At 46.4% G+C, this 60,948-nt stretch overlaps 1 protein-coding gene across 2 annotated transcripts; it reads left to right on the forward strand.

Annotated features, from left to right (window-relative positions):
* Positions 1–30,523: 30,523 nt before the first annotated feature.
* Positions 30,524–60,743, forward strand: ELF5 (E74 like ETS transcription factor 5). Of its 2 annotated transcripts, none has more exons than XM_060159428.1 (7): positions 30,524–30,606; positions 37,363–37,487; positions 47,603–47,836; positions 51,549–51,599; positions 56,777–56,845; positions 58,698–58,893; positions 59,361–60,743. In XM_060159428.1, exons 2-7 carry the CDS (start codon positions 37,367–37,369, stop codon positions 59,455–59,457), a joined length of 768 nt encoding a protein of 255 aa, XP_060015411.1. In that variant the 5' UTR covers positions 30,524–30,606; positions 37,363–37,366; the 3' UTR covers positions 59,458–60,743. The 2 variants fall into 2 exon arrangements, with proteins under 2 accessions (XP_060015411.1, XP_060015410.1); XM_060159427.1 differs by lacking the exon at positions 30,524–30,606 and adding an exon at positions 34,086–34,223.
* Positions 60,744–60,948: the final 205 nt, after the last annotated feature.

Consider the following 60,948-nt stretch of genomic DNA (forward strand, 5'->3'; position numbering starts at 1 on the left):
CAGTGGAATGGAGGGAACAAAGGAAAGAATCAGTGAACTTGAAGATAGAATGATAGAAATAACCCAGCATGAAAAACAGAGAAATAGACTAGAATGAGAAAATCAATAGAGCTCCGGGTGCCTGTGGAACAAAAGATTTAACATTCATGTCATCAGAGTCCCAGAAGCAGAGGAGAAAAGGGCAGGACTGGAAAAGTATTCAAAGAGATAATGGCTAAAAACGTCCCAAATTTGGCAAAAGACCTAAACCTCAGATTCAAGAAGCTGAGGAGCAAGCCCCCACCAGGATAAACCCAAAGAAATCTGTTCCTGGCACATCATACTCCAACTTCTGAAAACAAAAGGCAAATTAAAAAATTTTTAAAACAGCTAAAGAGAAACAACATCCTAGCAATAAAACGAAAAACAATCTACATCACAGTGGCTTTCTCATCAAAAACTGTGGACACAAGAAGGGAGTGGCCCACATTATTCAAGTGTGGAAAGAAAAGAACTGTCCACTCAGAATCCAGCAGAAATATCCTTCAGGATTGAATGAGAAATCAAGACATTCTCAGATGAAGGAAACTAAGAGAATCTGTCACTGGCAGACCTGCCCAAAAATAATGACTAAAAGAAGTTCTCTAAACAGAAAGAAAATGACAAAAGAAGGAATCTTGGGACATTAGGAAGAAAGAAAGAACATGGGGAGAGCAAAATTTGGGGTAAATACAACAGCCCTTCTGTTCTTCAGGTTTTTAAATTATGTTTGCTGGTTGAAGCAAAAATTATAACATTATCTTATGTGGTCCTAAATGTATTTGGTGGAAATATATAAGGTGATTGTATTATAAATTGTGAAGGGTAAAGGGACTTACAGGGAGATAAGTTGCTATCCTTCATTTGAACCAATGAATGTCAATACCAGTAGACTGTGATAAGTTATGTACATATAACATAATATCTAGAGCAACCACTAAAAGAGCTATCAGAGAGACATAGTCGAAAATGTGACAGATAAGTCAAAATGCAATTCTAAAAAATATTCAAGTAACCCACAGGAAGGCAGATAAAATAAAACAGAAAAACAAACAAACATAAAACAGAGAAAAAACAGAAAAGAAGAAACAAATTGGTATACTTAAGGACTGTGATACCAATAACTACATTAAGTATAAATGGTCTAAATAGAGATTAAACAAGAAAAATCATCAGAGTGGATTAAAAACATGGCTATATGCTGTCTCATTTCAAATACCATCATATAGGTAGGTTGAAAGTAAAAACAGTTGGGAGAGGATGTGTCATGCAAACTTTAATCAAAAGAAAGCAGGTGGCTATATTGAAATCTGATAAGTAAATTTCAGCAAAGAAAATTACCAGAGGCAGAGAAGAACATTACACAATGATTTAAAGAGTGTCAATCCACAAGAAAGACATGGCAATCCTGAAAGGGTATGTACCAATCAATGGAGCTGCAAAACACGTGAAGCAAATTGCCAATAAAACTTGAAAGGATGACTAGACAAATCCAGAGTTATAGTTGGAGACATCAGCAACCCTCTCTCAACATCAATAGAACAAGTGGACAGAATATCAAACATACAGACAAACTCAGCAACACCGTCAACCAACGGAGTCTAGTCAACATTTAGAGAACACTGCACCCAGCAACAGTAGAATGCATATTCAAGCATTCACAGGACAGGGACTTCCCTGGTGGCACAGTGGATGGGAATCCGTCCACCAGTGCAGGGCACGTGGGTTCAATCCCTGGTCTAGGAAGATCCCACATGCCGCAGAGCAACTGAGCCCGTGCACCACAGCTACTGAGCTGGAGCTCTAGAGCTCGGAAGCCACAACTACTGAGCCCGTGTGCTGCCACTAATGAGGCTGCGCTCTACAGCCCACGAGCCACGCTTACTGAAGTCCACAGGTCTAGAGCCAGTGCTCCACAACAAGAGAAGCCACCACAAGGAGAAGCCTGTGTACTGCAACGAAGAGTAGCCCCCGCTCGCCGTGACTAGAGCAAGGCCGTGCACCGCAACGAAGACCCAACGCAGCCAAAAATAAATAAAAATTAAATCTTAAAGAAAAAAAAAAGCATTCACAAGACATATACTAAGATAGACCATGTCCTGGGCCATTAAGCAAACCTTAGCAAATTGAAAGGACATTGAGTAGCTCACAAATCTTCTGGAGGGTCAGAGAGTCAGACAAGCAGCTCTGCTACAAAGAACAACAAGAATACTGCTCCAGGCCCTCCGCGGGCCTGCCTCTGCAGAGATGTCTCCACCACTACCTGTACCGGCTGTAGCGACTCTGCCGAGACCCCAACCCCTGCTGCCCCTGAAAACGGATCTCTTGCAGTGCCACCTTCCTCAAGTGACCACTTTCAAGGTCAAAGTCTACTTTGGGGGTGTCTCACTGACGGCACCTAAGTCACAACTCCCCATTCAGTTGCAAGCGTCAGGGTGGGGGTGGGGAGGGGCTGAGAAGGTGGGCATCTAGCTCCCGCTCTGGGACATTAAGACTCAGAATGCAGAAACAAACCTAAGAAAGGAAGCCAAAAACTAGGAGCCAAACATGGGAAACACCCACCACAGAACAGAGGGCTGCACCCCACCCTCCGCTCCTGGCCCAGGATCTGGGCTCCTGGGCTCTCCTGGAGGACTTAGCTGCTTTTTTCAGCCTCCCTGGCACACAACCCCAGATCCGGACTCAATTTCTCACACACGAGAACTCTTGGGTGGAATAAGTCAGCAGTTCAAATGAACTCATTGCAAACTTCACATTATCTCGCCTTCCAATCTTGCTTGAGTGAATTCTTATCTTCAGGTCGGGGTTGTTTTTCACTAGAAATGAATCAGATTCAAGCACAGAACCAGCTATCTGTGAGGAGAAGCAGGTAAGGGTGGGACACACGTGTGTACATGCATATTCACACATGACAGAGCTGTTCCTATCAAGCTGGGAGAAACAAGTGACTCACTGACACTCTGCTTACACCCTGCCCCAGACGAATAGCACCAGATCTCCCTGGTCCCAGATTTAAGAAATCACAGGCACACAGTGTGGGCAGGGAGAAAATAGCAATTAGAATCGCTCCCCTTGTCACCCAGATCATCCCAAGTTCTCGCCCATCCTGAAGTGTTCGGGCTGCAGGACAAAGGGAAAGGTGGGTAAGGAGAGAAGTGGGAGGTTACATGGGCAGTGGTTAAGAATTTCAGTGTCAGGGTGACCTGGGCTCAAATCCTAGCTTGGCCACTTCTGACTGTGTGCCTTTAAGTGAATTAATCTCTGCACACTCAGATTGTTCAACTGCAAAAACAGGATAATCAGGGTTTCCTCTCAAAACTGTTAAGAGGATTAAGATGAGATGCTTTTTGTAAAGTGTTTGGCACATAGTATGTGCTCAATAAATCACTGCTGCTCATATTATTGTTAAGGCAGATTTTTTGTTGTTGTCATTGTGTTTTAAGTAGAGAATACTGTGGGCAGAAAGAATGCTACTCTATTTGCACCTTCTTAAAAGTGGATGGACCTAGAGACTGTCATACTAAGTGAAGTAAGCCAGACAGAGAAAGACAAATCTCATATGATATCACTTATATGTGGACTCTAAAAAAATGATACAAATGAACTTATCTGCAAAACATAAATAGACTCACAGACATAGAAAACACATTTATGATTACCAACAGGGATAGCAGGAGGTGGTGGGATGGAGATAAATTAGGAGTTTGGGCTTAACATATACACACTACTATGTATAAAATAGATAAAAAACAAAGACCTACTGTATAGCACAGGTAACTATACACAATATTTTGTAATAAACTATAAGGGAAAAGAATCTGAAAAAAATAGACATATATGTATGTATAACTGAATCACTTTGCTGTACAGCTGAAACTAACACATTGTAAATCAACTATTCTTCAATAAAAATTTTAAAAATAAAAACACTTTTTTTGGAAAGTGAAGGGATCGAATTAAAGAAAAATCCAGAGTCTCCCTTCCCTGAAACATAAGCCCCAGGGGCATAGTTGTAGATATGACACAGCATGGAGCCCCGTGCTGGAATGCTGACTCACTGCAGCCAAGCTCCCCAGGGCCAGAGTTGGGCTGGTGGCCTTGGTTGGCCAGAGACACACAAGGGTTCACCAGCCACCCAAAACAGGATCTGGGTCCAGCTCCTGGATCCAGGTCTGGTGACACAGAGGTGGCCTGCAGAGGAGGGTGTGGCTTGAAACAAGACGAAAAAGCACAGGAGGCCCACTTCCTGTAAAGGGAGCTCCCTCCCCCCTCATTAAAGGAGGGCAGGGAAGGGCTTGGTAGACCTGTGAGCCCAGCTGAGTAAGCAGGTCAGGGTAACCAAAATCAAGTCCATGGAAACCTACATGCAGAAAAGAGTAAGAGCTATTTCAAATTCACTCTGAAACTCCACACACCAGGAACAACCGTTTCCTCAAAATGAAGTGAAAAGAGAAATCATTTCCCGGTGAAAGTCCCCCCACGGAACACTTCTTGTGGCGGCTGCCAACGGGAAGCCAGGTCACGAGGCACAACATCTGCTTCCAGCAAGTTCTGCCAAGTGGCATCTGGGTCCGACTGCACGGTTCAAATCCCACCTCCACAGTGACTGGCTATGTGACCTTAGGCAAGTTGCTGAACTGATCCGTGCCGGTTTCCCATCTGCAAAGACAGGGAGTGCAATAAGCCAACCATGTAGGGGTGTCATGAGGATTAAATGAGATTAAGGTCTAGTGAGTTCTTGCAACAGTGTCCGGAACCTATTAAGCCCTTGGAATACAATGTCAGTTTTAATTATTGTTATTATTATTAATATTAGTATCAGTGCCACTCTCCTCCCAACATGGCTGCCGAGGAAGCAGCCTAGGAAACTCCCCCTTTCTGATTGCTGCAGGACCTAGGAAATAAGGACAAAATCCATAAGTGACAGAATGAACTGAAAACACGCGGGTGACCTCATTTCTCAGAGTCAACAGGACACATTCAGGAAGGCCCAAGCAAAAACAAAGGGGCAGCTGCCTCTCAGGCCAGACAGAACTTGTTTCAGAGTCCAGTTTCAACATTTGCTCTGTGACATTGGGAATGTTGCTTAACTTCTCTGAGCTTCTGAATCCTCATTCCCAAAATAGGGATAAAAATCCATAAGACCTGCCTTGCAAATTGATTCCTGGGGACTAAATAATGCACAAATGTACCCAAGGAGGCTTTGCACAGTACCTAGCACATAATTGGTTGCTTTTCCCCTGCTCCCAGAATGAAACTCTGCAGCTTCTGGTTTAAACATCAAAAGCATGGCTATGAATACAACCTCCGAAGTATTAAAAAAAAAAGTCTTCCCTACTCTCCATGCCATCTTTTCTCTCCTCTTGTCTGAATTCTAAGCAACACCTGGTAGAATAGTAATAGCTAACCCACTATTAACCTCTCACTGTGGGAGCCCTGAGTTGAAAATCCAGCTCCTTCAATAGCTGTGTGACATCGGACTCATTTCTTTGCTTCTCTGGGCTTCGGTATCCTCATTTATAAACTAGAGATAACTGATAACTAGGTTGCTGATTTAGTGCTATGGGTTCAATTACATGTTATATATAAAAGGGACTTAACTTAGCACTTGGCACATCTGTGCAGGAGCCCCACATTTTACATTCATTATGTCATTTCATCCTCACAATAATCCCATATCCCCAGCGTTTCAGCCTGAAACTAAGGCTCAGAGAGGTTACGCCACTAACACAAAGTCACACAGCTACCTTTCCCAGTGTAAATGGTGGTCTTCAGACTCGGGCTTTTGGTCAGGCGCATAGAGAAAAGGGCGAGGCTGCCTCTGTGGAGAGCAACTCCAGGAGACCCCAGTGCAGGCTTAGAGCCCTGGCCGCAGCTCTCTCCCTGCCAGCATCAGAACAGCTCCTGGCTCTCAGGGAGCCCCCCACACAATGAGGGGCCCCGGTTTCTCCAGGCGTCCGTGAACGTGGTTCATGTTCAGAAGCCGGTGCATGCCAGTTTCACAAGGAGATTGCTGGCAGGCCCCATGGCCTCTGTTACCAGAGACTGAATTGCCGGTGAAAGAAGCCCATTGTGTGTCCTCTGAATGAAGAATACCCCATTTAGAGAAAGAATTCAACTGGTTTTTCACAGAGAAAGAAGACAGGCCTAGTGAACAGAGAGAACAATGCTGATCATTCAGCAGATTTTTACTCAACATCAAAGCCAGGTGACCAACCAGGTGAAAGGCCACACGGCACGGAGTAGGCTCAGGCCACCCTGGCGCGTGAGGAGAAAGCAGTGGTTAAGGAGAAGGGACACAGAGGCACCAGGCCCAGCTCCTTCGCTGTCCATCATGGCCAGCTTAACTCCTGACCCCTTCTAGATGAATCGGGGCGGGCGGGGGCAGGGAAGTGTTCCAGTCCAAAGTTCTGCCATAGTGGTTCCGTGGTAAGCCTTGAGCGCCCTAGATGGTCTACACTCAGCTGGTTCTCCAACGTGGCTGCATGGAGAGGTTTTAAAACTACTGATACTTGGTCCCCTGGCCAAGGATTCTGATTTCACTGGTACAGGGCACTGCCCGGGCACTGGGGATTTTTCAAAGCTCCCCAGGGTGATTTTAAAGTACAGGCAAGACTGATTGGCTCCCTGATTGAGAACCAGTGAGCCCTAGGGGCAGAAACTGTTTTGTCCGCAGCTGTATCTGGAGCTGAGCACAGGGCCTGCAGGACACTCGGTGCCCAGTAAATATCTGTGGAATGAATGGGCGCATGGGCTGCTCCAAGACATTCGAGAGAAGCCATCCAGTCCCAGCTTCATTGATGGCAGCTCTGTGTTTATCACTCTATCATCTATTGGGATTTGGCACAAGGTTCCTTTTCCAAAAAAACCCAAAAACACTGGACCATAAAATCTCTGAGACTCTTCACAACTCCAATGCACACCGGTTCCAAGACCATAAATCCCTCTCGCCCTTTGAAAGCAGTCATGTTCTTCAGATAAACGATCAGGGTGGACGAGTCCTGGGCAGGGTCCCTCTGAAGGCTGGTCTTCATCCCCTCTGCTGAAGCCGAGGACTTGGCTTTACCTTGGCAGCCCCTCGTGTCTCTCCTGCTGACCCCTTCCTCAGGTCTGTGCTCCCCAACATTCCACTCTTGTTCTTCTGTCACTTTATGCTCCTTCCCTGCGTGAGCTCAGCCACTCCCAAAGCTTTAACTCTCGTTTGTAAGTTGGTGACTCCAGATGAGTATCTCGAGCCCTGCCCCGTCATTCTGAGCTCTGCGCTCAGCCACACAAGTGGCTACTGAGCATCTCCACCTTGATTCCTTGAGGCACTTCAAATGTAACCCGTCCCAGAAACGAACTCATTACCTTCCCCACCCAAACCTGCTCCTCCTCCTGTCTCTCCTGTCTCGATGAACAGCATCACCTCCACCCGGTTGCCCAAACCAAGAGACTGGACTCTCCCCCTCTCTGTTGCCAGGATCACACGCCACCTCGGGAGCTGTATCTCTAAAACAGCCATTGACTTCACCCTTCTCTTCGCCTTCTAATTGCTTCATCTTCCACAGCGCTTCCAGAGTATCTTTCTAAAACCCAGATCCAAACCTGTCACTAGGAACAAAGGTCTGGCTTGTTAGCAAGGTGGACAAGCTAGGAAGTACACACCACGGTGCCAAGCCACATCCCACCTTCCCCCGCTCCCGTCGCCTCCCTCCCACCTTTACATCCTGACCATCCTGGCTGACCTGAGACACTACTTACAATAACACATTTTCCACTTCCTGTGCCTCTCCTGTGCGTTAGGTCCAGACCAGGGGCCTGAACGTAGGATCTCTCACCCTCGTCGCCTTGCTCCTTGAATAAGTCATGGCAAACACTGTCTTATCCTTGAAGGCTCAGATAGATCTGGCTTTCAAAGCTTTGCCTCATCCCTTGCAAGGCACGCCTGATCAAGGAGCTTCTTAAATAGAAGACAACAAACACTTGGGTAGATTTGTGATATGCTAAGCAGTTTTCTAAGCACCTTACACATTTTAAACTAATTTAATGCTCACAACAGCCCAGTGAGACAGAGACTATAATTATCCCCATTTGGCCAATGAGTAAACTGAGGTACGGAGAGGTGAAGCCCAGGATCTGGGACTTGAACTCGCTCAGAGGATGCTCTTAATCACTGCCTCTTAAGAATGTCTATCTGGATACCATTTTACTTGACATAAGAAAGGCCTCACATTTTTTAGCTGATGACTCTTTTCTTCAAACAAAATCTTACACTGACACCCAACCTGTTGCACAGAAAATAGGGGGCTGAAGATGGTCAGTGGCGAGCATGTAACTCTCATGCTCCCCCATCCTAGCATCAATATTTGAGAGAATGCCGAGGAACCCCCAGGGCTCCAAAGAGAAGAGTTTGAAAAGCAATATCCCAAGACACCTTTTTTTTTTTTTTTTTTGCATCGCGCCGCCCAGCATGTGGGATCTAGTTCCCCGACCAGGGATCGAAACCATGCCCGCTGCAGTGGAAGCGCGGAGTCTTAACCACTGGACCGCCAGAGAAGTCCCCAAGACATCTTTTATTTACCATTCTGTTGTTTATTGGCAAGATGCCCTTCATATCCAAAAGCAGTTATGAAATTGTGGGACTGTCTCCAGACCAGCAATGAAATTTCTGTGTTAGAACATCCAAGTAGCATCTTAATGAAGAGTCCGAGGCCATTTCCAGGTGGCTGAAGCTTATTCCATTAAAAATCCAGTTAAGGACTTCCCTGGTGGCGCAGTGGTTGAGAGTCCGCCTGCCGATGCAGGGGACGCGGGTTTTGCCCTGGTCCGGGAGGATCCCGTAGGCCGCGGGGCGGCTGAGCCCGTGAGCCATGGCCGCTGAGCCTGCGTGTCGGGAGCCTGTGCTCCGCAGCGGGAGAGGCCGCGGCGGTGGGAGCCCCCCCCCCCGCAAAAAAAAAAAAACAACCCAGTTAACAGGTTTCAAAGCTTTGTTTTCTTAAGTAGAGTACGCAAAGTATAATTTAATCTTTCAGTAACTCAGGGCATTCCTTTTGAATGTCAGGTGTTGGGCAGTGTAAATATCCTGTGTGACGTAAAGCTGCTTCCCCACACTCCAAACAAGTGCATCTATGAGCACCCAGTTGTGTGTTTTGTACTTTTTCTGTTTCCATCACCATCAGAGGATCAGGTGTCATTTCTGCTTTCACATTCTTATCTCTAGCAGTTTCTTCTCCACCGCTCCTAATCCGTTGTTTCCAATAGCTATGGATTTTCTAAAAATCGAACTTGTTATAATCATGCCCATGGTAGGAACATATATCTGGAAAGAAATAGGAACTGAGAGTTTTCCTCTTAGTAAAATGAATGATCTTTAGTACAATGACTTTGCTACTTTTCTAGTGAAGTCTCATGAGATCCTTTTTCATCCTCTTTATTCATTTAACATTTACTAAGCCTGTGTTATGTACCAAAAAACTGGGCTGGATGCTGAGGACAAAAAGATGGTTGAAGCATAGTCCCTGGCTTCAGGACTTGCCAGTTTAGAAAAAGAGACAAGTAAACAGAAATAATGATAACACCATGATATAAGTCCTGCAACAATGGTATCTACAAAGCTCAGAAAAGCACTTCACTCTGCCTTGGGGTGTGGCAGTAGTCAGGGAAGTCTTCCCAGAGGAGGTGGCACGTGAGCCAATTCCTGAAGCGCCTATCATCAAGAGGTTGACCTATCTCACCAGCACCAAAGACAAAGAAAATAGACTGGGGAGAGGGCTTTCTGACCAAATGCAAAGACAAGGAAGGATGAGAAAACCCAATGAGTCTTGGAGTTCCGAAGAATTCAGTCAGGCTGAAGCATGAAGGAATAAGAATGGCAGCTTAAGGGAAAAAAAAAGAAAAAAGAAAGGTGGGTGAGTAAATTGCTCATATATTTTAAATGCTCGAAGGAAAGATAATGTAAATTTTTCAAGGCAGATTAATAATTGACTTTATCACACCCATATGTATTCAATGAGCCAAGTCAATTTGCTGCAGGGGAAAAAAAAATACTAACATTGAGCAATTCCCATTTGCCAGACACTGCTGTAGTATTTCACATGTATAATCATTGAATTGCCCCAGCAGCCCTAGGAGGTGGGAACGAATATTACATTTACAAATGAGGAAACAAGCCAAGGAGAGATTAAGTGACTTCCCAGGGACGCAAAGTAAGAAAGCAGTAGTCTGACTGCACCCATGGAAGCCTTAGCATTTTGGTTTCCTTGGAGCTGAAGCAGGTGAGCTAATAAGGTGCAGGGCTGAGTCTGAAGAAGAGAAGGAGATGGGAGAAGGAGAGAGAGAAAGAGCTAGAGCATGACTGAGGGAGAGAGGGAGGGAGAGGAGTACAGGGGTGGAAGTGGAAGAGGAAAGGAGTTATGTCATTCCCTGTGGGAGACCTTCTGAGCTAAGGTCTAGGACTGGAGGCCCCACTGCTCAGAAGACTCTTTGGCCCAAGCTACAGCAGCGTGGATGGATCCCAGGATTCCCATGGGTGGGGCCTGTGGGCACCAGCCATGCAGGTGAGGGAGGAGGTGGCCAGGAGCCCCAGCAGTGCGCATGGGACAAGGCTTCTACCTCCATACCCGGAAACAGTCAGAACAGATTGGACCAAAGGACCCTGGGCTGGGAGAGCCCTGGAGAGCAGCCAATGCAGACCCCTCATTTTATAGTTGATGAAACTGAGGGATGCTAAGTGATATTCCCACAGGTACCCAATGCTAGTGTGTGTGCCTTTTCTCTCTTTGCCTGCAATTACCCACCTGGTAGGGGCAGAGGTGGGACTAAAATCTGGGTCTCCTGATCTCCTAGAATTTAAACGTCCATCACTATCCCTTCCTTCCTACGGGGTCAACTGCTCAGCCAAGTTCTGAAAACTAGAGTCTCGGGGACTCACCCGAAGAAAGGGCTCCAAGGGCAGGAGCAAAGGGGGTTAGAAGACATTGTTAGCATAATAAACCTTGGCCAGCTTCCTGAGAAACAGGCATCTGTCTCTGAGTTACGTCCATGCAATACAAGGTGAATCCCAGTATTCTTTCTCATTCTTTTCTTGAATAATATGGACTTCCTTGAGCAAAAGGAAGAGAGACTTCTGGAAAAAAATAAGTGGGGAAAGCCTGGAAGCCAGAGAAGAACGTTTTGTAAAGAAATTTCACGATATTTGGTCAATGAATGAATAGCTACCAGGGAGTCCTGAAAAACGTTCTTGGTACTGCGCTCTACACAATAGCCACACTGATGATATTTGAAAGCATATTCTAGTATTGCCTTCCTAGCTGTTAAAATTTGTTTGACAGAGAGACACTGTCCCCTACTGTCCCTGCCTCCCTGACTCGTATTCCTGGGAGCCCCTGGACTGCCCCAGGAGCCAGCAACTAAAGTTGCTCTTCCAGCAAGAGGACCACCAGACTCCCCAGGTTAAGTTCTGATTGGCCAGCACTTGTGCAAGTACTCTTTGTTAAATAACTGAATATGCCCCTTAGTTATAAAAAAAAAAAAACCCTCTACAGTTCAGTTTGACTGAATTATGCAAAATGAATGCTGTACTATGTAGTCTTTCCATCAACCAGGTGCATATACCTCCTGAGAATCCACTAAGGGTTAAACCCTGCCCTAAGCACCAAAAAACAACAGAGACTAAAACCTGGCATGGATCTGTGCGGTTTTCGTGGAGCTTTTAGTCTAGGAGGAACTCAACTTCACACCATCATCAAATAAGACAGCCTACATGCTCCACTATCCAATGGTTTTCAACAGGAGATGGTACAGCCCACCTAAGGGGATTTTGGAAAGGAGGGGAAGTATTTTCTGTTTTTGTAATAACTGGAATTTGTAACCAGCTTTTAGCAGGAATGCAATGGACAGTCCTGCAGAAAGAATGGTTGTTCTACCCCAAAAGCACTGAGATTTGAAAGAAAAAATTATAAGCAATCGACCTTGAACCACTGTCAGACAGAATGGTCTGCATGTTGAACCACAGCCTGCCAGAGTTTTATATGATGCTTATCATTGAATAATTGGGCATAATATAGGGGTCAAAAAGAGTTCAAGGAGGCAAGTTCTGGTTAGAGAATCCTACTCTGTGGTGACACAGTGTTGCATATAACCAATGATCCTCCACCCAGAGTCAGCCACTGAGTTCTGTATTCTGAACACAGTACCTGCAGGAGCAAAAAAAAAAGAAGAAGAAAAGAAAGTGTTTACTGAAAACTATACTACCAAAGACTGTGTTTTAAATACTGAACTTCAGCCCAGTACATAAAGAGTTAAGTCCCTTGCTTGTTCCTTTTTTTAAAAAAAATGAGTAACGTACCTTCTAATCCTTGTAGTGTCATTCCTTTCCAGCCAGAAAGCACTGTCTGAACCCACACACTACTCTCTAAAGCTTTCTTTACAGCCCCTCTGTTGCAGAAACTGAAGTGTTATTTTCACCCTCGGCATTCTCCTAAAGTAAAGCAAAGATCTCTTGGCCTTGACCACAGGGCTGAGGGCTGGCAAAATAAATTCTAGTGGAGAAATCAGTGGTCTAGAGTGCTGATCCGTTATTCAGCCAAAACTGCAGAATCTTTTCCTGGTCTTACCCCTGATCCCCACAATGCGACTATGGGAGTGGTAGCTTATAGACAGTAGACACATAGTAGATGGGTGGGGAATATCTGCTGAGTGAATGAATAAAATGATAAAAAAAAAAAACATGCAATGGGTCACAGCAAGATCCCGACACTGCTTAAAGTCACCAAGAAGTCAATTCCATTTGAGGCTCAGAGGCTGGAATCTAAAACTCTGGCCTGTCTCCTATTAGATATTCAATATATTTTTATTGATTAATAATAGTAATAACAGCTAACTTATGTACCAAGCACTGTACTAAATGCCGTACCTGGATCATTTTATTTAATCGTCATATAAACGCTGAAAAGTAGGACTCATCGTTCTCTCCACTGTCCAAATAAGGAGCGTAAGGTAATGAGAAGTGCAACTACATGCCCAAGGTCACTCAGCTAGAAAGGGATGGAGCAGGTTACCAATCCTGGTCTCGTGTCTCAGGAGTTTAGCCGCCCGGCTCTCTGGAGGGTAAGAAGATGAGTTACTGACTTCCCATTCGTTGCAGCCCATAGGATTCCAATATGTCCCACTGGGCCGTTTTTAGAGGCTATCTCAGAGAAATAGGAGTTGAAGAAGCTGCTTCTGAAACCTGGAGCATCACCACCAAATACTTAAAGAGCACTGTGCCAGGCATTTTGCTGAAAACTCATGAACTAAAGGTGTGTATAAAGAGTTCCAGAAGCTGTAAGGCTGTAGAAACCAGACAGGCCTGAGCGAGGAAGTCAGGTCAGAGATGGATTCACAAATAAGCTGGCATTCGACAGCCTGGGAAGGAGATAGGGATTTGGAGACAGAGGAGAGACACGTAGGGAAGAACACATCATCACTTCCCAAGAAAAGAAAGAAGAGTGATCTGCCTTGAAGGAAGAATTTGATCCTTCTGGCAACTCATTCCTGCTTTTCAGACCCAGGAGCCGGGTCTAAACACAGTAAAAGTAATCATCGGCACAGCCCAGAACCAGATCTCGTGAGGAATTCTTAAGAAGGCACTTCCAGGGTGATAGGAAAAAGCCTGTGTCTGGCTGCCATGATGAGAGGAGTTTTGCTTGTGCTAAGAACCCAAGGGGCAAGAGTGGGTGTGCACAGGGCTCGGATCAAAGGAGGCTACTCCTCGGCCCCTTTGAGTTTAGAGGATTATACAACAGAAGCCCATACATCTCTGCAGAGGTTCAGTTTTCACGGGATCCTTTAATCGTTTCAAACCGGCACTGAGTCCCATCTTATTTATTCATGTGTATTCTAGAGTTTCTCACACAGTAACTCCCCTGAAGTCCCCAGGCAAACCTGGGGCTCTGCTCAAGATGAGTCACTCAGGAGCTCCAAGTGGGTTCCCTGGGTTAGGTCCATCCTGCCCTCAGCAAGAGATGCTGGGAACAGGGGTAGGGGGTTTATCCTTGAGCTGGGACAGCCTGGGAAACTTCAGGGGTCATGGAGGGAGGAGGGAGGAAATACCCGATGAGGGTGCCTAGATCATCAAAGGGCTGGCATTTGGGGTGTGTTCATTAATAGCAACTGATGGATAAAACTTCTTAAGGACATTCTTAGGGAAGTAGGATTAGCAATATCCTTGGTTTTTTATAGCAGTGAAGACTTTTCAAAGACTAGTCTCGTAGACTGTGTGCTGCCGGGGATATTGTCCATTATATCAGTCATGACTTTTCTGATGCATGTGACAGAAACCCAACATGGACTAACTTAAAAAATAAGAAGGGGAGATTATTGGTTTACCTAACTGAAAACTCTAAAGGGAGTTCAGGCATGGCTGGATCAAGGGCTCAAACAATCATCAGGATTTAGTTTCTCTCTGTGTCAGCTCTGCTTCCTTAAGTGAGTTTCTCACTCTTGAACAGTCTCCTACCACATGATGGACCTTCAGAAGCTCCAGGCTTCCACCTTCCCAGCTTCAAATCCAGGAGAAAGAAATTCTTTTCAATAGCTTCAAGAAAGATCCTGAGATTAAGTCTCTTCTCAGCCTGTTGGCTGATTTCCAAAAGCAAACATTTCAAAAAGTCACATGGTATCACTTCCACTATAGTCATGGTCCCACCTAGATTCAGCGGGAGAGAAATAGACCCCACGTCTCTATGGGAGAAATGTCAAAGTTACATTATAAAAAGTGTATGTGTGCTGAGATATCGTGTTGAGCCATCTCTAGAAAATACAGTCTGCAGGGAACTGGTAAGCACATTGAAATTTGAGAAGCCCAGCACAACACCAATTTTAGGCTCATTACTTATTTGATACTTTGCTTTCCAAAGTTCCTAGTGTATTCCTCAACCAAAGAATCAATACATTTGTATCAAAATCAAGCATTTGTATCATATACATAATAAGAAAACATAGAATATTTTCTAAGTAATGTCCTATTTTCACTCATCGGGTCACCAGTAAATAGTCATAGAGTCTCTATTATAGTCAAGGCATGGTCATAGGTGCCAGGCATAGAGTGGTAGATAGGATGACATGGGCCCTGGTTTTGTGAGGCATCCCCTCTTTCTTAAGGTGTCAAGGATCTAGAGCCTCTTCATGGCCATCCTGGAGGTCTCCCAACACAGATCCTTGGAATTCTCCAATGAATCTGAGGAGGGCTCCACTTTTCTGAAACCTCCGAAATTCTTTGCAGGACTAGCCTTAGTACCTGCAGAGGATTTTGGTCAAAAAGGGACCCAAATATCTGTCAACACATGATGAAGACATCTAAGGGAAAGTCACAGGCAGAAGCAAATCCTGATGTGAGGTTGCAATGGTATCTTTCCTGTCCTCTGAGAGGACAGAGGCTGTGACAGACACCACATCCCCATCGCCAGCCACCCTCTTAAATGTTCTCACCCAGGAGGTGCTTGCTCTTGGGGAAAGGCAGGCACCTGAAGACAGTGACTAAGTCAGGACTCATCCAGATGCATATGATCAACCCCAATGCAAATGTATAAGAAACAAAATGTATTGGTTTTCATAACTTCAAGGTCCAAGGGCACCTAGATTCAGGAATGCTGGATCCTGGAGCTCAAACACTGTCTCACTACCTTCAGATCGCTCTCTCTCTCTCTCTATCCATCCAGCTCCATCACTTCCAACTCTCAGATATATTCCTGTTTGCACCTTAGCCTTCTTGCCTACCCCTAACCTGGCTTCCTCCATGTGGTCAGGAAAAATGGCGCTAAAAAGCACAGAGTTCATTGTCTTTACTGTTCCTCATCCCAAAGGAACAGAGATCCTGCCTCTCTCAGGATCCATACCTGTGCCTAGTGAGAACTCTGATTGGCCCTGATTGGGACATATGTCCCCTCCTGGACCTGTCTCAAGGCCCAGGAAGCTGGAAACCTCCAACTGGTCAGCCTGGGGAAGGGCAGAGCCATGATTGGAGCAGGCGAGGGGTGACTTTACCAAAAGAAAACTGAGTGGCTGTTATCGAAAGAAGAGACAAGGAATGCTGGTCAGGCAAAAATAACTAGAATCCCCATATGACCCCCTGGGCCAAAGGCAAGAACCTAAGGGCTAAGTGTATGTCCTCCTGGGACCAAGATTTCATTGCAAATGGCAGTTTCATGAACCCCTCCTCCTATATCTCATCCCAATGCCCACATCCTACCCAGCTTGCCTGCCTTAATCCAAACGCCACCACCTCTGCAAGGCCTCACCTCATTTCCCCAGATCAAGAGTGGTCACCCCATCCACAATTATCAAGCACTTACGAAGCACTGTGCTAAGCACTTAGCTTATTTTATCTCACCTAATCTTCACATCTCCACGAGATAGGCACTATTATTGCCTCCATACTAGTTTGCTAGGGCTGCCATAGTAAAGTACCCCAAACTGGGTGGCTTAAACAACAGAAATGTATCGTCTCGCAGTTCTGGAGGCTAGAAGTCTAAAATCAAGATGTCAGATTGGTTTCTTCTGAGAGCTGAGAGGGAGAATCTGCTCCATGCCTCTCCCCTAGCCACCGGTAGCCCCAGTATTCCTTGGCTGGTAGATGGCATTCTCCTTGTATCTCCACATCGTCTTCTCTCTGCATGTGTCTGTTTCTGTGCCCCAATTTCTCCTTTTTATAAGGATACCAGTCATACTGGATTAGGGCCCGCTGTAACAACCTCATCTTAACTTGATCATCAGCAAAGACTTTTGTTTCAAATAAGGTCACATTCACAGGTACTGGGGGCTAGGACTTCAACATCTTTGGAGACCCAATTCAACCCATAAAATATACCCTTTTTTTTTCATATGAGGAAACTGAGTCTTAGAGGATTACGTGCCAGAGTTACATACCTCTGAAGGCAACCTATATGCTAATGTCTGGGATCTGAACAACTTCACTCTGTCTCTCTACTCATCCTTCTCCAGAAATCTCATCCCTCTTTAGGACACTCAACACTGTTTACTTTGTAACCACTATTCCAGGGATTTGTGTGTAATTTTGCAGCACCCTTCTAGACTCTAAGCTCCTTAAAAACAGGAGTTTAGGGCTTCCCTGGTGGTGCAGTGGTTAAGAGTCCGCCTGCCGATGCAGGGGACGTGGGTTCGTGCCCCGGTCCAGGATGATCCCACAAGCCGCGGAGCGGCTGGGCCCGTGAGCCATGGCCGCTGAGCCTGCACGTCCGGAGCCTGTGCTCCGCAATGGGAGAGGCCACAACAGTGAGAGACCCGCGTACCGCAAAAAAAAAAAAAACAAACAAAAAAACAAAAAACATCCCAGGAGTTTATCATATTTATTTCTGTTTGCCCAGCCCACATAGCAAGGACTTAATCAATATCACGCAGAGGAATAGAGATGGACACCGAGTTCAGGGGTAAAAGTTGACCACTGTTCTTCATAGATGATTTCATTTATGAACAAGCTAAGTCTTATAATAGAAGAGTTCATTTTTTAAAAACACCTTTTCATTGGTCCCTTTGGCTTCCTTCATTAACTCTTTCAACACATTTTTAATAAGCCCCTCCTATGAGTCAGGCACAGTGATAGGCACTGAGAAAACAGATAAATCAGACAGAATCCACAGCCTCTTAGAGCTTAGAACCTGGTGGACAAGACAGATAAATCACTAATCACTGTAATACAACATCTCGAAGTACAGGCTGTCTTGATGTCAGGAGTTCTTAGAAAAGTAATGAAGGGAGGCAAGCTAGGACTTGCACAACTTCTAAGAAGTGGGAGAAGAGACACTACAAGCCAGAGATCATCTTAAAATACTAAATTTTAATATAAGAGAACACAGTAAATAATCTCCCCATTCCTGCTGCTGCAGAGAGCCAGACAGAATGAACAATGTATTAGAAACTCTGCCCTAAAGCTAGCTTTGGTCTCAACCAATAAGCCGGAGAAAAACCTCACATGGGTTCCAAATCCAGGCAGACCTGGGTTTTGGTTTATTGTTTTGTTTTTTTTTTTAACATCTTTATTGGAGTATAATTGCTTTACAATGGTGTGCTAGTTTCTGCTTTATAACAAAGTGAATCAGTTACACATATACATATGTTCCCATATCTCTTCCCTCTTGCGTCTCCCTCCCTCCCACCCTCCCTATCCCACCCCTCTAGGTGGTCACAAAGCACCGAGCTGATCTCCCTGTGCTATGCGGCTGCTTCCCACTAGCTATCTATTTTACGTTTGGTAGTGTATATATGTCCATGCCACTCTCTCACTTCGCCCCAGCTTACCCTTTCCCCCTCCCCGTGTCCTCAAGTCCATTCTCTACATCTGCGTCTTTATTCCTACTTCATTGTTTGTACTGACATGCCTTCTGCTCAGCGGAAAAGCATCCCATTGGATGGTGGGCTCTTGCTTTCATCCTTAGCTAAATTCAGCTTCTCTAAAATGTGTAAGAGAGCTGAGATCCAAGAGGATGGTGGTCCACATCTCCAGGCCCATGGCATTGAATGCCAGTTGAAAATCAAGATCTCTTAATTTCTGGAAATGGAGTGGTGGGGTCTAGTCCCAGGGTAGGGACTAGTTTAGGGAATGAGGTCGGGGGCCTGTCTAGCTCAGTTTCTAGCTCCTACCTTCTTTTAAAGCCATCACTGTCTTGAGCGCTAGCGTGTTACCAAGTCACTTGTCAATGTCAGAGGAGCCATGCAAAGAATCTTCGGCTCGTCGTTAACCTCATCCCAGCATGTAATTAGCCTAAAAGTCCTCCTCGCTGCCTCCATTTAGTGTTACATGATAGAGAATAAGGTATTTTCAGGACACCGTGAAGACTTTAAAGAGTTAATTATGGCTCACTAGAGTCCATCCCCAGGACCCCAAGATTCAAGAATTAAACCGTTTCTTTTCCAGTGTCAGACTTCCAGACGGAGTTCACGGCCACTTCCTCCAAGAAACTTGAGATTGACATTGGTTTGAAAGTAGAACCAACAGAGTGTGCAGTGACAGGTTGGAGAAAGTAGTTTGATTCGGCCCTTCCTCCTACTCTGGGCCATGTGTTTTTAGAGATACCATCTGTACAGTGTCGGAGAGAAAAGAGAACCAAGGAGAGCTGGAATTCTACTTACCCTCCTAGTTCCATGGGGCGAATCCAGCTAAAGCCATTTGTAATCTCTGAGCTGGAGAGACCAACAGTGTGTCCAGAGTTCAAAGGGAGTTCAGCCCTAATCTGGACATTACAATCTGAGCCAATCTAACCATGCAGGCTCTGAGGACATTATTATCAGTCAAGTGTAATTATAGATAAAATAGTTTTATTAATCACCTTCCTAAGGAGACTGTGTTTATCTGATGGCTGTGCATGGCATGGGGGGATCTGTGCTGTGTGTGGTGGGTCTCTGGGGAGAACAGGGTGTCTGGGGGAGAGCATGGCAGATATAGCAGCGAGTGTGTCTGGGAGCTGTGTCTAAGGGTTATGCAGGCTCTGTACACGAAGGATGGTAGAATTCTGCCTATTCTCCCCTATACCTTGGATCTGTCATAATTCTTTTCCCCCCAAAAATAGACTTTTCTATATTTGTACTTAGCTAGGGTCTATGGAGCTCCCAACTGCCAATTCCACCTGCAGGTGCCCTCTTTTTATTTAATTTTTTTAATGGGAGTATAGTTGCTTTACCATGTTTGTTAGTTTCTGTTGTAGTGAGTGAGTGAGTCAGCTATATGTATACATTTATCCCCTCCCTCTAGGACCTCCTTCCCTCCCCCCCATCCCACCCATCTATGTCATCACAGAGCACCAAGCTGAGCTCCCTGTGCTATGCCACAGGTTCCCACTAGCTATCTATTTTACACACGCTAGTGTATATATGTCAGTCCTAATCTCCCAGTTTGTCCCACCCCCCCTTCCCCCACCATGCCCACACGTCTTTTCTACGTCTGTGTCTCTAATCCTGCCCAGCAAATAGGTTCATATGTACCATTTTTCTAGATTCCACATATATGCATTAATATACGATACTTGTTTTTCTCTGTCTGACTTACTTCACTCAGTATGACAGACTCTAGGTCCATCCACATCTCTACAAAGGACCCTATTTCGTTCCTTTTTATGGCTGAGTAATATTCCACTGTATATATGTACCACATCTTCTTTAGCTATTCATCTGTTGATGGACATTTAGGTTGGTTCCATGTCCTGGCTATTGTACATAGTGCTGCAGTGAACATTGGGGTACACGTGTCTTTTTGTATTATGGTTTTCTCAGAGTATATGCCCAGTTCTAGTTTTAGTTTTTTAATGAACGTCCATACTGTTCTTGCAGATGCCCTCTTTAGCCACTAATTGTCTGCCACGTTTTCAAATCTTACCTCCAGATCTATCTTGGCTTGTCTTAAACGTCCATCACCTTAAACTAGTTTGTCAGTTGCAAGGGATCCTGATAAAGTAGTTCTCCTTCTGTTCTGAATATTGGTTGGCCTGACCGGAAGTCAACTCCACTCACCTCTGGTCAGGATAAATGAAACTCCTTTTCATTTCATGAAAAGATCCTCCAGAAAGTCTCCAGTTCTGATTTAAGCTTGATTAAACATCAGTGGTCAGGTGGGTGTCAGCTAACACTCCAAGGCTAGGTTCCCCCTACAGTGAGGGCTAAGCAACTTCCCAGAGACTGTGGACCAGGCACATAGCCAGCCTGGTCATCTCCGCCCTTCCCCCCAGTCTACTGGCAGCGTTAGATATTTGGACAGCCTCTCTCTCGGCACAGCCATGGTCTGTTGGCCAATTGTGCAACTCACCACTTGCTTTGGCTGGAATACTTGACCCCGTTGATTATTTCCTCCCTCAGAAGGCCTTGTGCAAAATCTGTCTTCTGCCTTAATGCAGAGGTGCCACCTGAACTTCGCCCAAAGTGACAGCCGCAGCCTGGGGTGGATATAACCCCCAAATCAAAAAGACCCAGTGCCTGTTTCCCTCCCACAGAGGCAGGTGGCATTCACATTCTCCTCTGGGTACTGCAGAAGGGGCGAACTTACCGCCCACCCATAGGGTTTGTGCAGAAATATGTTAAACTGGGCCAGCTGGGATCTTTATTGCCAAGTGGCAGACCTGTTGGCCACTCTTCAGGGTGAGTTGTTGGGATTCCTAGGGCCTCTTTGCTCCCAGAAGGGCACACTGGAGCTCAGGGAAAAAAAAAGTTTGGATGAGGAAATGAACATCTTATAAAAGTATTGCTCCATTTAAGATAATTAATAACTGTTGGCCAAATATGGTGGCCTTCTCCTAACTCCCAAGGTTGATCCCCTTTTGATAGATACCAGATAAGAGAATGGAAATGAACCAATGGATGGATGAATATCTACTAGTTGCCGGATGCACATACCTGTATTATTTCAATTAATCTAGTGAATAGCTAATATTACTCTCATTTTGTTGATTAGGAAATTGAGGGTTGGATAAGTTTAATAACAACAACAGCAGCAGCAATAATAATAATAGTAATAATATAGTAAGTAGTATAGCCATGATTTATTGAGTATTTAATAAATGCCAGGCATTGAGCTAAGTACTTCTTGTTTTATATTATCCATTTAATCCTCACCAGAACTCTATGAAGTAACAGTGTATTTATCCAAGCTTTTAGATGAGGAAACTGTGTCTTCAGAAGATAATTATCACTGGCTACTAAGTGATAGCACTAAGCTTTGAACCCACATATAACAGATTCAAAACCCAGTACTCTTTCTTGCACTTGTTTTTCCTTTGCTACCTTCTCATCTGGCTTTTGCTCTTAACAATACCACAGTTGTCTGTTTAGTTATTGTATCACTTGAAAATGTTCAGCCAATTTGCACAGCAAAGGAAACCAAAAACAAAATGAAAAGACAACCCACAGAATGGGAGAAAATATTTGTAAATGATGCAGCCAACAAGGGATTAATCTCCAAAATATACAAACAGCTCATGCAGCTCAAGATCAAAAAACCAAAAAGCCCAATCAAAAAAAGGGGTAGAAGACCTAAATAGACATTTCTCCAAAGAAGACATATAGATGACCAAGAGCCACATGAAAAGATGTTCAACGTCACTAATTATTAGAGAAATGTAAATCAAAACTACAATGAGGTATCACCTCACACCAGTCAGAATGGCCATCACCAAAAAGTCCACAAACAATAAATGCTGGAGAAGGTGGGGAGAAAAGGAAACACTCTTGCACTGTTGGTGGGAATGTAAATTGGTACAGCCACTATGGAGAACAGTATGGAGGTTCCTTAAGAAACTAAAAATAGAATTACCATATGATCCAGCAATCCCACTACTGGGCATATACCCAGAGAAAACCATAATTTGAAAAGATACATGCACCCCCCATGTTCATTGTTGCACTATTTACAATAGCCAAGACATGGAAGCAGCCTAAATGTCCACCGACAGAGGAATGAATAAAGAAGATGTGGTACATATATACAATGGAACATTACTCAGCCATAAAGAAGAATGGAATAATGTCATTTGCAGCAACATGGATGGACCTAGAGATTATCATACTAAGTGAAGTCAGACAGAGAAAGACAAATATCAGATGATATCACTTATATGTGAAATCTAAAAACACGATGCAAATGGACTTATTTACAAAACAGAAACAGACTCACAGACTTAAAAAATAAACCTATGGTTACCAGAGGGGAAAGGTGGAGGGGGGAGGGATAAATTAGGAGTTTGGGATTAACATATACACACTACTGTGTATAAAATAAATAACCAACAAGAACCTACAGTATAGCACAGGGAACTCTACTCAACATTCTGCAATAACCTAAAGGGTAAAAGAATTTGGGGAAAAAAAAATATATATATATATAAAACTGTATCACTGTGCTGTACACCCAAAACTAACACAACATTGTAAATCAACTCTACTCCAATATAAAATAAAAATCAAAAAAACAGAAAAGAAAATGTTCAGCCACGTCCCATATCTCACTGGTTCTTTGGAACCAGAGGGATAACTGTTGACTCAGAATGAAACTGAATCCTACTGATCTGCTTTTGTACTTTGAGAGGAATTAAAACATCATTTCATGAAAAGAGATGAGGGCAAGTGATGTCCAGGACCAAAGAAGACACCTCTTTTCTCTTTAACTCCAACAGCTCAGTGATAACTTCCCCAAATGCAGACCCCTAGACAAACACCTTGGGAGGTGGCAAGTTCCACATTGGAACGTCCCTGGGTTTGCAAGTTCAAGGCACAGACAAGTCAGTGTTGATGTGGACTTCTCGATGATCCTGGGCAGCTTCCCAAATTTGAGGGCTCTCCCCTCAGATTTATGAGCACTCATAAGTACCAGGAATTGTTGTATTTCAGTTAGGATATGATGAGAAACTCTTGAATAAAACAATAAATCAGAAAATTTCATAATAGTGAAAGACTGAATTTTTTTTAAAAAGCACAATGCCTGAGTTCTTACACCGTTCTGTGTTTATAGCCAAGACTGTTTCTCTAAATGAGTTTCCAACAAAACCAAACTCAGCAAAATTCAGTGTGTAATTTAGACCTTTGTACTTTTTAATGGCAAATTAAGTTGTGGGAGATAGTAGAAGATTACAAGGAAACAACCAAAGAAAACAGTGTTAGTTCAAAATGAGTGGAAGAAGAAAACCCCGTAACAACCTCTGTAAGAAAGAACAGTGCAATCCTGGAAAAATACATGGGTGAAGAGTAAGAGAAAAATCAAATTTGTTGACCAAGTATCCTTGCTGACCTGCACAAATTTGCCCCTGAAGAGCAGACAAGATCTGAGGCCTCCTCAAATTTAAAGTCCTCGTCAACTAGGATCCCCCTTGTTCATAGGGGTGGGTGCGCCAGACAGCATGATTCAGACCTCCAGGGCCGCCACATGGTGGCATGTGTTAGACTCAAGCCAACCTTCCACAAGCTCCTGGTCTATCACATACACATTCTCTTCACACACCTGCAGGTTTCCTCTTCTTTGAAAGAGCCTGTCCTTCTGCTCATCCCAGACATTACAGAGCACCGTGGGCCATGTCCTGAGCTTTAAATTACGCAATCCTAGGATTGAACTCTGGCTCTGCTACTTGTTAGCTGTAGACCTTGGGCAAATTACTGAAGCTCTTTGAGACTCAGTTTCCCCTTCTGTAAAATGGGGATAATAACAACCCCAACTCCTACAGATGTTATACTTGGCACATGATAAGCGACCATTTTTAGCAAGTCCTTCCAATTTTTCATGGCCCAGCTCAAATGCCACATCCCACAAGAAGCTTTTTCTGACTGTTCCAGCCCTTATTGTCCTCCCGCTTCCTCAGGTCCTACAGTCCCTAACTCAAAATTTGGCTTGGACTTATATACTCTCTCTAAATGTTTCCTCTTGAATTCTTTGCTAAAGTGTCTATTACTTGAAGGCTACAACTGGGCCTTACTTTTTTCTATTCCTGAAAATACTGGCCTATTATATATATTTTAATTGCTATATTTACCGAGTCCACATTTTAACTTTTCTGAAATCAGGATAAGCTGTATAATCTATCTGCACATTTAACATAATGTTTTCTCCCCACAGTGACCTAAATCAATGTTGTATATTATAATCAACAGCACCTCAGAAATAAGATTTGGTTGACTAATGAGAGTAGATCTACGTGGATCTGCTACAAATTTCCCCTAGCCTTCCTCCTCACCCTTCACCCTCCATCCTCACGGCCACCCCCACCCACAGTCCCTTGACCAAAGACATGCCTTTGGATGACAACTGGCAGAAGTGAGGAGTTTAGTGTGGAGACATGGATATCCATGTGGAAACACACTTTATGAAACTACATGGGTGATCACTCCCACTGACAGGCCTCAGGAAACTGAGGTTCAGATAAGTTTACCCAGTAAATCCAATGTCAGCTCACCTACAGGAGGATTAAGTCTTCAACGACTGACTGATTGATTATCTAATGATAGCCTGTTATTAATGTGATTCCTGAATTAACCAAGCACAGGAGCTATGGCTGCAGGGACTGGTCCATTCAATACCACACTACACCATACTCCAACCAACACCATGGACTGGCCACAGGAGTCAGTGGTGGCATCCATTCCTCAAATTGTCACCCCCAACAATTCTCTCAGGAAGCAAGCTCTCATGCCTGCCAGGGGACTGATGTTTGGTAGGAAAGCAACTAAAGAAAATACTGTCTTGAAGAATTCTTCCTTTAAGAAGGCTTCTCTTAGCTGGGCCTCTCAGATCCATGCCTTTGTATAGCCATTATTTCTTCAGATTCATTTGGGCTAACCCAAAACAGAAAATCTGATTAGGTTGGCTTCCAGTATCTTTACAGGAAGAAGGGAGACTAAAGATACAGTCATGCAATTGTGTCTACTGTTCCATAAACATTATCATAATTCAACCTTATAGTGACAAACTCAGTATTCTTATCTTCATTTTCATTATGCTTCTGTCAGCCATTGACTTTGCTATTGTTTAACCTCCACGATGCCTTCTGTGCTGGAAATCACACAAAGATCCATTACTTCCATGAGGCTCATAGCCAAGGAGGGATTATCAGGGGAGCTACCTCACTGCTGCTATCTGCTGAACTGGGGCTCCTGGCTAGGAAAATGGACGGCATGTACAGCTAAAGGATGAGTTGAATATAGGAAACTGGGGAAAGACACCCAAAGAGGAAATAAAGCAAATACAAAATCAGCCAACAAGAATTGCTGTAGCACTTATTTGTGCTTAAGTCCCTGCTAGGTGTTTTAGGGGACAATAGGTTTATAACCCTTGTCCTTGCTTTCGAGGATCCTGCCAGCGACCTGGGAGGCCTAAGAAAATGGATATCTCCTCAACTTAGATCCTGCCTCCTAGAGGTACCAAATGATAGCATAATGGGGAAGCTTGTGGACTCTGGTGCCATCTTCCTAGGCTCAAATCTTACCTGCAGTTCTACCAGCTGTGTGATATTGATAAGTTACCTGAACTTTCTATGCCTGTTTCCTCATCAGTAAATTTTAGATAATAATAATAGTACCTACCTCAGAGGAATGATGCAAAGGTTAAATGCTTTAATACACGTAGCATGCCTAGACAGTTCCTGGCACCTAGTAAATGCCAGATAAATGGTAGCGACTGTGACTATTCATTGCAGGAGGGCAATATTATCCTACTTGGTATGGTAAACTTCAAAATCCGGCGATCTCAATCAACCTCTGCGTTTCTCTCCGTAGACCATAGTCACCACTCGGTGAGAACTTACTGTGCACCGGGAATCACAGGAAATACTTCCAGATGAGAAACTGAGGCCCTGAAAAGTTGTTGCTTCATCTAATGGCTCCCAGGTGGCAGGTGCCAGGAGTTGGTTATCATATACGCCTACTGAAAGAAAACTTTTCATTCTTAAATATTTAAACCAGTAGAGCATAGAAGATGTAATTTCTCCAACAGACTATTTTCTAAAAAATAGTTTTAGGATAATAGAGGCAGGGATCTTAATCCAAAGCTCATACACTTCACCATCACCCTGAAAATCTGTCCTGCTAACGGCATCCTCTGTGAATTTACCTAAGTGTATTTTTTTTAACATCTTTATTGGGGTATAATTGCTTTACAATGGTGTGTTAGTTTCTGCTTTATAACAAAGTGAATCAGTTATACATATACATATGTTCCCATATCTCTTCCCTCTTTAAGTGTATTTTTTAACTCACTTTTGTTTTCAGCCTGTGATGCCTCTTGGGGTGGTGGTGAGGGTAGCAGATTGGGGGAGAGAAAAATGACTAAAGAAATGTTGGCCCAGGTTAAATGGGGGTAGGATCTAGGAAAAGCGCGGAACCCATTACATCTCGTAAAAGGAATTGGGTAGGAACCTCCAGCCTTACGTCAGGTGACTTGTCTTTTAATTCACTTCCATGATACATGTACGTATATTGAGCATCTTCTTTGTCCCAAGAACCATACCAGACACCAGGGAATCAATGAGGTATCAGAATTTCTACTCTACACTGAGAGGTAGACTATGCCAGCGACAGCCATGAGACGCAGGGATCTTGAACCAACAGAGGAGGAAGGACCCCCTCTGAGGCCAGTGCTGAAGCCAGAGCAAATGGAGAGACGCCAACTTGAGCTTCTGTGTCTACATTGTGGTTTTAACACTGGGCAGCCCTGAGTTCAACCCAGGCTTGATCACTTCCCAGCTGGGTGACACCCAGCAAGCCTGGCACCTCTGGTTCTTCATCCTAAAAAGAAGGTAGTGATAGCTACTTCCCAGGATTACTGTGAAAAATAACCAAGGTACAGCAGGTGAGCAATTTTAGCACAATGCTTGGCATATGGTAAATGCTCTACGTGTGATTCCCTCTTCCCTGTCCCCATGCAGCCACCCCAGGCGCACCTAGAGACTGGTTAGCATGGTAGTTAAGAGAATGGGCTCTGGAGGCAGAAAATACTGCTCTGCCACTTACTAGCTGTGTGACCATGGGCAAGTTATTTCACCTCTCTGTGTCTCAGTTCCTTTACCTGTAAAATGGGGATAATAAGTAATACCCTCATCAGAGAGTTGTGAGAATTTAAGGCAGTGAATGCACTAAAAGATAAAAGGAAGCATATGAAATTTTTCAAGCATTCATTTGAGCAAACTTCGATTCCAATCAGGCATTGCCAAACTGGAAGTGGTTAGGTGTTTAAGAGCGCTCCACCAACAAGAGCCAGGGGAATGGTTTTTATAGTACAGACGTGGAAGCAAAGCAAGGAAATTATCTGATTGGCTATAGCTTAAGCAGTTGCTTTATTTGGGAAATCCCAGTCTGCTGCCCGTGATTGGTGGTTTTTAATTTCATTTTTTCGGATACGAGCACATTTACAATCAACTCTGGCTTAGGTTTCGGTTTCCTTGCTTGGGTTACCCAGGCATTAAAGCCACCACAGTCAAACGGCCTCCTTGTTTAATTACTTTAACAAATGTCACGGCAGCCCATAGATAACAGAGCACACACTAGGGCTCTCACCACTTCCCAACTTTGAACTCATTTACTTCACCCAGCACCCTATAAGGGATGCATTCTTTTTCCCTCAGTTTACAGATGAGGGAACTGGGATGTTAAGGGTAATAACTAAGCTTCCCAGACTTACCCAGCCAGAAAATGGAAAGCCAGGATTCAAACCTATGAAGTCTCCCTCCAGAATCCAGGCTTAGTCACTCTGTGGCTCTTGCAAGCCTAATTCATGTTACCTGTTATTGCTACGTGGTTGAGACAGCAGAAGGAGGATGGGCTGGAAAGTCTAAAATACTTCATTCCTTCTTCTGCCCCCTTCTGACATTCAAATACAGGTTTTATGAGCTTAGTGTTTGATACCATCCAAGATCTCCACTCCAATCAAATTTAGGTTCAATGTAATAGTTAGACTCCATTAGAGTCAAATTCCTCTTTTATTTTGGTTTTATCTTAACCACCCCTTTTATCCACTAGTCCAGAAGCCAGTAATTCCCCACAAAGGCACCCAGATATGCAGTATTACACATTCAGGACCAACACAGTTTGTTGTCATCACATTCATTGCCAGAAACTTGAAATAGTTGCACCAAGACAGCATAGAAACAAATATAATTTCTCCAAAAGATTCTTTTCTAAAAACGATAGCAGAACAAGATGTTTTCCATGAAAACCTCTCTGCTGAGAAGAACATATGTGTGTGGATACAAACACAAGAAGACTTTCCAAAACTACTGACAAGATGGGAAAGTACCCAATGGTGAGAAACATGGTGTGTACGACCATCCCAGTCCCCTAGATGCTGAAGAGGAAGAAGCAAATCACAGAATTTTAGAGCTCAAAGGAATCTCAATGACCACCTAATCCAGTTCTTTGCAAACTCTTTTTAAGTGCGAATTCTTTTGTTCAAGAGAAATCTTATCCTGAAGATTTGTATAAAAGCTGAGATGCTCTTACTGAATCAGGGAGGAACAGCCCAGAACCTAACCCACTCTGCTTTCATCCTCTCACCCCCAGCAGCTCTTATGAGGGCTCCAGGGAACCCTTGGGGTTCTTCAGAACACAGTTTGAAAATCACTATTCTAACCCAACCTCTTCCTTTTACCATCAGGGGAAATGAAGCCCAGAGAAGCTCCCTGACTTGCCTGAGGTTACACAGCAAGTCAGCAGCCTAGGCAATCCCCTTATCTTCCTTCAACACTTTTTCCATAATGACACCTGAGTCCTCTAATGAACTACCTTTTGTTTCTCCAGACTGTATATGTGTTTTTGTATGTTTGCACCCATCCCCAGTGTTCCCAAGAAAACCTAACAAACCAGTCCCTGCTTTCACTCTAAAGTTTGGAGTCTGCAATTTGGACATAAGCTCTTGGCTGCCCAGGAGAGCTGGAAGCACAGGGCAGAAAGGCAGAGGGTTGGCAATGCTGTCCTGAGGCAACCAGGAGACACTCTATTTTCAGGCTGAGTTGGGTTGAGTTTCTGCTCTTACAGGGAAGCAGGTAGTTCTCAGCAAGTCACCTGAGAGCTGACATCCAAGTCAGACCCCAGCCTAGAAGCTGTGGACACCTGACTGAACCGCTAAACCTCTTCATTTCTCCATCCGTAAGGAGGAGAGGAAGGGAGAAAGCCACCACATGGCGTGTTATGTCCAAAGAGGTTAGAAGTTGAATAGCTCATGTGTCCGATGGCCGGTTATGCTTTGTGTGAAAAAGTGGAAGCAAGGCCCAGCATTGGTTCTACAAGCTGGCTGTTCCCTTCATCTGCTCGGAAGGCATGAGGTCGGAGGAAGTGGTGGAGAGGGGCTTTCTGATTAACGTGCTCCGTCAAAGAAAAGGCTATGATCACAGCGAAACAAAGGGCTCATTCAGTACTTCACTTGCAGGACCTCATATGACCCCCAGCGCACCCAGTGGGTAGGCCCTGCTATTTGCATTAGAGCTAGTTACCTTATTAACTAGCTAGTTGAGTGGTTCAAGGTGACACGACTAGAAAATGATGCACCTAGAATTTGAATTCAAAGTCATCTAGCTGCAAAAAAAAAAAAAAGTCATCTAGCTGCAAAGTCTGTGTTCTTAACCACTGCCCCATCCTACCCTTCCACCTCGCCAAGCTGCGCGGGGGCGGGGCGGGGGGAGGGTGACGGGATATCCAAATTCGCAGGACTCTGTCAGCCCAGGAGGGGGGCGGCAGACATGGGCACCACAGCTGGATTCCCAGGGTTTCCCCTCCAGCTTGCCCTAAAGAGAGTTCCCAGCAAACACGGGATCCCAGAAAGCTCCCAGAGGCAAGAATTCTCGGCTTGTTTACTGATTCCCCCGGGTTGCAGGGGGAGGGGGCGGGGTGTGTGTGAGCTGGGCACAAAGGCAGGATAAAGGTAAACTTTCTGCGTGTGAGAACCATTCCCCCCTCCAAGGAGCCGTGTCACACTGTATGTCACCGTCATCAAAGGGGCTGTGCATAAACCTGAAAAACCAAACGGACCTGTCTGTAGGTGTTACTTATATCACAAGGCTACAGGTGCCTTTATTTCCACTGTACGCCGGTGCTGGGAGCGCCCGCCTTCTCTTGCCTTGAAAACCTCCTCTTTGGACCCAGCACCGCTGTCCTCAAGTAAGCACCTTTTCTTTGCTCTTTTGGATGAATTGTAAGGGGTGTCAGGGCTTAGAGCCTCCGGCTGGGGCCTGGGTCTGTGGGTCTGTCCCCAGCTCCAGACTGCCCGCCCTCCTGCCATGTCCATCAGTCACAGTGCCTCCCGGGAGCTGTTTGAGTGGGATTTAACTGCTTACCTGAGAGAGAGATTTTTGCATCCTCAGGCTGTGTAGCCAGCCACCCACCACCGCCGTGGTAGCCCCCACTGCCTCTGGATCACTTGATTAAACCAAGGGGAACTAACTAAGAGAGAATGCATACAGGCACTCTATTCTCTACCCTTCCTAAAGCTAACCTTAGGAAGGGAAGCTGGATTTTACACCAAAAAATATTCAGCTTCAAGGAAAGCCCACCTTCTCCTGCCTAAACGCCTCCTTTTCCCATCGGCCTGCTCATGGACCCCCCCCCCGCCTTGAAACAGAGAAGATAGCTGCCTTATTACAGATTAGGGCGTTTTTCAGGAGATTGTCTTACGTAATAGCTTAAAGGAAACCCGTTCTGCCCTCTCACACCACCTCCATATAGAATGCTTCCAGAAAAGCAATGGTTAGGGTTTTTCCACTGTATTTATTCTCAGACCTCTGCAAAGACTCTGCAGTATGTGGTGTTCTTGTGCATTCGCCCCCTGCTGGCAGCCACCAGTAGCACATGCTCCCTTCTCCAGCTGGAGCTGGGGACCCACGTTCATTTGGATGTGCTAAGAATTTTACAAACTGGAAAGGTTATCAGACATCATTAGGGACAACCTCTTCGCTTTACAGATGAGGAAACTGAGGCCTAGAAAGGTAAAGTGATTGAGGGAGACAGCTTCATGTTTTAGTCTAAAGACGCAGGGAGAGGGGTTGTTTGTCCCTCTGAGTGAAAGCTTAAATCTTTTGTCCCCATGTTCTCTGTGAGAATGTTTTTCATGATTCAAGGTGCTGTTGACAAGAGTTTTCACAGATTGGTTTTCTTCTTTTCAAAGAAGTCACCTGAGTAGCAACCTTTTAGATATATTGACAATGATTGATTTTCTTTCCCCCCCCCGCTGGGACAGGAATGGACATACGTATTATGCCTACTCATCTACATGTATTATCTAATTTGGTTAAATCCTTGGGATATCCTGAGTATTGTGTTTAAAATCCCCATTTTAGAGATGAGGCATTTTAAAGATGAGCTCAGAGAGGGTCATGGATTTTTACATAACACACTTTGTATGAAACAAGAATAAAAAATACAATTTCTGCAGGCTGAGTAGTAAGAAACGTGTCCCACGTCCCTTGCCTTGTGGGTGGCAGAGGTGGGATTTCAACCCCAGTGGATTTAATCCAAACCAAAGCTGATGAACTTTGTACTGGAGCCCACAGTAAACTATACGGCGTACCTCCTATGAGTCTTTGCTGAATCTTCAGAAAAACAATGAAAAACAAACTAACTAGCAAACTCCCTACACAAGCCAAAGAAAGATGAGGAATCACTTGGCAAGACGTCAGCGAGGCAGCTCTCACAGCTGCTGTGGTTTCTCCCAGAGCAAACACTCAAGCAGCCAACCCACAATCCTTTAGTAGCAAGTATTGAAATAGTCCAGTGGGTTTTCCTCCATGTGTCCCTTCTTAGGGAGGTCCAAAAGGTGGGAAGTGGACCCTGACCTGCCCACAGGGCTTGGGACCTGATGGACACTGGGATATCGCTGAGGCTTTAGAGGACAAAAAGCTTTATTTTTCTCAGTGAGATTGCCCAGGTGGTGGGATCAGGGAAGGCCCTCCCCGGCCCCCTTCTCCATGGTTTACACCCTCACAGCCTTGTTCTGCCCAGTGATGTATTAGCGCATAAACAGCCAATGTGTAGGTGCTTCACTGGGTGGATTTTTGGTCACATGCCCGAAGTGAAGTTGGTGATCTCTGCCAGGGTCAGGAAGGAATTTTCCTCCTCTGGCTAACTGGCCAAGGCTGGGTGGTTTTCTGCTTCTGCTCTCTCTGGAAGGCTGAGCAGAGGTGCCATGGACACCACACCTGTGACTGCTGCCTCTGACTCGTGTGAGGGCAGGAAGCCCCCAGCCCTGTCTCTCTGACTGTGTGGACCCTCCCCGTGCACCTTGGTGAGTGAGCCGACTCTCAGAAGGGATAGGAAGCCTCTGCAGGCACTGGGGACCTGAGCGTCCACGCCATTCCCAAAGGTCCAGCCAGCCTTTCTCGTGCATGGAAGAGAATCCACTTGATTCCTCCCCCTTGTGTGGAATGTGCTTGACCCTTTCCTACTTATTAGGCAGCTAGAATGTGGACTACACTTTGGGGAAACTGATTCCAACTGCCGTGGGTCTGTGGATGGGCCGTGAGTGAGGGTCCAGAGTACTTAAGGTGCCTGGCTAGCCCAGGCAGAGAATGTCCAGAGTCCACAGTGGGCATAGGAGGAAAGGGAGAAGAGAAAATCGGGGGGATTTTTAGAGCTAAAAGTTGCATCTCTGTAGTGATTGAATTGTACTCCAGTTTGCACCATCCAACTATACCACCGTATATATGCATGTGCGTACGCGTGCATATGTGTGGATGTGTCGGCCCACTCCAGTGGGTTCCTGCAGAAAGTCACGCAGCTGGGGCAGGTCTTGGAGTCCACCTCATCGGTGTGTCCATTTAGCAGATGAAGAACTGAGGCTCGGCGAGGAGCAAGTATATGACTCCCAGGCCAGTGCTCCTTCTGTGATGACAAACCAGCCAGCCCCTCAAAAAACAAAAATGTGTGGTTAGAACAGCAGGCCTAGGACCCTCCCTAGACATCCCTTCTTGTCCTGCTGCTGATTCTAGTTCTAACACAGTGCTTCTCAACCTTTTTTTTCATTATCACACCCTCTAGGGAGCCTTTTTAGATCACTGTTTCTTAATCGTACCCCTTCCATGAAATGTTAATATCACAGATTTACTGTTTATCATTTATGTACTATGACCTTTTGGAGGGTCATAAAGGATTATAATGGCTAAGATTTTTCTGACCCTCAAGAACCAATTTTTTCCCTCTAGGGTCACTGTCCCCCCCACTGGGAATACATATTCTAACTTCAGGCCTGGCCTTACACATCACTGGGCACCAACGTCTTCACTGAGAAGAGGGTCCTCAAATAGCTGTTCTCTCCCACCACCCTGTTCCACCTACATTAAAGGAATCTTAAGGGCTAAAATGTTCAATTATTAAAAGGACCATAGAGAGCCTAAGAAGCTGGGCTGTGGAATACAAAGCAGCCATTATTCCCAAACTTTCACACCTAGAGCCCACTGGCTAAGTGCCCGAGGTCTCTTGTGGAGAATCCAGAGTTAATAACACCCCATCCTCCCACTGCAATAGCAAAAAAAAAAAAAAAAAAAAAAAAGGTGCTGCCTTTTATAAAACACATCTTCCACAAAGCAAAAGGTAATTACAGAAGAAAAATGCATGTTGTACACCTGAAGACAGCCCTTTAAGAAAACTTGATGGATATAATTTGCCATAGAAGAACCACCAAAGGGAATCAGACACAGACGGTGCTGTGTACAGCCCTGGAGAGATTACAGAGCAAGCCAGTGGGCTGGTGCAAAAAGAAGAAAAAAAAGAAGTCTTTAAAGGAGGTAAATATCGTACTGGTCAAAAATATTCCTAATTTTTCTATGATCAAATTCAATTTACCAAATGACTCTTGAGAGCTTTGCTAGGCAGAGATGAGGAAGAGTGCACTCCTACTGTCACGTTATGTATCTGGAGGATTCCTAATTGACGTCGAAGACCTGGGAACTGTTTTCTATTTTCCTCCACATGGAGGCCACCTCTCCTTTCTCCAAGCCCAGCAGTGAAGGTCATGTCAGAGGCCTGCCATTCTCTTCCTCCATTTTCTGAGCCTCCAGCCCAGAAGGGCAGGGGGCATTTTTACCTTGAGCCCTCACTTAAGAGAACTTTTCTGGGGTCATGTCCAGAAAGAAGAAGGGGCTTTGGGCTCCAGGGGCCCTTCCCTCCTTCATAATCTCCCACCCCCATCCCTCTTCATCCAGCCACCTGCTCTGGATATAAAACCAATCAATCCGTGGGAAAATCAGAGTCCAAACCCAGGCAGCCTTGACTTCTGTTTGATATGGCTCGCAGCGGGAGATCTAAGAAGGTGATAATCTGCTGGGCACGTTAACCCTCTCCGGGCACCAGGAAGGAGGCTTCCTAGTGCGGTCTGGTGAACCTTTGATGACGCCCAGAGAGGGTGCCTACATGTGAGAATTCGAACTCAGTTATTTATCTACGTCTGGAGCACAGTTCTCATGCACATCTGATAGTGATGATGATAGATAGATAGATTTGCAAACATCCCCAAAGAATTGATCTTTGGCTCTGGAAACACACAATCCCTGCCCCTCTCGGTACTGAGGTCCTATTTGACGTGTAAGTGAACCTGGGATGCGTCTTTGAACAGATGAGGCTGTGAGTGTTTTTAGAAAGGGAAGCAGATGGGTTGGAAAAAAACTTAAGAATTCTGTATACCATAGCGCTGTGTGACTTTGACAAAGTTACACAAATTTCCTGGGCCTTAACTTTCTCAGCTGTAAAATGGGTGCAGGAAAAGATTAGCCCAACTCGGTACTTTGCAACATGCGGTACTCCGACCACTCATGAAACGTGAGATAAATCTGGTCAGGTGTAGAAAACTTTTTCTTAAAGCACTAGATAGTAAATATTTTAGGATTTGCAGGCCTAAAGGCAAAAATCAAGTACATTATGTGTGTACTTATATAACCATTTAATATGTAACCATTTAAAAATGTAAAATAATTTTTAGCTGTGGGCCATTCAAAAATAGGTAGTGGGCTAGATTGTGCCGGTAGGTTGGAGTTTGTGAACCTCTGATCTAGGCGGTGCGTGGATGACTAATTTTTATTTCAATGCTTATGTCTTTATTTTTTATGTATGTTAAACGAATACCGACTTTCCATTTATAGTGGTGATGTAAAGTTTTCCTTTTAAATAAATGTGGTTATGTTAAAATAAAAAGGGAAGTGATTTTTTTTTAATATATTAAGGAAGTTATCATGGTGGCAGGCGAATGACTAAAGCTTGGGAAACACTGGACGAGATGATTAATAAGCTCCTGACCATCTAAAATTCCATGCACTTAACAACCTGGAATCTAGTCTTTGCTTTGACACTTCCCAGCTGTGTGATTTTTGAGCTGCTGTGTCCCCTTTGCGGAAGGGAGCAGAACCACGCTATCTCATCAACATTATTGCGATAATCATAATAGAAGTTGGGTGAACAGATTTTTCTAATTCACCAAACATGAATTCATTTTTTTCTGAATTGTGGGAATATGGGAAACAGCAAAAGGAAACTTGAAAGATGAGACTGGTGGGGCAAGAATGCTTATGAGTAGAAGCCCCAGCCCATTTTTTTCTATCCCCTTTCCAGCCTCGACCAGTCATCTTCTCCCAAAGCTTCCCACTCGCCAGCATGCGCAATTAGGTTCATGACTTCTTAAACAGACCCACCTGCGTTGTCACCCAAACTCCCAGCACCTGCCACCTGGGTGCTCTGCGGCGTGTTACCTGGAATCTCACAGCGCCCATCCCTCATCTATAAAAACAGAACCCACACCAGAAACTGTCTCAGAGTGGTTGCCCTGGGGACACCATGAATAATGAATGTAAACTGCTCAGCCCAGAGCCCTCAGTGAAGCAAGTGTGTTACAATTATCACAGGTCTTCCCTCTCTTATCCAAAACCCTGAGGCGAGATGTGCTGAAGAATTCAGAATTCTTCAGGTATTAAGAAGGTGACACGGGGTATATACTGCAGAGCACAGAATACGCCTCTCAAGGTATTGGCTGCTAGGACTGCTTAAATGCGTTAATATTTCTGTAGTGAATGAATATGAATAGTGATGAATATGAATATTCATCAAGTGGAACAAATAAAACTATAGCTATAGGTATAAGACTACAGAGCATATCTATAGTTGTATATGTTTAATAAATGTATAGTATTTAGGTTATATACATATATAGAAGTAGAGATATAATATATATTATAATTATATATTAAAATTTTATAACATCAATTCAGGACTGTTTTTGCTGGGAAATAAGTCGGAACCACACACACACACACACACAAATATACTTTCAGCTTCAGAGCTTTTGGATTTCAGAATTGTGGATTAGTGTTTGTGGGCATACTCATTTATAATAATTCTTGCCCTGTTTTCAGAAGTATACATATATGTTTTTGGCCACGCACCACGCGGCATGCGGATCTTAGTTCCCCAACCAGGGATCAAACCCCCGCCCCCTGCAGTGGAAGCGTGGAGTCTTAACCACTGGACTGCCAGGGAAGTCCCAGAAGTATATTTTTAGACATTATAATCCAGTTCAGGGCTCAGGTGTGAGAGAATAGGAAAAGTAAAGAAAGAACATTATTATATAATAAAAGCCTTCATCCTCAAATCCCAGCTTTGCCACTTACTGGCCATGTTACCTGGACAATTGTCTCAACCGCTCTGCCTCAGTTTTCTCATCTATAAAATGGGGATATACACACAAAGCTCACAGGAGGTGGCAGGGATTAAAAAATGTCACCATGGAAAGCACTTAGAGGGGTGCCTGGCTCCTGGGAGACTGTATGTTTGTAAGCGTTTGCCGTCATTACTAAAAACCAAGTGTCGCCCTGCTGGGGGCTCCTACAGTGTGGCTTTCTTCCTTCATCCGCCTCCTCACAGCCTCTCCTGCCATTACAGGGTGATGTTGGACTCAGTGACACACAGCACCTTCCTGCCCAACGCGTCCTTCTGCGACCCCCTGATGTCGTGGACTGACCTGTTCAGCAATGAAGAGCATTATCCTGCCTTTGAGCATCAGACAGGTGTGTACGTCTGGAGAAGCTCATCTGAGCTGGGACAGACTGGGGCAGGAGGTGGTGCTGGCCTCAGGCGGGTGACAATGCCATGCTGGGGGCCTGAAAACGCCAGCTCTCACCAGTGTTAAGGGCAGAGGGTCACAGGAGACCCAGGCGGGAGGAAGGGCCGCTTCTGCAGAGAGAAAAGCACTGAAATCCTCGCCCCAACCTTTTCCCAGCTCTGTGGGCTTGGGGAACTCCACTAACCTCTCTGAGCCTTATTTTGCTAATGGGTAAAAGGGAGATGATAACACCAATCTCTTGGAGTTATTACATTTAAACAATGTAATAGAAAGAAACCCTTAGCCCGAAGCCTAGTACACTGTGATTGTTTGATCATTGTGGCTTTAGCCAACATTTGCTAACTACTAGCTATGCCCCAGACTCTGTACCAAACACCTGTCTCTTCCTTATTGAAGCCCTAGGAGAAATTACTAATTATTATTCCCATTTTATAAATGAAGAAACTGAGACACAGAGAAGTTACATGACCCGCCCAAGGTCTCACAGTTAGTTAAGTTTCATGCAAGTTGACTTGAGCATCTGCACTCTTAACTCTCTTACATGGTCATCTTATAAATGACGTAACGCTGTGATTATTGGTATTAATATTGTAGATAGTCTCTGAGCTTCTATTTCCTTATCCCTAAAGCAGGGATGATGAGAATTACTGTGAGGATTAAGGGAGCCAAACTGTGAAATATATAGCCTGACACCAAGCAAGTGCTCAGTAAACAGGAGTGTCCTTGCTGTCCCCCAGGCTGCCCTCCCCACACTTCCTCCTCTCCCAGCCCAGTTTTCTCCTCCTAAGAAGGAAGCACGGGGCCTTGTGCAAGCCCCATGCCAAAGGGAGGCCAGCTGAGCTTTGCCCCAGAAACCCCCTGTGGGCCTCTGTCCCCAGGTGCTTGGGTGACTACACACCACAGCAAGCCTGGCTGACTGCTAGCACGGCAGGTGCACGCCCCGCGGAGGGTGATGCAAGCACCGATGGAGCCCTCAGGCCTCACCACCCAGCCTTGACCCTGTGTGCTCCGGCCCAGCAGGGCCCACACTCAGGGTCAGGAGGCCAGCAGCCTCCGGAAGAGGCCAGGCCTCTGAGGACACTGTGAAATGTCCATCTCAAGGAGCCCCTGCCTCCAGGCCAGAGACCAGTGTCGCACAGACAGACCTGAGACACATACTTACAAATCGAATCCCACACCATCCCCCAACCTCACACACGACACACTTGTACGTATGACATTGCTCACTCTCACCAGTGTCCAGATAATTGCACATGGACCTGAGTCATCCAGCTGCACATTGTAATTCTCCTTCAGGCCTAAGGAGCACCTTGTTTCCAAGAAAGACAATGAGGAATGTACTCGATCTCCCCTACACTCATTATTTGGTCAAGAGGCTAAATTTGAAGGAGGAAAACAAAGGCTTTCGAGTCCCTGTCCCTTCCCCATGTGTCCCACGATGGTGGAGCCCAGCTCCTGTCCCTTCTCTCCATCCATGTATAGCCCAGAGCTGCCATCCTGGGAGCCTCCTCTTCCTGCCTCTTCTACCAGGGGGCATCAGAGCAGGATGGGACGGGGTGGCCTCAGCCACCTACCTCGTGCAATGTTCCAGGAGCTTCCGTAGTTGTCAAGAGCTCGGACTTTGGAGCCGCATGCCCTAAACGTGAAGAGCGGCTCTGCTATTTAATAACTGCAACACCTTACCCTCTCGTGCCTCAGTTTTCTCATCTCTAAAGTGGACATAGCAGTAATGCCTATCTCGCAGACTTGTGAGGGTGAAATGAGTTAATAGGTGTGAAGTGTCTGGGACATGACAGGCGCACAGCAAGCACACACAAGTGTGTAAAAATGAAGGATGAGTTTCAGTTTGGGTTGAAGAAAAAGTTCTGGAGATGGATATTGGTGATGTTTGCACAACAATGTGAATATACTTAATGCCACTGAACTGTGCATTTAAAAAGCACAGACCCAGCTTTCTCCCGTCTGAGGCCTCTGCATTTCCGTCAGTGTGATGAGGGATTGGACCAGGTCCTTGCTAGGATCCCTTCCTGAAGCGTCTCTTCCTGCATCAGGCAACATCACAGAGGTAGACTTCATCCCCCACCACCCATTGGGAGACTAGAAATTCCCACCAAGATGTGAAGACAGAATATCCTCCGCGAGTGGCCCAGCTTCCTGACATTCCCCGAGGGAGGAGCCAGGCTTTGGGCCGGCCCTCTGGCCCTCTGGACTTCAGAAGGAGCCGAGTGTCTCTGAGCTCATAAAGGTCAAGGTCAGGTGTGAAAATTTAGTCTCAAATGAGGACCCGGGCTCCCTGAGTCCCACTGGTGGGAAGAATGCCCTGCAGTGCCTTCTGTCTTTTTGTCACCCCAAGAGGTGACACATGGGTCTGAGTGTCTGCCAAAACCTTCTCTGAGAGGGATGCATCAGGGGACAGCCAGGTTCTCCTCCAGACACTGCTCTGCCATCTGTCCTAAGGTCCTTGCCCACCTCCCAGGAAATTTCAGCTTGAATTCAGGGTTGTCCCAATGGCAGCTTCCTGTTTGGGTCTGAGGTCAAGGGCTGGTGCTGGCATCCACCAGCCCCATGACCTTGGGCAGGTTTTCCCGAACATCTCTGAGATATGCTCTCCTCAGCTGAAACGGCATCCACCTCCCAGCGTTGGGAGGATTGACTGAGATTCCACATATAACGTGTTTAGCAAAGCACCTGGCCCTTGGCAAGCGGTCACTGTAGCCAGGACACCTCACGACTCCCAGCTGGTGGATAAACAGCTTTCTCTCTGCTCGCTTCACTTTTCATATTGAACAAAAGCAGCCCGGGTCTCCATCTCAGCCTTTCCAATTCAGAATGTTGGCAGCTTAGACACTTTGAGACCAAAGGGAGAGAAAGGGAGAAAGAAATGATGTGCCCGCTGGACAAATGATGTCCGTGAGAGTGCAGGGAGGAATACGCAACCTAGCTGGGATAACCAGCTGCTACTGCCTCTTAACTGGCTTTAGCAGAAGGCAGCTGAATCTGTGTCCGACGTGTGTTAAGTGCGCAGCATCTGGCCTGTCTTAGAAGCAGCACAGCCTGCTACACGGCAGGCTGGCGAGTGAGCGGTCACAGACTGCAGAATGTTCTAGAATATCATGAGCTAACCCTGGCCTTCCCTTCAGCTTTTAAAGTAAAGAATTACAGATACTGGAAAATTTTATCAAAGAGGGACGTAGTGGGGAAGTGCATAAATTTCACAAGCATGTGATATTTTGAAGAGATTATTTCTCCAATCAAGTTCCAGTAGCCAAGCATCTGACAAGCCATGGAATATCCTGATCTCACCCCTACTTTCTGGAACTCCATCCTGACCTTCACACACCCACACACCCCTCCCCTGATTGCCAAGGTGCCCAGGCCAACACTCAGTAGGCCTTGGCTTTCGGATCTTCCTTATACTTTGCGGCAGAGGTTTCTAGGTTGAGGCAGCTCTAGGGGTTCCCAGGAGGTCCCTCGGGGACCTGCAGTGACAGCTGAGAAGGACAAGCTTGAGGTCCCTCTCTCCACCTCCCTCCCTCACTTTGATTCGGAAGATGGTACAGCATAGTGGTTACTAAGGCTTGGCTGCAGGAACTGGAATCTGCCTACATGACCTCCTCCTCGCTCAGCCACTTCTTCGTTGTGTGACCTCAGGAAGGGATTTCACCATTCTTTGCCTTACTTTCATCATTTACTTTGTAAAGTAAGCCACGTGATCTAGGACCTCATAGCATCGTGTTGAGGATGACATGAGAAAACTCAAGGAGTGTAGCATGGTAACTGGCATGTACTAAGTGCTCAACAAATATGTTAGCAATGGGAGATTTTATTTGAAGACAGAACTGTTTCTTAAAAAAGAAAACAAGGTGCAAAACCCTGATCTTGGATATTAACAACCAGAGGATCAGGACGAGAGGCATCTGGGTCTCACAGGGGCTTTTCTTAGGCAAGACTCCGGTTCAGGGTATAGAAGTTTGAGATCAGATATGAGAGAGAGTCTAGGAACTTCTAAATCGAAACCAGATAATGAAATACAAAATCATTGGAAAGCCTAAGGTGAGCCCCGTGGCGGTAGTCACACCCCAGGACACCCCCAAGGAGAGACCTCACCATCAGCCACCTCCGGCCTCTCCCACACACATCCAAGCCTTTGGGCAGCTGTGTCCCCAGGACGGCTCAGGGCTTGGTGCTCTCTGCCCCTTTCTAACCACACTCCCATGGCCTCGGCTCTTTGCTAATACCCAGCCAGCCCTTCTCATCTCTTCTCCACCCAGTTTCTTACACTGCTCCAGGCTTTTTTTTTTTTTTTTCCATCTCATGGTCTAAATCATTCCACAGGCTTGGAATAAAAGCCAAGAAGGACTGTTGGATGGGGCTAGACCAGCTCAGGAGGGAAACCTAGAAGCAATATATCATTTCAGATCTCTCCTCATAAAGTCCTTCCTTTCAGTGACAAAGCCACAATCGATGGTGCCCGGCGCTATCCAGTTCACTCACTGGTCTCTTCAGCGCTGCTCCAGGCAAAAGACTTTCCCAATTCCCAATGCTAATAAATCAAGCTAATCGTGGTCCAGTCCGTCTAACTCAGGCCTCCTCTGACCCAAACTGTCTGCCTCGCTCTCACTGAGTTTTGGGTTGCTTTGTTCTGCTTGTCCCTCAGCTAGAATGAGGCCCCGGCGGAGATGGCCTCATTTCCCTGAGAACAAATGTCATCCCCAAATAATAACTAATTACAAGTGACATATGGAAAGCTTCCTGTCGTTCAGATAACTGGGCTAAGTTCTTTACATGCGTCATTTCTCTTCCATTTCGTAGCAAACTCCCTAAGAGGTAGGCACTATTATTACTCCTGTTTTATAGATGAAGGAGGCTGAGGTCCAGAGAGGTTAGGAAACTTTGTTAGGATTGCACAGCTAACAAGTTGCGGAAACGCAATTAACGTAGTGGTATGAGTCGCCCTGATATTAACAAGTATAAAGGGGTGGTATTTAATGGGCACTTACTACCTGCCTGTCCTTTTCCAAGCACTTTCCATGTATTGATTCACTTAATCTTTTTAACAGCATTATGGGGTACGTCCTAGTATTCCCATTTTGCTGAGGGAGTGAGAACAAGAAACAGATGCCCTTGGAGGGCATGCAGATGCCCTTGGAGACCCTCTTAGGGTCCCTAGGAGGCAGGACCACTAAGTGTGAGATCACACACCCTTTCAGCTTTTAGGGGGAATCCAAATATCAAGAGCCCTGGTTTCCAGTTCTAGAACAGTGATATTCAAGGAGCCTTCTGGGGCTAGGGAGGGGAAGCCATATAGTACCTTCCCCTAACTCCCAGCAAAGCAGCACTGCTTTTTTTCCAGAGAAGTTTCAATTTGAAGAAAATACTATTCGACTAAAAATGTTTAAAAGCCTTAGCATGCCCGCTGTAAACAATAGTTCTGAAGGAGACAACCGTCCAGAAGCTCGTGAAGTTCTTCCTCACAAAGTCACTGCCAGGAGTGAGCCAGCCTTGGAAGAGTTTTGACTGACCCTCGGAGCGGTTTTTAAAAATTAAATAAGTCAGCACTTAAAAATCATGAGATTTCACATAACAGTCTGGGCTTGGCAACACAGGGCCCACCTTCCTGCCCGGCAAGAGCCAATTGGAGCTGGGCCACCACTGTCCACTAGGCATGAACTTGCCCATTCCCACTGTCCCCATCGGGGGCCACTTTGGGCATGGACATGCCCTGCTGGCCCTGTGGGAGGCTGAGTGTGCCAGCCAGCTCCAAAACTCAAGGCCTCCCTCCAAATCTCACTGCATCCCAGGTTATAGCATCCGTTGTGAGCATTTCCCCCCAGAATCGCTGAAAACTCCCTTTAGCCCCTTAATTCTTCTTCCCAATGCAGCTAGTCCTTAAACAAGTGTCCTGACCTACTTCCGACTTCAAAGGAGCTGGCCAAGGCTGCTGTTTAATCGTGGCCTGCGGACCTTTGGATTAAGTCTACCAGGTACAGGACATCATCTGTACCCAACTGGTAAACATAGGCAGAAGGGCCTCGTAGCTCAGCTTCTCCAAAAAGTCTAAATTATTTTGTGAATAGTAGGCACACTGAGGCGCACACTTTACATTTCCAGACAATACAACCTGTTAAAGATAACATATTCTCTGGGTGTATCACCCTATCTTATATTTTCCCTGAGCTCATCTCTTCCGAGTAGTGAAAGGGTCTCCATGTCATTCAAACACTGTCATCATCAGTCTCTCCATCCTTCTTCTGATTTTTCAAACCTAGATTATATACGTACATAATATACATATATGTAATATATATAAATAAATACACGTAATATGTAAAATATATAACAATACATACACATACTATATAAATATCTACATAAACTATGTGCATATATTTTAATATATACACCTTCATCGGAAGTGTTGGGTCAGTCTTCCAGATGTGCGTCCAGTCTGGTCCTTGCCAACCAAGAAGAGTGAGGCAAAGGTGATGCAAACTTCCCACGTCCAAAGGTGGAAGAGTTGGTGGAGGCCTAACCCCCTTACCGACCAGCCGCGTGGCCTGAGTCACGTAACCTCTCAGAACTTCGGTTTCCTCCCTGTGAGGTGAAGATAATAAGTGGCAGTCCCCTGGCTGGTCATTTCACCTCCGGAACACCCACAGGGGGCTAGGCGGGCTCCGCCCTGCTGACTCAGGGTGAAGAGGCAGAGCTGGCCACGCCCCTGTGGGACAGCAAGCCTTCCTGACAGGGGCAGTGAGCTGGGTCTTGAGGACGAGCAGCAATTACTTAGAGGACAGGTGGGGACCGCACCCTAGGTGACCAGAGGCGCCTGTGCAAAGCCCTTGAGCTGGGGGCAATGCTGCGGGAGGGCAGGGGCGGTGTGAGGGGGGGAGGCCTTCCTCACCCCTGTGGGATCAGGACCGTGGAACCACATCACAGCCAAGAGGCTTCCCTCTGTGCTGGCGCTTCGCCCTCCACCTGGCCGAGAACAGCTACTTTGCTCGCGCTCGGGAAGGATTCCGCTGGCGAGGAGAGCCTGCCGTGCTCGGCCCTGGCTCTGGCCTCCCCGTGGGGCGGGCCCGAGCCGCACACGAAGCCTGCTCTGCGGGGAAGCTGCCGAGGAGAGCGAGTCGAGGGGACGGAGGCTGCGCCAGCGACACCTTCCCAGGGTCAGTGACACGTCTCCGAATCCCTTACGCCCCCGCTGGCCTCCAGAAACAACATGGCCGTGGCCATCTCCCAGGGCCAAAGAAAATGACTTGGGGGTGGAAGAGAGAGGGGAGGGGCTCGGAGACTTGGCGCACGCTCTCCATGGAAAGAAATGAAGTGTGCCCTGAAAGGGCAGCACCCCGATAGGCATCTCCGGCGGGGCTCAGCTCAGGACCCAGGGAGGAAGAATTTCAAGGCTCATAAACATCTCTCGTGGGAATACCAGGGAAGTGGAGGCCCCGGGTTTACTCCAGCCAGAACTCGGCATGTGAGAGCACAGGCCAGAAGGGGGAAGGGCCGCCAGGTGTTCCCAGGAGACCCTGGCACCCCCAGCGGCTGATGGGGGCCCCTCCTCAAACAGCAGGTAGAGGCCACAACATCAACCTCCACCATCCTGGCCGGATATCAACTCTTTGACTCACACACATATAGAATTCTGATTAAAACCCTAAATTTAAACAAACCTGAGATCTGGGACCTGGGACCCTTTGCGGCAGTGCTAGCACCTGGACAAACGAGTCCTCCAACAACAAAATACCAACGAAAGACATTATGAGGGACTAAAAATAACTGCAGGTACATGCAGTTGGGGCAAATGATGAACAATAAGATACAAAAAGGCCAAAATCCAACTGCCACTTCTGAGGCGCCAAAGCAAAAGCAGGGTCCTGTGCGGGATGCCTGCGCTCAGCTCCACCAAGGGGGTGGGCAGGCCACCAAGCCGCCCCTCCTGCCTGACCCACCAATTCGCCCCACCCTCCCCCCGTTTAAGGGACCAGGTTGACCCTCCTCGGGGATCAAGCAAGGACGTCTGTTTCTTGTTCTCACTCCCTCGTGCTGCAGCACGAGTTCCAAGAAAGCCTTGCCTGAATTCCTCATCTGGCCTCTTATCAATTTCTATTGATTAAAGAGTCCAAGGACTCAGTCTACAGCAAACCTAGTGTTCAAGTTTGACCTCAATCCACTTCACGGTGGGAAAAGGGATTTCTGGAAGGCCTCTACGTTTTAGGGGGAAATCGAAAGTAGAGCTGGTGTAGATCAGGGCATATAGCAGCCTGGCCAATACACAGGGGGTGCTTAGGGGCAGAGAAGCCATCTCCCGCCTGGGATTAGAAGCGCCACAGTTCCTTTGGGGACAGGGGCAGCCAATGCAGCATTTAAAGGGGGAATCATAACAGCCTCGCTGCCGTGCGCCGTGGGGTGTAACTCGTGAGACACACTTTCTGTCGTCCACACAGCCTGAGCCAGTCACCCCTGCCTGCCTCTGCTCCCTGCCTTTCTCCTCAGCCCTTCTCCTTCTCTCTGGCTCTGTGTCTGCCTCCACTGTCTGATCTCTTCTCTGTGCTGACCTCTGAGGACCAGCATGATGGAACGGAAAGAGTAATGGCTTTCAAGTTCAGACTGGGGTTCACATCCCACCTCTACCCCACACTGGCTGTGGGATCTTGGGCAAGACCTCCATGACCTTCAGTCTCCTCATCTGTGACCTCCTGGGGGACAGGGACCAAACCTCCCATTCATCATGAATTCTCAGATGAAAATTTGTTGCTTCACAAATAGAAGGTATTCAGTGGTAATCTTCTAGACTCTGTCCTAAGTACCCTAAATACTTTTACATGTATTAACTCATTTAATCCACAGACCAACCCTATGATGTAGGTGCTATCATTGTCCCCATTTTACTGATGAGGAAACTGAAGCTTTTTGAATGAATGAATGAATGAATGAGTACAATGGCAATGGCAAGAATTGTTTATGTCAAAGTACCTGACCAAGGACCTGGTACCTCACATCTTCCATAGCAGATCTGCCACCCTTTTGGTTTCTCCTGGCATTGGGACAGTCTGTTGAGCACCCATCTCTGCCCCTGGGTTAGGCACAGCCTCCTCTCAGCCTCCCAGACAGGATGGCACACACCTCTGTCTGGGGCCTTCACTGAAGGAGTGAAGGGAATCTGCCCTCTGGATAGAAATTCCTCAAAACAGCACCAAAAATACAAGAACAACAATACAACCAACGCTTCCACCTCCCCCTTCCCCTGGAGGAGCGTGCTCTGGTCATCCAAGGTCTGCCAGATGCTTGGGCAACATTTCAGCAGCCCAAGGCCCTCAGCACAAGATGGCCAGGGGCAGCACACAAATCTATAGCCAGTGCTGGTCAGCTTTTCATAACAGCAGAGGGAATCAGCTCAGCCTTGGATGGTGCCTGGCACACACCACAGGCATTTGTTTTGGTTGACCAAAAATTTCGTTGAGGTTTTTCTGTAAGATGGTGTGGAAAAACCCGAATGAACTTTTTGGCCAATCCAATAATAAGTATTGAATTGATTGATAACTTTCTATGCACCATATAGTTTATAGGTGTTAACCACAAACTCCAGAACAGCCCTGTGAGTGGAGCATATTATCCCCATTTTACAGATGAGGAAACTGAGGCTTAAATGTCTATGGATCTTGTCCAAGTTGAAAGCAGCAGAACCAGGATTTGAACCCAGACCTGTCAGGCTCTAAAGGCTATGCTCTTGATGTCCTGTTGTCTGAAACCAAATACCTGAAGGGACTTTTTCTTTCCTTCTCCCCTAGTTTCCCCCTTTCAAGGAGCTCCCTAGCCAGGACCAGGTGTCTCGCCCCGTCATTCCCTCTTCTGCCAGTAAGGCCACTCGTAGGATCCAGTCCCCTCTGGTTTTCGCTTCAGGACAGAAGGTGACCAGGACCCCAGCAGAACAACCCAGGGCTGGAGTCCCCTTCAACTCATTGGACAGAGGATGAGGATGTTAGTAAAACTAGAGCCTCCTTTGAGGGACTTCTAATCCTCTCCTGGCTGTCATCCCTCACTTGTCTCTTCCTGGTACAGCCTGTGACTCCTACTGGCCGTCTGTCCACCCTGAGTACTGGACGAAGCGCCACGTCTGGGAATGGCTCCAGTTCTGCTGCGACCAGTATAAGCTGGATGCCAACTGCATCTCCTTCTGCCACTTCAACGTCAGCGGCCTGCAGCTGTGCAGTATGACACAGGAGGAGTTCATCGAGGCAGCTGGTGTCTGCGGGGAGTACCTGTACTTCATCCTCCAGAGCATGCGCTCACAAGGTCAGTGCCCAGAGGGCTGGGCTTTGAGGACAGGGACCCGGTGTTGGGACCAAATGACCTCGGAGGTCCTTCCCTACCATAGGACTCACATGGCGAAATTTTATTAGCTGCAACTCTCTGTTAAACCAAATCCCCTGCTAACCAGACCTTTCCGTACCCAGAAGCTCTAGCATGCTAGAATCAGAGATTGGAGGTAAAACGGGGTGAGTTACAAGGAAGCAAGCTGAGTACAGTTTTTTAAAAAAAGAAGAAGAAAGAAAGAAAAAGAAAACTAAAACACGTTCAAGGACCGCCCAGGAAACAGGCTGATACAACAAACTATTATGTTCATAAAGATTGTTAACCATAAAGGGTGGACAAAAAGAGGAGGCTTCTGCTTGACATTTTGTTAAGCAGAAGAAGAAAATTAACTAGACCCTTTCCCTTCCCTGTTTCCAGAGGAGTCCGACTAATTGCCATTTCCTTTTATCACATTCCTAGTGGTCAAGGATCGAATGGCCGCAAGGTGGCCCCAGTAGCATTATTTAACAGCAACATGCCCTGCAAGAGTAGAATGTTGCTGGACAGGTTTTTTAAACCCGGAAGCATTTTTTGTTTTGTTTTGTTTTGGTTTTGTTTTTTTGCGGTACGCGGGCCTCTCACTGTTGTGGCCTCTCCCGTTGCGGAGCACAGGCTCCGGACGCGCAGGCTTAGCGGCCATGGCTCACGGGCCCAGCCGCTCCGCGGCATGTGGGATCTTCCCGGACCGGGGCACGAACCCGTGTCCCCCGCATCGGCAGGCGGACTCTCAACCACTGCGCCACCAGGGAAGCCCCGGAAGCATTTTTTGAGAACATACTATTCTGTATCCCATATCACAGAGAAAGGAACTGAGGTCCTGAATTGTTAAGTGACTTCTCCAAGGTCAACAGGGCTGATTCATGGAAAGTCAGTACAAAGCAAGGACTGTGAGATCAGAAAGACCTTTGCTCCAACCCTGGCTCTCACACTTCGGAGCCGCAGGACCTCTGGCAAATGGCTTAACCTCTCTGAATCTCCACTGTCTCGCCTCTCTGGTGGGGTTATGGTACACACCTCCCCGGGCTTCTTGACAGGATTCAGTGAAACATCATCTAGCACAGCAAATACGGATGCAAATACAATGAATGGCAACTGTTTTTGTCATCATGAATATAACCAAGAGGCAGAAATTTTAAAAAATAAACACATCTCAGCTCAATTTTAAGAAAGACCTTTCTAAAAGTTAGCACCTTCTTTTAAAAAGGCAGCTTCAGGGGACTTGCCTAGTGGTCCAGTGGTTAAAACTTCGCCTTCCAATGCAGGGGGTATGGGTTCGATCCCTGGTTGGGGAGCTAGGATCCCACGTGCCTCGCAGCCAAAAAACTGAAACATAAAACAGAGGCACTATTGTAACAAATTCAATAAAAGCTTTTAAAAAAATGGTCCCCATCAAAAAAAATCTTTAATTAATTAATTAATTAAAAGGCGGCTTCAAAAGATAACTAAGGTAGGAAGCTCCCCGTCACTGGAGATAAGCAAGCAATCTAATAGCCCCCTGCTTGATGGCGGTGCCGTGGCAGGGATTCCTATTTGGGCGGAAACTCACAGAGTACCTTCCAGCTCTATGATTCTTTGCCCTCCCCTTGATCTCCCCTATCATGGGTGCCTGAAAGCAGGAAAGCTAAGGATGGGGGCTCTCAGGCACTGCTTGGTTTCTGCCCTGGGAGCCATAGCGCCCTGGGGTGAGGAAGGGACAAACAGACCTGCTGTCCACTGTTATCCAGTCTCTGCTTGATTATCGCCAGTGACAGTGACCTGCCAGGAGCAGTGGCCTCCACTCAGCAGGCCTTCCCTGAAAGGAGGCAAGTCTGAGCAAATCACAGAGGCTCAGGGAGGAACTGGGGGCTCCATTCAGAACCATCCCAAGGGGACAGCCTTGCACGAGAACCCCAGGGCCACAGAGATGAGTATTCCATCCTGAGAAAAGATTCAGCCTGGTACCGCCAGCCTCGGCAGAACGTCAAGTCAATCACGTTTGGTCTTCAGGCCCAGCAGTCCCTGTGCTGGAATCTCCCACCTCGGGCACTTCCATTCCTGGCAACTGTTACATCAAAAAATACCTATCCCTGGTCCCATTACCTCAAAGTCTGTGCAGAACAAATAAGCTAAAATCCAACTGTTTTTTTAAGCAGGCCACAAGTTGCCTCTTCTTATTCTAAGGAATCCCTGGAGTCACAAAGCTACCTCCAATGGTGGACTTTCAGGGACTCTATGGGCCAGGGCAGTTATCCTGTTGATCAGTAAGATGATCTACTCCATCAACGTGCTCTGTCCTCAAATTCCTCCTTTAATGTTCCTCAGGCCAGAATGTATACAGTGATTGAAATACATGTATTGTGACCAAAGTTTCCAGTGTCCCAATTTGCCCAGGACACGGTGTCTTCAACATTATCCTGTCTTTCATTCTCAAAAGTGTCCCTGTTTGGACAATAAATTGTATGTTAACTAGTTATTACCCAGTTCAGGCCTTATATTACCCCATAGATGAGGGCTCTGGAAGAAAATGACACAGAACAAGTTTTAGCAGGGAGAGGAGTTAAAGGGGGCTCTAGGCCCAGCGTGCTGTCTGGCTCAGCAGGTGTTGCAGTAGGATTGAAGGGCCCTGAAGCATGAAGACCCTGGTCGCTGGAAGGCGAAGTCGGCCGGAGAGGTGCAGGGCAGAGGGCAGGCTCCCCCAGCACAGGAGAGGAAGATCCCCCGTCACCCGCTCCTGTTCTCGGGAGGAGGGAAGAGAGTGCGTGGCTGACCAGAGCCAATCATTCCTAGAACCAGCGGCCCTAGGAATCAAGTCCCAACTCTGCTCTGTTCCTGTCTTCTCAGTAAATGGAAACTAGTCCTCACATTGGACACCAAGTTAGAAAGCAGATGTCGTTTGGCCTGTGCTGCTACATGAAAATGTGATCTGAAACTCTTGATTCGCCCCACTCTTCAGAGACCACCAAGGCCCCGACCGTCTCCAGACTCCTTTAAATCCTCATGTCGGGTTCTGCATTTCTTGCAGCCTCCCATGTCCATTTTTCTCTTTGACCTGCATGTAACAGGCGTTCAAATCCCCAAGGGATTAGAGATCACATCCCAGATCATAGACTCCGAGAGCCAACAGGGAGGGCAGGGGTGTTTCTGTCACATGTTGCCAGTAAGGAACACGAGCCCGGAGACAGGGTGACTGGGCAAGTCTACATGGGGGTCAGTGATTCGGCCCAGCTCAGAACCCAGGCCTCCTGATCCCAAGCCAGAACTCACTCCCAGTGCCCACTCAGAAAAGCCTAGAAGCTGCTGGGATGCGTGGCCCAGGGCTCTCTCCAGGTGGCCTTTAAAAACAAGGAGATCGAGGAATTCCTCGGTGGTCCAGTAGTTAGGACCCGGTGCTTTCACTGCCGGGGCCTGGTTCGGTCCCTGATCAGGGAACTAAGATCCCACACGCCTCGCAGGGCAGCCAAAAAAAAAAAAAAAAAAAAACGAGATTACATCTCTCAGGGGTGGCTTCAGGGTGGCCCTGTAAAGGCCAGGTGGTCTCCAAGGTTCCTTCTGAAATAAAAGTACCCTGCAAAGGGCACAGTGGCTCCCCTTCTCCCCAGTACCTTCCCTCGTGGCCTGGCTGGGGAAAGCAGGATTGTATGCCATGGTTTGCGGATTTCTTTTCCTCTTCCAGGTTACTCCTTTTTTAATGACCCTGAAGAGACCAAGGCCACCATCAAGGACTGTAAGTAACTGAGGTCAAAGTGCCCGAGGCCGTGTTGAGGCTATTGTTGGGCACGTGGGCTTGAATGATGCTCTTGTGGGACCACACTCAACGTCTGATGACCTGAAACAGTAAAGGCTAGAAGATGGCAGGAGAAACACGGTGGACAGAGCAAGTCTGTGGCTTCCTTAACCTCCCCCAGGCTCAGTTTCCTTGTCTATAAAATGGTGAGACACCCGCTGGGTTGTGAGGTGTTCAGGTAACAGTACATACAAAGCGCCTGGCCTGTGCCAGCAGTGTAGATGCTCCAAATACTGGTGCCTTTAGCAATAATAATCATAATTACTAACCATTAGAGGCCTTGGGGTTGATAATGTCTACAGAGAATCTGAGCTCACTAAGCAGGTCACGTTTATAATTGAAAGGTAATGGAGGATCTCAGATGGCCTTGTTGATTCTGAAAATTAACACTCACGGTTTCACTTCTGCAGATGGAGAAGGTTTAAGAAAGGGAACTTTGGAGCTTTCATTTTTTAAAGATGATGATGGTGACGATTGCTCTTAGTTACTGAGACCCACGCCAAGGTCCTGGCTCCCGGGCCTGGCCCACTAGGACAAAGTAGCCTCCTGGGGCTTCAAGCAGTGTTCCCATTCATCTTAAATCGCTATAAGATTCATAGCTACTGTTAGTGTTTGTGATGTGCCCAGCGCGGTGACAGGCCAAATATTCTACCTACATTAACTTATTTAATCCTCACGATAACTTTGCTAGATCGTAATGTTGTCCCCATTTGTATCTGAGGAAACTGGAGGTGCTGTAACTCAAAAGTTACAAGTTATAAGTCCATGCCGAGCAGAGATTCCAACTCATCTTCTCAAAGTCTATGCTCTTATATCCTGTGTCCTTCACCACGTGCCCACAGGTGCACGCACACATGCATGCACGCTCCCAGACCCTGCTGTCCACTCAGTTGAGACCTAAGACTCAGGACTCCTCTGGGTCTGGGCCCAGCTCCACAATGGTTCAGAGAACAGGAGATTTTCAACTTAGTACCTGCTGAAGGGGCCCAGGCCCGACAAGCTAGGAAACTGTCAGAACTGGCCCAAGTGAAGTACCCCAGCCCCTCTGCACTTGATGTCTCCTCTCCACACCCTCCCCACCTCCACCGCAGAAGCACCAGAGGACAAAGCCTACGGGCTGGCTTTGCTGCTGGGCATCTCCGGCTCCTGGCACGGGTGCAGGCTGTATGGCTGGACTGCTAGCATCATGGGGACGTGCGTGTGATGAGCTCGATTGAGAAACTGCCACGCCAGCCTCCACCCAGCTTCTGGAGGACAGCGGACCAGGATTTCAATCAACGACTGAGAACATATCCTTTGGCCACATTTTAACAGTCTCCAGTTTCAAGGCAGCCAAACCTCTCCAAACCCCACAGACAGCAGAGAGCCCGGGCCGTGTCCCCACTCGCCCTGTGGCAGGCACAGCTGCAGGGGCACATTGAAGATGAAGATCGTTGTGAGACAGGGAGCTGCCCCCCAGAGCACCGTGGAACTCCAGAGAGAAGTTTGGGGCGGGGCTCAGGGTACTGCTGCTGCCACCACCTCAGACTGACCTTGGGGACGTTTGGATCTGGGAAGCTGCCTCAATGTGGCCACGCACTGATGGCTTCAGCCCCTGTGCCCCCACTAACACCCTCACCCCACCACCCGCCAAGCAAGGCCTCCAGCCGAGCCGAGCCGTGACTACCCTCAAAGCCACCACTGAGGAGTAGGAACAGATAAAACAGGGTTATTTATCTCTGGCAAGACCCACAAGGGGAAACTCCCACCATCCCCACAGCCCTGCCTCGTGCTGACCCATCCTGTGTTCATCTCATCAAGCCAGATCTCTTCCATCCAAAGCATGCGGAGAAAGCATCAGAATTAACAGGGCGACTCTTCCACGTCTTGCCACTTTGGCATGTCAGAGAAAGCTTGTTGTCTAGTCACCAGTTAATAATTCGCCTGTGTTTGTCTTGATGACTCCATTTGTTGTCTCTCTTCTTAAAAGATTAAATTGAAACAGTGGCCAGGTCTTCTCTGCAGGTGATGCCGCAGAGCGTGACATTGGATCAGATAGGAGGGCAGAACCCTTCCTCGGTCTTGATCAACCGACCGTCAGCCCTGCTCACCTGCTCACCTGCATTCACCTCTCTCTACCTGGCGGCAACCCCACTGTCAGCTGATCTCACCTGAGCATTCACTGTGGCTTGGCCCGTATGCATGGGCCCGTTTTCCCACATCAATACAATTCCAGGCTGTAATGTAGGAAAGGGTGGAGGAGAGGCCGAAGGGACCCCGAGAGTTGAAGTCACGCATTCGTGTCATTGTTTGTTCCAGAGAATGATGCGCGGCAGTTATTAGGGCTGGGGGCCCTGATGCCGGACTGTTCACGTGCGATCTCAGCTCCAACGTCGGGCAGGCACATGACCTGGATCGTGCTCCCCAGACATCGCCAGGGCTCGCTCCGTTCTGCTCAGGCATCTTCTTGTCCGAGAGCTTTGTCTGTTCACTCTTATTACAATTGCAAGATCACTCAGCCCCTTCACCATGACCTCTATTCTCCCACCCCGCTACATCCCTCTCCATGGCATTTATCACCAACTGAAATAGGCCATGTTTGTTCACTGGACATTCCTTCCCACTTGGGTGCAAGTCCCCTGAGAGGAGAGCCTGGGACCTGTTTCGTGATGTCTGTCCCATGCCTGCTGCAGAGAGTACGCTGTGTCTCAGCACTCGCGAGCCCGTGAGTGAAGGACCTCCAGGGAGACGCCAGCCACTCGACACCTCGGTTTTCTTATACGTAAAGTAGGAGAGTAAGAAACGTGCATCATAAGGGTGGGCGAGATTGGGTGTGCACCTGGTAGTAGCAAACACTCAACAAACTTTAATAACTATTCTTTAAGTATCTATTGAACACCTGCCATGAAAGACATGCTGAAGCAGAAATTGTGAACATCTGCTTTGAAACGGAACTGCTCTGGGTTCAAGTCCTGGCTCCACCTCTCTGGATGAAATTCATAAACTCTGTGGGCTTCAGTTGCTCCTCAATAAATGGAAATAGCGATTATACCACACAGGGTCGTGGCAGGTATTAAATGAGATACTGTATGTGAAGCCCTTACAAGCACTTGGCACTTAGTAAGCGCTCCTTTAATATCAGCTGTCATTACACATGAACAACGGACGAGATGGACCTCTACGGTAGAGGTAGAAAGGGACCAATGCTGGAACACTGAGGAACACGCAGGTGCTATGGGACAGAGAGGGCTCTAACCCAGAGGGTGAGTTCCGAGAAGACTTCCTGATGAGGTTTTGTGAGAGTGGGTTCAGCTGGGTGGAAGTGGGGAGCGGGAAGCATGTGCAAAGGAAGCAGGAGAAAGTCAAGCCCCATTGCGACCATCTGTCCCAAAGGAGGGACGATGTTGGGGAGCAGCAAGGGATAAGCCTGGAGAACTGGGTGGAGGTCCATGTGTGAAGGGCCTGACTAACGTGGCAGCCTCTGCGCGGGAGACCACAGGGTACCACTGCAGGATGTCACACCAGGGAGTGACAAGACCCACTGGCACTGAGACAGGCCCCTCCTGGGCAGTGATGTGGTACACAGGACACCATTCCCTCCATGGACAGCATACTTATTCTGTCATTCAGTATTTATAGCATCATGTCCCTACAGCAGGGAAGGTGAGTAGAGTGCAGCATGGTGGCCGCTCCACAATACTTACTGAGCACCTACTATATGCCCAGCACTGTGCTAGGTGCTGGGGGATACAGGTGGGAACACAAATCCCTGCCCTCTAGTAGGAAAAGTCAGCCAGTGAGCAAAATAAATAAATATATAATATGTTCCATGGTGATGAATATGACAGCAAAAAATAAAACTAGCACATGGAGTGTTGAGTAGGGTGAGCGTGTGCAATTCCAGCTCAGGCAGTCAGAGAAGGCCTCACTGAGAAGGTGACTTTGAGCAAAGATGGAGATGAGGGCGTGAGCCCCTGGACATCCAAGGGAAGAGCACTGAGGGCAAAGGGAGCAAGTGCCCCAAGGCGGGATGTGCCCGTGAGTTTCAGAAGGAGCCGGGAGGCCAGTGTGGCTGGAGTGGGCTGAGCAAGTGATGTGGGGGCAGGGAGGGGTGCTGGTACCCCTTTTACTTTTTAATCATATACACTTTGCAGCAACGTGAGTGTCTCAGACTTACAGTGTGATTTCTAGTTTAACTCGGCCTTGAGGGCACACCTTGTTTTCTGCTCTTCATAAGCTCTACTCTCTTTGCTTTTACCTGTGTCCCTTCTAGTCTGTTCTCCACACACTAGCCAGAGGGATCTTCTTTAAAAGTAGACCTTGTTAAAGTCCTAAGTCTTTGCTTTACTCTTTGAATAAAATCCCACGTTCTGGGCTTCCCTGGTGGCGCAGTGGTTGAGAGTCCGCCTGCCGATGCAGGAGACGCGGGTTCGTGCCCCAGTCCGGGAAGATCCCACATGCCGCGGAGCGGCTGGGCCCGTGAGCCATGGTCGCTGAGCCTGCGCGTCCGGAGCCTGTGCTCCGCAACGGGAGAGGCCACAGCAGTGAGAGGCCCGCGTACCACCAAAAAAAAAAAAAAAAAAAAATCCCACATCCTTACCATGTGCCCACGTACCTGCCGGCAGCCCGGGGCCCCTACCGCCACGCCTGGGCACCCCACGCCAAGCCTGGTCGCCACCCTGGGCTTTGCACATGCTGCTCTTTCCCTCTGGGACATCCTCCCACCTCCTGACATCAGCGTGAGTGTCTCCCGTCCAGGAGACTCGCCCTGGCCACCCCATCTACAGCAGGTGCTTTCCTCCGCCTCGTTCTCTATCTAAGGCCTCCTTCCTTCATAACACTTAACTCAATGGCGATTTGTGTTTTCCTTGGCCAATAGTCCTTAACCTCCAGGTGAGCAGGGACCAAGTCTGTGTTGTTCACTTTCTATCTCCAGCTCAGAGCCCGGAACTTGGCACACAGTAGGGCCCCAGTGTTGAATACAAACGCTCCTTAAACCTACTAATTATTCCCAAAGAGCCCAGCACGCTGTCTCCTACCACAAAGGTGTTCAATTAATAGTTGCCCATTTGGTGTGATTTGAGGTCGGAACGCGGCCTCCAGCTTCCTTCCTACAGCTGTAAATCACTCTGTTGCAGACGCTGTCTCCAGTTGCTTGAAAACAAGTGGCATCAAAAGTCAAGACTGTCACAGTCATAGTCGAACAAGTAAGTGTAAGAGATGCCATCTGTCATTGGTAATTTCTTAAAACCATTCATGAGACAAAGTAATCTACTTTAATGAGCTTTGAGACTCCGTGTTTGAGTGAGTCCCGTTATTTCCCAAAGAACATAGCAGAGAAATTGATGATTACCGTTATAAGTGTTATCAAAATCCAATTTCTTTCTTTTGCCTTGGAAATGGTATCAGGAGAATTAAAGTAATGTTCTAACCACGTTAAATTTCTGAATAAGTGTTTGTTTCTCCTGGTCTACCGTGAATCCTTCTCACTGAAGTACTCAGGGATGATACTAAAGAAACCACATGAGTTGGCAATTCTGTTAGCTTTCCCAGAACTAAGATCTACCCAGGACAGGGTCGAGCCTGCTGGGCTTGGTTCTAGCCATTTAACATGTATTAAATCATAATCCTCTAACCTGTGTTATGAGGTAGGTACTCTTATGTTGACTTAAAAAAATGCACAACATGGGAGTTGCAAGTTAAGTTTTTGGGGGGCAAAATGAGGACTGCAGCCCAGGAGACAGCGGTTCAGGTAACTCTGAGAAACTGTCCCAAAGAGGCGAGGGGAGGAGCCAGGAGATACAGGAGTTTTGCAGCAAAGAGCAGGTGATGGGAACGTCAGAAGATTATTGATTTTTCTTTTTTGTTTTTCTAACATCTTCATTGGAGTATAATTGCTTTACAATGGTGTGTTAGTTTCTGCTTTATTACTGGGCATATCCCCTGAGAAAACCATAATTCAAAAAGAGTCATGTACCACAATGTTCATTGCAGCTCTATTTACAATAGCCAGGACATGGAAGCAACCTAAGTGTCCATCGACAGATGAGTGGATAAAGAAGATGTGGTACATATATACAATGGAATATTAGCCATAAAGAGAAACGAAATTGAGTTATTTGTAGTGAGGTGGATGGACCTAGAGTCTGTCATAAAGATTATTGTTAATTAAAGACAACCAAATGTCTCAACTTAAAGAATTCAGCGCTTTTCTAGGTATGGGAAGATGCAAGAGTCTGGGCTCAGTGAAATCATTCCTTTGATATGCACCTCAGCTATCCGGGGCCAGTATCCTGTATTTTCACATCCTGAGTTTCCTCAGGGCTCGCCTTAGGGAGTGGCTGCAGTCTGATGGCTGCTAGATGGCAGGGATCCTTTTCAGCCCTGAGTCGCCTCAGGGCTCACCGGCTCACGTTGGAGGGTTGCAATCATTGATGACTGTGCCATCCTTTGTGTATTGATATGGCAGGAAATATTCCATTTGTAAATATTCCATTCCATTTATAAATATTCCATTTATCACTTACTAACCCATTTTAGAGAGAAGATAACTAGAGAGATTTGGTTACAGAGCTAGAAGAGGTGAATTCAGGACCCAAACCCAGCCAGCCAGGCTCCAGAGCAAGTCTTAACTATGATACAATGGAACAAGAGAAATACCAGTTTTTCATGCAAAACATAATGGCAGGATTAGTCCAGCCAGACAGTTGTAGCTATGGGATCTCAGTACAACCACACTGCTTTTCAGAAAGAAGAATGGAAACGTCATTCGACTGTCATTTCATTAATTCCGTAGAATTAGTTGGTAGTTCCATCGAGCAGGGAAAGTTCGTGAGCCAGTGTTGCTGGTCGATGTAAATAGGATGTCTCTGTGTGTGTGTTGTAATTACTTTAGTAGAAGAGGACATTTCACAGCTAGGTATGGTTCCAAGTAGAACGCTCGGTCATCACTTTGGGAAATAACCATGAAGGAGCATTTCTCATGGGTTCATGAGAAGTTGTACAACTCTTCAATTTTTCTGTTTTAGTTTTTAGCTAACTTTTTTTCCTTCCCTAAAGGCCTCCAGAGCTCTCACCTATGGGAATTTGTGAGAGACCTGCTTCTATCTCCTGAGGAAAACTGTGGCATTCTGGAATGGGAAGATAGGGAACAAGGTATTTTTCGGGTGGTTAAATCAGAAGCCCTGGCAAAGATGTGGGGACAAAGGAAGAGAAATGACAGAATGACGTATGAAAAGTTGAGCAGAGCTCTGAGGTAAGTGAACAGCATGAAATGCCGTGAGCCTTCAGGCAGAGTTATATAAAAAGTGTCATGAGACAACACTTCGGCTCTTAGGTACAGGTGGGATTAGGGTTTGTAAACTGACACGCTGTCCTTTCCATTCTTGGCAGTGTTCCCCGGAGATCACTCTGAAGCCAGGCTATCAGACACACACACACACACACACACACACACACACACACACACACACACACACACACACACACACACGGTTTTGAACCAGATGTGGTGAGGTTCGCTCTTCAAGGTTTAAGTGTAAGTTGATAAGAGGGTGTGAAAATACCAGTGTAACGAAAGTGTAAGTTGATAAGAGGGTGTGAAAATACCAGGGTAACGAAAGACCAGCCTGTCACCTGAGAGGAAAGAGGAACGTGTTTATGCGCTGTTGTTTTCCCAGGGTATGAACCCTCCTCACGTCCCTCTTCTGCCGTCTTTCACAGGTACTACTATAAAACAGGAATTCTGGAACGGGTCGACCGAAGATTAGTATACAAATTTGGAAAAAATGCACATGGGTGGCAGGAAGACAAGCTATGATCTCCTCCATCATCAAGCTCATTTTATGGATTTCAGTCTTTTAAAACAATAGATTGCAATAGACCTTGAAAGTTCACTCTTTTAAAAGCCTGCAAACGTGCTGATAAAATTTCTCCACATCTCAGCTTACATTTGGATTCAGAGTTGTTGTCTACTTGGGGGTGATGACAGCAACCCTTAAGAAATTCCTTTTTTTTTTTTTTTTTACCCGAGGGGAGGAGGGGATGATCTTTTGTGGTACCCGGATCAAACATCACTTCCCTAATGAAGAGTTGCAGAACCACAATGCCCTGTGCCATTGCTGCTGCTCAGAGAAAAAGGATCCAATTCTGCCATTAGAGGCTCATCGGTGCTCCCATTCCAAAGGCTCAAAAGTTTTCACATAGTTAACTGTGGCAGCTCACAAAGCAAAAAAGAAGTGATTAGTTTGTAGTTAATATAGTAGGACAGGGTGAGATGTGGGTAAGACAAACATACTGTAGATTTTAAATTGTTAAAGTCAAATTCCATAGAAAAGTTTCTTAATTAGTAAAGGAGCTAAGCCGTCAAGCTGGTACATAATTGGACTTAGCACAGGCTAATAGCGAGTTTCTTAACCAGAACATCTTTTTAGCCACTCAGCAAAACTCCCATGGCCATCCTTCCGGAGTAACACAAAATTAGGCACATTCTTAATTCTTGCTGAGTGTATTCCCCCTCTTCTCCTAGGTGGGAGGCATCAGATGTGCAAAGAGTCGACAGACGCTTACATCAATTTCCAAATCACCTCTGTTTTATGATTCAAGTTCTCAACACAATAAAATCGTAATTCATTGATTCTGTCTGTGGGCAAGACGTTACACCTTTATAGAACTGGGAATGTCTTGATGGCTCTGTAATGGCCAATTAAATTATGAGCCTCTCGTTTTGTCTTCCCACCCGATGAGTACGCAAGCTCTAAAATGCATATTTCCTTGACAAAATTAGCGATGTTGGATATACACCAGTGAATGTTCACAAGTTAAAGTATGCACTGACATTTTCTCATCAGTCACCGGTAGGTGAGCCATTAGTGACCTCCAGCTGGGTGGACTGCGCCTAGAACTCCTTCCCCAGAGCAGGAAGCCTCATGTGACGAGGCACTGAACGACAATACAGGCTGAGGGCCTCCATCTTAGAGTTTCACGTCAAAAGTAACTTGTTTTTAAAAAATGTGAATGACTGTAAAATAGTCTATTTTTTAGATTCATGTGTTTTCCAGGTGGATACAGTTTGTAAACAATGTGAATAAAATATTTTAAATGTTACACTGTCTCCATATTGTCCAATTTAGCAAGGCCAACTCAACAAACATTGACAACCTATAAAACCTTTGATGACCCTTCCACTTCCTAGCATTTAGGAGATGGAGAGTCCCAGAGAGCCCCAAAAGATGCAAGGAATATATGAAGTGATCCTCCACACCACCTTTCTATCCTAAGCCAGAGGTCCCCTCACAAGATGGAAGCCATG

The sequence above is a fragment of the Lagenorhynchus albirostris genome, chromosome 9, assembly GCF_949774975.1.
Source record: "Lagenorhynchus albirostris chromosome 9, mLagAlb1.1, whole genome shotgun sequence".
In the NCBI taxonomy this organism is placed as follows: Eukaryota; Metazoa; Chordata; class Mammalia; order Artiodactyla; family Delphinidae; genus Lagenorhynchus; species Lagenorhynchus albirostris.

What these genes read in the sequence shown, in the direction of transcription:
- ELF5 (XM_060159428.1), top strand. Translation starts at nt 37,367, where the DNA reads ATGTTGGACTCAGTGACACACAGCACCTTCCTGCCCAACGCGTCCTTC. An exon ending in CAAGGCCACCATCAAGGACT is followed by an intron (nt 51,600 to 56,776) that starts GTAAGTAACTGA and finishes ACTCTGTTGCAG; the next exon opens with ACGCTGTCTCCAGTTGCTTG. An exon ending in AAGTTGAGCAGAGCTCTGAG is followed by an intron (nt 58,894 to 59,360) that starts GTAAGTGAACAG and finishes CGTCTTTCACAG; the next exon opens with GTACTACTATAAAACAGGAA.